Source organism: Pleurodeles waltl, chromosome 5 (genome assembly GCF_031143425.1).
Source record: "Pleurodeles waltl isolate 20211129_DDA chromosome 5, aPleWal1.hap1.20221129, whole genome shotgun sequence".
Taxonomy (NCBI): domain Eukaryota; kingdom Metazoa; phylum Chordata; class Amphibia; order Caudata; family Salamandridae; genus Pleurodeles; species Pleurodeles waltl.
Window position 1 is genome coordinate 1,340,003,308 of NC_090444.1, and position 61,837 is coordinate 1,340,065,144.

Consider the following 61,837-nt stretch of genomic DNA (forward strand, 5'->3'; position numbering starts at 1 on the left):
CAAGGACTCTGCCAAGACCAACCTCCACAAAGGAATGAAGGTCATCGCCGAATGGATGAAGAGCAGCTACCTCAAACTCAATTCCAACAAAACGGAAGTCCTCATCTTTGGCTCCAACCCCTCTGCATGGGATGACTCCTGGTGGCCTGCCACTCTCGGAGCCGCTCCGACTCCTACCGACCATGCACGCAACCCAGGATTCATCTTGGACTCCTCATTGCCCATAACCCATCAAGTCAACGACATCTCCTCCTCCTTCTTCAACACCCTCTGCATGCTCCAAAAGATCTACAAATGGATACCCACCGAAACCAGAAGAACAGTCACCCAAGCCCTCGTAAGCAGCAAACTAGACTATGGAAATGCCCTCTACACAGGAACCACGGGCAAACTCCAGAAGAGGCTGCAACGCATCCAGAACTTCTCTGCACACCTCAGCCTGGACATCCCCCGGCACTGCCACATCACAGACCGCCTGAGAAACCTGCACTGGCTCCCAGTCAACAAGAGAATCACCTTCAAACTCCTCACCCACGCTTACAAAGCACTGCGCCACATTGGACCAGAATACCTCAACAGACGGCTCTCCTTCTACACACCGACCCGGCATCTCCGCTCCGCTGTCCTTGCCCTCGCAACCATCCCACGTGTCAGCAGAACTACAACCGGCGGTAGATCGTTCTCGCACCTTGCTGCCAAAACGTAGAACACTCTTCCCACCCACCTGCGCCTTACCTTCAGGAAACATCTCAAGACCTGGCTGTTTGAGCAGTAGCACTTTAGAAATTCCTGATTGATTGATGGAAGATGTATTGCTGAAGCCAGTCTGTAGCCAGTATTTGCATGCATCAAGGTGTGTGTGGGGACTACAGCATTCCATCTTGCTTTCCGACGCTGAAAGGTAGGTGTCTTACTGTGAGGGGTAGTGGAAATGCACTACTGCCAAGGGCATGTGTGGAATGCTGGTGCCATTGCAGTACAGCCTGATAGTTGTAGCAAAGGTTTAGGGTCCTCAGTCTGCCTGTTTGGAGAAATGTTAGAGGGACTTTGAAATCTTGTCCTGCTGCGTAGGAATGTCATGCTGCATTGTCAGCTGCTGTGTGGCAAGTACCTGTTCCTGACTACTCAAGGAGGTGAACAATAGAGGATGTTAGCTATATTATATCTTTCCTGTCCCACACGTGTGTGAGCGCCTCTGCAGGCCCTTACATATGTGGTATCATAACTACTGGGCCAGCCATGCTGTGTATGTGTTCAAATGCTACGGATGTATGACTTGATTCACATGCCTTGCAACATTGTGCCTGATTCCATTTCATTTTCCCTATTCAGGTCACATCTCTGTCTGCAAGCTGATTACTGTATTGTCTGTTCCCATCGTTGACACAAGATAGCATAACAATTTGGATGTACTTACACACCTGCTGGGGTACCCCACTACATCTGTCACTTCAACATTTTTGTGGTGCCGACATGTATATATATTTGCTTTTTGGAAACAGGATTGCCACTACTTACAATGAAGATATATGCACCATGACTTGTGTTAATTTGTGTTTATTAAGTGTATGACATCACAGTCCAGAGGAGTGTGGTAATGGTCTGGGTGCTGATCAGAGTGGGTGGTGCAGCTGTTTGTCACACAGGTCCTGTGTCCATTTGCCCAGTAAGATGTGAACTTGTTTTTAGACAGCCAACAGCATGTAACAGTGGCACACAAGGGTGCGAGTTCAGAAGAGGGATCACTTCCTGGTGGGGGATTGGTCTTGACCTCATGTCCTGCAGGATGTCTGGATGGGTGCCCTGTGCCTAGTGCACTGTGTAGAGGGTCGCTGGGAGTGTAAGAAAACACTAAGGCCCATATTTATACTTTTTGACGCAAAACTGCGCCATCGCAGTTTTGCGTCAAAAAAATTTGCGCCGTCTAACGCCATTTGGATGCGCCATTCAGGGGTCAAATTTATACTTTGACGTACGGCGGCGCAACCAACAGGTGGGAGTCATTATTTCGTGACGCAAACAGCGTCGGTCTGTCGTAAGGCAAACCCACGTAAAAGTGACGCAAATCACTGTGGGTCGATTTACGACAGCGCTATCGTGAATACGCCGTTTTTTTTCACGCTATTGCGTGACATTTTTGCGCGAAAACTGCACTTACAGGAGAGGAGACCCAAAATGGATCCCAGATGCCCCAACAGACCCCAGGAGGATGAGAGCAGACCAGGACCCAGCCAGGAGGAAGCACACAGGAACCAGGACATGTTAAAGAAAAAAAGAAAGTGTCGCTTCAGTGCAGAGGAGCAGGAAATCCTGGTGAAAGAGGTGACGGAACACCAGCACCAACTTTTCATATCCTCAAAATTGCCACTCAGTAGGAGAGAGGCCATCTGGAAAGAAATTGTGGACAAGATAAACAGTGTGGCTGAAGAACGCCAGACAGTCACCGAGTGTAAGAAACGCTGGCATGACTGTAAACGTAGGACCAAAGAGAAAATGGCCAGGAACAGGAAGGCAGCAATGCAGACTGGAGGGGGGTGTCCAGCACAACAGGAGGCTCTGGACCACATGGAGGAGATGGTCGCAGCCGTCATCCCAGAGGAGATCGTCACAGGGATACAAGGACTGGACAGCGCAGACTACCACGACACTACGCACATGCAGGGTAAGTCGCATGGGGAATTACAATGCAATAATGGGGACTGTAAGCAGGGGGGGGATACCTACTACACAATGCATGTAACTTAGCACATATATGAAGTGGCATGGGGAAAGGGGCACGGCAGGGGGGAATGCCCAGTACTGACCATAGCCGGGGCACGACAAAATACTGCCACCACTACAGTCCCATGGGGACATCCTGTAATTACAACAAGAGAGCCAAGGGAAACCAGTGACAGGTGGGAAGGACACTACCCTGAATCCACATCCAGGCACTTGTTTTGCACAAACTATTCCCCATCAACTAGGTCCCTACCTGTAATGCAGTAGCAAATACAACAACTGCAACTTAACTGCCACCACAGTTGACAATAACACCTCTCATCTCTGGGCAGCTATAGTACCAAATGGCAGGAACCCCACCCTGGAACATACATTCCTAAATTAGGGGGTGAGGATGACATCTGCAACTACTCCTAGAAATAAGACAAAGCTACCAGTACACTTAAATGCCGAATGTCCATAACTGACACATACATAAGCCTAAGTAAACAGCAATAGGAGCCACACAGCACTAACGACACACACATGCTGCATACGTCAGGGTCCCTCACGTGCCTGCCTAACAATGCTACATCACAAATGTCATACTGCTCAGACAACAACATTGACGAGGGGACACAGGCAACTGGTCAATGAAACACATCTGCACAGTCTAACCAAAAAATAGGACATTCATACGATAAACAGGCCAATCCAGTAAGACACACATGAGACCCCATCAGATACAAACATCAACAATGTTTACATCCATACCACATCCTAACATTAACATACATAGGTCATGCCACCTAACATGTACAGATCATGCAATGTGAATAAAAAGTGTATGGTGCAGGGCCTGTGAGGCAAGTGTGCTGGCAGGGCAGTCACAACACCCACAGTCAGTCAAAGTGTAGCGTGGCAAGTGAAACGTATACTTTGCGCAATAGCCTCAGGCTGGAGGCCTTTGTGCATCTTACCCTGAATGTACTTATACTCATTTGCTCACATCTAAGTGCCTCAGAGCACTTTGCACTAAATGAATCTCATTGCCCTTCCTATCAGTTAATGTAGCAAATAGTCAGTCCTAAGGTGTTGGCAATTAGTCAAATCACCCTGTTTTGCCTACTTCTGCACTGGAGTTTGCCAGAACACATTCACTCTGTGGCCCAGTCAAGGATACCGTCTGGTTCGTTGATGATAGATGTGGTAGGGGTTAAGGTTTGCCATTCCTGCGTAGGGAAACTTTGTCATCACAATGACATATGTCTTTTAAATTCACTTCCTCGTCCCAAGACACGCATGGGGGAGTTTACAAACAGAAAATCACATCTAGATGCTGCCTGCCTTGCTGCTGATGCACAACCAGATCCCAGCCCATTCCTCTGATATGAGGGATGATGTCTCCCCTGTGATTCAGACAGCCAAGCTCCAAACTTAACATGCAGTGCTATATATAGAACAAGCAGAGGGAGAGTAGAAACTGTTAGGCACCATGATAGCTGTGTACCAATGTATTACTCTCCTGCGGACTATTTCAGTTCTAACTGTGTGTATTGTTTTGGTTATTGGGGCTCACACCGAAATTCCTACAAGGCAGTTGTACAATGAAACTTCATATCCAACAAATACTGTCTGTGTCATTTGTGTATGGGAACATACCGGAAAAGATAGAAATGTGTAGGACCTGAGTGACCACCACTTCCCTGAGAAGTCCCAAAGATGTCATGGGCTTGGACTTCTAAACATTCCTCTGTTGTGGGAGACCAGAGGCACTGCTAGTCTGTCTGAGCTAAATACAATATCTGGGTGACAGAGTTATTTACAAGTGGGTCAAACTTAGCCCCCCACACCATTAGCTATCCTGCTGCCTAGAAAGCCAAGAATCACATGTAGGATAATGAGAGCCCACCCAAACAAATGTCCCTCCATAACAATAGTGAAACACCGAGGGAGGAGTAGGACAAAAAAATGCATATTCCAAAATAATTACAAATCAACACCTAGAGATGTCCTGGCAGGCATGTCTGATAGCTCCATATCATATATGTGACACACAGGTGGGCCATAGGCCTACAACAATGCCCTATGACAGACAGCAGATACCAAGACAAAATCAGAGTACAAAGTAAAGGCATCCAAAGGCTTGTATCTTAGTGCTAAATGATCTCAACACAGACACACTAATTGTACCCTGTTTCTTTGCAGAGGAACACGGATCTCCTGCCGATATGCCTGTCCATGAGTTCCCTGATGACATGGATGACGAGAACATCAACCTCACACAAGAGACCATTGACATGGTCCTCGAAAGCCTCCAAACCCCCCCTTCAGTAACAAGGAGGAGCCAAGATGAAGCAGCCACCACAGTAGAACCACCCGCCACCCCAATTGTAAGACCTGCCAGCTCCAACACAGCTGAGGACTCTGACGACACTGGCACCAGCTTCGAAAGAACAGTCGTTGGGGTCCAGCGGGAGCTGGCCAAGGAGGTGCGGGTGGGGATGCAAACTATGGCAGCCAGCCTTGAGGGGGTGCGTTCGTGCATGCTGTCAACTGCTGATCAGGCAGCTGCAATGCAAGCCAGAACATCGCTGTTGGAGGAACTTTTAGTAACACAGAAGGCAATCTGCACAGCTGTCATCCAGTTGACCAAACAACTCCAACAGCAAGCCAGTCAGCGTGTGCACGAATGCAACATCGAACCCCTCAGGGCAGACCTGGCTGCCTACCATCGGGATGTGGCTGCCATTCTGAAAAACCAGCACGCTCTCCTTGCTGCAGTACTGCCCTTCATAACTGGACAGGGATCAGCCCCCGGGATGTCTGCCTCCATGTCTTCTGACACTGAGGTCTGTGTTGCCCCTTCAAAACCAACAACAACAAGGACACACCAGGCAACACACACATCAGAAGAAGAAGACATGGAACAGATAACATTCACACGCAAGAGTACCCGGAAGCCCTAGTCCCTGCACCATGCCCCACTCTGACCAAGGTCCTACGTTTTGACACATGCCAGCCTCACTCCAACTACCCTCAATGACTGTTCGGCAATCTACTGTTTAACTTGTCCACATTGGCTGTAAATGTTTCTCTCCTACCATTTGGCAATTCCTGTTCCTCTGCACCGTCTGTGACATCACCCCAGCATGTCAGGAGCATCATCCACACCCTGTAAATAGGATCACCATTTAAGAATGCACCAGAACGGACTCACCTAACATTGTTAATGGACTTTTTGCACTACTCCACCTAAAAATAAATATCACTTGCACACCAATTGTGTCTCTGTGTCATTTCACACTTCAACTGTGCAGTACATAACTCCAAAGTGGCTGTGTGGCAACCATGTTGATTCTCTAGACTACTGTCCTGATTTCATGTCTACTGAAACATCTGTGCAGTGGCCAGGATTGCATCATAGCTTTACTAGACTGAGGAAAATAACTGATGTAGGGACTAAGCACACACAATCATGCTGTGTTGGACAGAATGAGGCCCCATCCATAGCTATTCTAGACAACTAATGGTGGATGAGAAATGTAGGCACCTTGCGATACTAACACAATACATTATGCTGTAAAATGAAAGGAATGATAACCAAATTACACTGCATCAATCACCCTTACAGCGTATACTACCATGAAGGAAAGTCATGCTCAAGCAGTACACACATGATGTAGGTCAGCAATGACAGCAACAAGACAAGAGTGTGAACAAATACTCATCTACAAAGCTCTCCCTGAACTTCACAATGCTGTCCGACCTATCTATTTACCTACAAAATCAACTCTGGAAGCACTCTTTGTGAAGTAGGATACATACCAACCCCAAATCTTGATGATCTATGCACACTACCAATGGTGGCTCTCCCACACGGTGGATACTTACCAAGTTAGCACATGTTAGCTGGCATGTTAAACCTCAATAACCTGGGGATAGCGAGCATAGGACACAAATGTCATACTAAAACTTTCTGCTACACTGATGTCAAGGCCATGAAAAGGTAGCACCTAACGCATCTGGTAAAGGGTTAACAAATTTTTTATTTCAAATAAGTAAGAAAAGAGGCAACTAAGGGAAAGATAAACCTACACTAATCTAACCTGACTACTACTAACCCACAACTGTCCCTAACTAACCTAAGCTAAACTTACTCTACACATGTAACGAAACGATCTAAACATCAACCCCCCACCCACCATTATGAGACAAGACACATGCAGGACAACACTTACTAACCTACACACATACTATACTATCCTAAACAAACATATATTTTGTTGTATTTTTTAATTTTTTTTTTTTTTTTTTTTTTTTTTTTTTTTTTATCAAACAGGAATCCCAACATTGCCCCCCACCCACCCACCCACACAAAAATATTAGATAGAAAGTATAAGGACCCCCCACCCTCTTACCTAACACTAACTAAGCTAATTACCTATACTTATCCTACAACTAACCCCCCAAACCCAACTAACAGTATGAAAAGAGGAAAGAGGGGAGAGGGGAGGGGTAAAAGTTCAGGAGGGCAAAATAACTAAGGATTTGCCCTCTGAAGTGTGCGCCGGATGGAGCGCACCTTCTTTTTAACCTCCGCCATGTCCTCCGTCAGGTTGTCAACCTTTTGAATTAACCTGTCCAGTTTCCTAGACAATGCCTGGAAGGCTGCAGGGTCAATTGGAGGGTCACTGCTGGTCTGCGTGCCGGTGGAGGTGGAGATTGTTGCTGGAGTGGAGTGGCCACGGGACAGCCCTGCTCCCAACACACGGCTGGGTCCAGGTCTTGAGGAAGATGGCTGGTCCGTCGCTGGGTCCCCTTGGGCAGACCTGGTGGTTGTAGGTGGCACCGTTGGTGGAGCCTGTGGTGTGGCATACCACGCCCCGGAGGCCCGTTCCGAATTGTATCTGCGGGCCATCCTCCGATACCCACACTGCACCTGCAGGATGTGCCTGTACCTCATTGCACGGCGCTCAAACTGGTTGCGAGCTGCGGCACTCAGGTTTGCAGCTGTGAAGGGAAAAGGCAAATATTGAGCATAGAATTTACAGTGGGTTGAATACCACAATGGGTAATTTGACCATTACTAGCAATGTATTGGTTGCAGCAATTGTTACAACATATGTCACGGGAAGGCTCAGAGGAAGTACATGTGAATCATGCATACTGAAGGGCATATCACATATAGCATATCCATGTCTCTACATGATGGATGACATCACCCTAAACTACTCCTACAATTCATACCTAAGCCATTATACATTATGGCACCAGCTCGTCCGCATACTGACTTCACTACATATGTCATTCGATGTGATAAGAATCACACTCCTCACTCAATGGCATTTCGAAATAGTTGTGTGCTAAGATTGAACCCCTGGCCATGAATCATATGTCGACACTATGGGCCAGATGTAGGAATTGATGGGAAATCAACTAGCAAATTGCAAAGCTGAACGGTGTCTCTGACACCGTCTGCGAGTCACTATGGGGTCCCGAAATCCCACCTCATGAACATCAATGATGTGGGTTCCAACTTGCACCACCTTAGCAACTATGGGCACTCACGGGGATGGAGGCCTGCTGGGAACAGCAGAACTCCATAGACGTGACTGCTTTTAAATGAAGCAAGTTATTTTTCACCAAGTGTAGGCCCTTTATCTGAAAGGAAAATGAGCTGCGATTTGTTTAAATTCACAACAATTGATTGTTCGTAATTTACACAATAATTATTGCTCCCCTAGACCACTGGCTGTTTTGTGCAGGAGTATTTTGGTCCACTCACAAAAGTGAAGGTTCACAATGAGGACCCCTTCCAGTCAGCAAGTTGGTTAGCAGCCACTTCAAGTGGATGATAACAGCTACTCACTTTGCAACCACGTACTCGTTAGCAAATGGGATTGCCTAACACTGTGATTTGCAAGTAGGGCTGGTAAACTCCTTTATTTTTTTACTTTAGAAAAGCATTTTGCGAATATGTACATGACCACCAAAAACATTTCGGATTAGGAAACAGACGTTTGCAACTCACTAACATCAAATTATGCTATTTGCAATGTGGAGACATTTTGCTACATCTGGACCTAGGTACAAACTCAAGTCACAAAAGGTGTTAAGTACGTGTAACATACTGGTTGCTACAGTCCTAGGTACCCTGTTTCACAGTAACATCCCAGTCTTTGTGGGTGGTGTGGGAAGAACAAACAACAATCCCATGATCAATGCAGAACCAGGAGTGTACACAAAGTGCAACAAGCATGTGCCTTCACACACAACACCTATGAAGGGCTAGCAACACGTTGGAGTCAGCCCAACCTTGTCACATCCCAGGTCCACACATGTCAAAATGATATGACTTAGCCAAACATAACATACTATTAGTGAGGCATGTTTTACAACACACACAGAGGAGGTAGAACACCCATTCACATGATTCAACAGAACACCTAGGCCATTGCACTCAAGTCACACACACTTCGAGGTCACCTTGTGGAAGTACATGCCCCCGGAAGATCCGACCTACAGTGTACACAGTCCATCCTCAACTAGGAAGAAGCACTTGTCATCGAAGCCATGTGCCTAAGCTATCTGGGAGACTGTCAGTCTGATATGCTGACTCAGTTAATGGCAAGTTCCTGACCAAGTCTAACATTGACCAGTGTGTTCAAAATGAGTCATGCTATTCCCAATAGTCGCACTAATTGAATGACCTACTGCCCCTCAATCTGAGAGATGACTAGGGATTGCTTTACCGAAACATTATTCCAATTTGATATCACACCAAAACAACAAAGCCAATGAACGGCCAGCACATCATATCATGAATTGTCCTGAACACACAGTAATCCATCATGCTTCATTTCCAAACAATGTAAATAGCACTTAGGCAACACTCACTGTAGGTATCGGGGTCGTCAAAATGGGCTACCTCACCAACGGTGTACGGGGCTGGTCCACCTGTAAAGCATGAAAGGAAGATTATACTCAGACTGGGTGAACAGACAAATAATTTCTGTTACAATGACAGTGTGTGAATATTACATGGTAATGATACACTTTCACACATGCTCATCCTGCCTGGCTGACTTTGTATTCTAGATTATCATTGGATGAGTCTCCTGCTCCAGTGACACACCCTACTACACTCATGCAGTGGCCAGGACAGTCATGTGTCGTCCAAGTTACTCCTCCATTAGTAGGCCCGAACAATCATGTGATCCATACATCTCAGCATGTGCATCCCAGAGAGAAACATTTCACAACTGGTTCCATGAGGACTGCATGACCACTCACAATCAAACAGGCTATGGGGACAGGTTCAACACACAGCAACCAGACACACATGTGACATATGTGTGGACAACATGACTAACTTCATGTGACGTGAAGGCAACACACAGGTGTTGCATCATCATGTGTTTGCAATTTTCGGTCTAGCTATGGCGTCTACATATGTAGGTATGTTGTTTCTACATGACGTACTCACTGGCCATTATGACCAGTAGAGTACAAATTGAGCAGTTCACGTGTTGCTTTTCAGACACAAATGCAACACTACATTCCATGCAGCTACAGCCATCTGGTATGTGTTGCAAAGATAAGGCATCGGCCTGGTAGCATAGGTCTTCATACACACCCGGCAACAAATACACATTTGGACACATATGTATACCTTTGTAGCGCAGCATTTGCATCATTTTGTGACGCAGAGAGGGGGCTACTTAGCAAAATACAAATAGATGTTACATTTTACTGCTGTTATTGGGTGTACATGTGTAGCAAAAATGGGGATTTATGTGTATGCCCATGGGCCTAGGTTTCCCTAGTATAACACGCAGTCAGCTACTTATTTTGCAGATTGGCTACCAATCATCACATGTTCACGCACACATTCCTATTATTCCCATGTAATTGATTATTACTCACCAACATAGCCACCAATCCGGAGTCCCAGGTGGTCCAGCAGGTCCTGTTCCCTGCTGATCAGATCTGCCCAGCGGTGCTTGAGTTGATGGACATTCCTCATACTCCCGTAGACCCGGACCAGGTGATGGCGCACCTTCTCCCAACGTATTTTCCTCGCCTCCGTGTGATACCCCTGTATCACACGGCCCCCAGCCTCCAGCATCAGTGGGAGGAAATGGCTTACGAGCCATATGAAGCCCCCCAATTCGTCCTCACCCATCCTGGACAGGCGAGGCCTACCTGACATGATGCGAGGTGTAAAAAAGTACCAAAGAAAAATGAAAGAAAAAGTGGGAAATGGGGAAAGGTAGAGGTGTGAAAGAAAAAGAAGAAGGAGAAAAATAGCCCAACTAACACCCCAAACTATGCTACCCACAACAGACTCCCACAGACAATACAAACTATCACAGGTATAGACAAAACAACACTAAACAGACTGAGACAATGTTTGACAACAATAAAAGATTGACACAAAGACAAAATACAAGGCACACAGGACACTAAAGCAGTAAAACACAGGACCACACCTTTCACACAACCACACAGTCTAGATAACTCTGAGACTGCAAAGTGAAAGTGAAAGTCAACTCCCAGTACAGATTTGGTAAACAGGATATCCTATTACATCACTTCCTGCATAAAATGGTCGCCGTTTTTATTTTCGCGTAATGCGTCATATTTTCACGCATACACAGATGTGCGTCATATTTTTTTGACGCATTACAGTGCACATGATGCGGAGTGTAAAAATATGCTATGAATATTAATATTTCAAATTGTACATGAGATGACCAACATATTGTGCATGTAGCGTCAATTACACCACGCATACATCATGGGCGTCGTTTTTTTTACACGTACAGTGGTGCACATGATGCGGAGTCAAAAAATATGATATGAATATTAATAATTGATAATGTACATGAGATGACCAACATATTGTGCATTTAGCGTCATTTTGACCACGCATACATCATGTGCGTGGTTTTTATTACACGTACAGTGGTGCACATGATGCGGAGTCAAAAAATATGATATGAATATTAATAATTAATACTGTACATGAAATGAGCAATATATTGTGCATATAGCGTCATTTTGACCACGCATACATCATGTGCGTGGTTTTTATTACACGTACAGTGGTGCACATGATGCGGAGTAAAAAAAAATGCTATTAATATTAATAATTAATACTGTACATGAAATGAGCAATATATTGTGCATATAGCGTCATTTTGACCACGCATACATCATGTGCGTGGTTTTTATTACACGTACAGTGGTGCACATGATGCGGAGTCAAAAAAAATGCTATTAATATTAATAATTAATACTGTACATGAAATGAGCAATATATTGTGCATATAGCGTCATTTTGACCACGCATACATCATGTGCGTGGTTTTTATTACACGTACAGTGGTGCACATGATGCGGAGTCAAAAAATATGATATGAATATTAATAATTGATAATGTACATGAGATGACCAACATATTGTGCATATAGCGTCATTTTGACCACGCATACATCATGTGCGTGGTTTTTATTACACGTACAGTGGTGCACATGATGCGGAGTCAAAAAAAATGCTATGAATATTAATAATTAATACTGTACATGAAATGAGCAATATATTGTGCATATAGCGTCAATTGGACCACGCATACATCATGTGCGTGGTTTTTATTACACGTACAGTAGTGCACATGATGCAGAGTCAAAAATATTGTGGATGTAAATAATAATTTGAAGGTGAAATATCAAGACACTTTTGGATACATTTGTATCTGACTCTGCATTGTGTGCACTCATGTACATGAACAAATTATGACGGCCATGCTGTATGCGTAGAATATGGAGCAAATTGATCCAAATGTCTTCATGTGTTTAGCTTTGGAAAGGTGATTTGTCATGGTAAAACGGTGCGATGTGAGACACATTTGTGTTTGTATCTGACAAATGTCCGTACTTTTATGTATAGACGGCCTTCACACTGTGATGTTTGGGATACGTTAACTAATGTATTGACTATATTTGACAACATATTTGGTGTAATTGCTGATGGCTATTTTGAAATGAGGTTTTTGATACCATTATGTATTCCGTCTCCAAAATGTCCCCACCTTTATGATGGGGATGCTTTTATCTGTAGTCCTAACAGGGACTGGGAGAGTCACTTTCAGTTTTTAGGGGGCTGACCATGTCCCATTATGATTTTGTGTTTCATATTTGTGTAGGACTTGTGACATTGAGGCCACATATGTGCCTTATGCATGTGTTTAGTTCACAAGTACATGATTCCTGTATGTTTTGGGGGTGGTAGAGGTGGAGTTAGTCCCCCAGCACCCTAGGATTTGACCATCCAGAATAGCTACTGTATCCATGGAGTATTTTTATCATATCCTGGCAAACCTGCAGCAGCGGGCAAATGTAAGGCCATATGGTATGAATGACTGTTGACCATTCATTCATCTCATTAGCCCATTTGACGTTTGCAGTATTGATGATTTGGAGCTAAGTTGCATACCATTTTCATATGACTAAGGGGGTCATTCTGACCGCGGCGGGCGGCGGTCGCCGCCCGCCAAGCGGTTCCCGCCGAAAGACCGCGGCGGTCATTCTGGCTTTCCCACTGGGCTGGCGGGCAACCGCCAAAAGTCCGCCCGCCAGCCCAGCGGGAAACACCCTTCCCACGAGGACGCCGGCTCAGAATGGAGCCGGCGGAGTGGGAAGGTGCGACGGGTGCAGTTGCACCCGTGGCGAATTTCTGTGTCTGCAAAGCAGACACTGAAATTCTTTGTGGGTCCCTCTTACGGGGGCCCCTGCAGTGCCCATGCCATTGCCATGGGCACTGCAGGGGCCCCCAGGGGCCCCGCGGCACCCCCTACCGCCATCCTGTTCCTGGCGGAAGACCTGCCAGGAACAGGATGGCGGTAGGGGGTGTCAGAATCCCCATGGCGGCGGAGCGCGCTCCGCCGCCATGGCGGATTCTCAAGGGCAGCGGGAAGTCCGTTTCTGGCCGCGGCTGAACCGCCGCGGTCAGAATGCCCATCGGTGCACCGCCAGCCTGTTGGCGGTGCTACCGCCGACCTCCGCCAGGGCGGTAATTACCGCCAGGGTCCGAATGACCCCCTAAGTTTGCAAGACTCTCAGCGTTCACGATGTGATAATGCGAAGATTGTTTTGCTTGTCTGTGTCCCTTTCTGCATAAACTGGTTTAGTGTCATGTTACAATCTTCCTGCTAGGTTCAAACTGGGACACAACTGTGATGGTCTACTTTCAAATATTAGGTTGGTTGTATGACATATGTGTACATGTGTGTGGGAATGTGGATCCAGTATGACCTGTCTGTGTGTATGTTGTCACTGTAACTTCAAGGTCTCCTCCTGAGTTAGTGGCAGCTGATGTTGTTGCAATTGTGTATTGCTCACATCATACACTTGAGAGAAGCCATTGATGACATGTTCACGTACACATGGATGGTCCCACCCTGTCTCTGAACCCGTGTGATGTGACTTTCAAATGATTTCCAATTTTGGGCTGGATGAGAGACTGTTTCAGTTGTTTGGATCCAGCATGTCTAATTGTCACATTTGTACTCTTGTTGGGCTCTGTGTATGGTAATGTAACATGTCACATCCTACCCTCTGTGCATACAGTTGTGATGTTTATTTTTGGTGTGATGATTTTTAATGGCATTCTTGATCAATGAGACGACATTCATCTTCAGCTATTTCAAACTAAAGGTGGTCAGAAATGAATAGGCCAAAGCATGATGTGGTGTTTGTGATCTGTGTTTATTTACAAGTGTGGAATACAAGTGATTATAATGACTTAAGTAAAAAAATTGTTCACAAGCTGTTGGCGCCTACGCACTCCTGCTGCGGTGTTAGGTTGTTCCCCCTCCTGTTGCAGGCCAGCATCCTCCTCATCATCATCCTCAGGCATGTCTGGGTCCGGTTCAAGGAGGGGAATGTTCCTTTGTACACAAATATTGTGTAATATGGCACAAGTGAGTATAATTTTGCATACCATCTCTGGGGAGTATAGTAGGCTTCCGCCAGTGATGTCAAGGCAGCGGAACCTTGACTTTAGGATCCCAAAGGTCCTCTCCACAATGCTGCGTGTCCTCTTGTGGGCGTAATTGTATGCCCGCTCAGCAGCAGTATTTGGGTTCCCATATGGTGTCATTATCCAAGGCTGGATGCCATACCCCTGATCAGCTGAAAGAGAAACACAGAATGGTATCAATTAGATGTAGGAGGCACTGTTGTACGTATCTTTGATGGCAGTAGTTGTGTTGTGTTGTCTGTGACTATTTTGTGTACTAATGTGACAACCTATGGTTGTTGGTGGAAAATTTGGCATTGTTTTTTTTCCTTGGCTGAGCAAGTGTTTGTTGTCTAACTGTTTGTCAGCAGGATGTATTGGTTTCTCAAGTACAGTGTGCCCTCCCTTGCATTGTGACTTGTGACACAGGTGTCCGTGTGTCCTCACTGGGGGTGTGATGATAGTTCCATGCAGAGTTGAAACATGAAAGGGTATTAGAAACGTCCATATGAACATAGCCAGGCCATCCCATCCCTTAAAAGTTATGCATTGTATTAGTGTACAGGTTATTGTGAGACTTCCAATTTGCAAGGTGACATTTAGGCAACCACAGTCATGAATGTCTTCACACTAAGCTGTGGAGTAAATTCAAATGTGTGAGAGGTTCAATGGTGACTTGTGACACATGGCTAGTGATGTGAGTACCTCAGTGTGTTCCTGTCTAGGTGTTGCTATTGTGGTGTATGTGTTGTTTATCCTAGAGGGTTTCTGTGCAGTGAGTATATAAGTAGATTTTTGTCCTTACCAACAAGTAGTCCATTGCCATACCGTCCATCCTGGAAGTGTTGGTTGATGGTGCAGTGACGGAAGATGAATGCATCATGTACACTCCCAGGATATTTAGCCACGATGTTGCTGATCAGTCCTTGGTGATCGACTATGGCCTGCACGTTGATGGAATGTGTGTGCTTCCTGTTGCGGTAGAGGTGTTCACTCGCAGCAGGTGGCACAAGGCGTACGTGTGTGCAGTCGATTGCACCAAGGACGTGCGGAAAGCCACTGATGGCGTAGAACCCCTGTTTTGTTTCCTGCTGCTTCTGCAGTGTGTTAGGGAAGCAGATGTGGCGGGGTGTCAGTCCAATGATGGCATCCAGTACTTTAGGCAGGAATGCGGAGAAAGATGGTTGTGAGATTCCACCAACCAGGGCACCAGTTGTCTGAAAGGAGCCACTTGCCAGCATGTGAAGTACGGCAAGCAGCTTTGTTTCTGTTGGGATAGTGCGTGGAGTCACTAAAGTGGGGGCCAATTGCTGTTCAATATTTGTCAGCAACTGCTGAATGGCCTGCCAGTTCAACCGGTACCTCTGGATGATGTCTCGTTCCCTGAGGCCATGCAGGGTTGTTCTTGGGCGGAATATCCTCTCCTGCCTTCTGCGCTGTCTTTGGGGTCCCTGCTGTTGTTGTTGTGGCTGCTGTTGTTGCTGCAGGGCTCTGCGTCTACGTGCACGTTGAAGAAAAAGCACCTCCATGTCTCCCTGTTGCTGCTCTGCTGCTCTGTTGTTTGTTCTGTGTGTTCTGATTAAGTACAGGTGTGTTTGCCCCATTTTAACGCCTGCCCTGACCCAGGCGTTAAAATGTCACGCTATTCATGCTTTATGCCATTTTTTTGCGCCGCCTGCCGCGCGGGAGTGATTTTTGCCCTGGAGCATAAATACCACGCACCGCTATGTGCGTCTGTTTTTAGACGGGAACGCCTTCCTTGCATCTCATTAACGCAAGGAAGGCGTTCACGCAAAAAAATGACGCTATTTGCCAATACTTTGGCGCTAGACGCGTCTAACGCCAAAGTATAAATATGGCGTTAGTTTTGCGCCGAATTTGCGTCGAAAAAAACGACGCAAATTCAGCGCAAACGGAGTATAAATATGCCCCTAAGGGTGTCCAAGGTACTCCACCCCAAGACCTGGAAAAGTAGCAGTAAAGTTACCCTACTACCCCAGAAAGACAGTAAAGTCAAGATAGGGGATTCTGCAAGGACAACAACTGACTCAAAACACTGAAGATGGATTCCTGGACCTGAGAACCTGTAAAGGAAGGGGACCAAGTCCAAGAGTCACCCAAGTGTCCAGGGGGGGCAGGAGCCCACTAAACCCCAGATGAAGGTGCAAAAGGGCTGCCTCTGGGTGGAAAAAGCCAAAGATTCTGCAACAACAGAAGATACCAAGAACTTCTCCTTTGGTCAGCAGATGTCCCACGGCGTGCTGGGGGATGCAGAGTTGTTTCCACACAGAAAGACTGCAAACAAGCCTTGCTAGCTGCAAGAGTCGCGGATGAGGATTTTGGGTGCTGCCAGGGCCCAGGAAGGACCAGGACATCGCCCCTTGGAGGAGGAGACCGACTGGCGCTCAGCAACACAGAGATCCCTCGCACAAGCAGACAGCACCCGCAGAAGCACCTGAACAGGCACTTAGAAGATCTGAGGACAGTGGTCTACTCAGAGTCACAAAGGAGGGTCCCAAGATGTCGGAGTCCAACTCAGCGAGTTGGGCAATGCAGGGCGGAGTGCTGGGGACCTGGGCTAGGCTGTGCACGAAGGAAGTCTTGCAAAAGAGCACAGAAGCCCGAGCAGCTGCAGTTCACACAGTACACAGGATTACTGTCTGGCGTGGAAGGCAAGGACTTAACTCCACCAAATTTGGACAGAAGGGCCACTGGACTGTTGAAGATACTTGGACCCAGCTCCTGTGTTCCAGGGACCATGCTCGTCAGGATGAGAGGGGACCCAGAGGACCAGTGATGCAGAAGTTTGGTGCCTGCGTTAGCAGGGGGAAGATTCCGTCGACCCACAGGAGATTTCTTCTTGGCTTCCAGTGCAGGGTGAAGGCAGACAGCCCTCAGAGCATGCACCACCAGGAAACAGTCAAGAAAGCCGTCAGGATAAGGCGCTACAATGTTGCTGGTAGTTTTCTTGCTACTTTGTTACGGTTATGCAGGTGTCCTGGAGCAGTCAGAGGTCGATTCTTGGCAGAAGTCGAAGAGGGAAGTGCAGAGGAATTCTGGTGAGCTCTTGCATTCGTTATCTGGTGAGGTGCCCACAGGAGAGCCCCTAAATAGCCGACAGAGGAGGATTGGCTACAGAGAAAGGTAAGCACCTATCAGGAGGGGTCTTTGGTCTTTCCCCTTTCCTTTGACCAGTTTTGCACCAGAGCAGGGCCGGGGGGATCCCTGAACCGATGTAGACAGGCTTATGCAAGGAGGGCACCATCTGTGCCCTTCAAAGCATTTCCAGAGGCCAGGAGAGGCTACTCCTCTCAGGCCCTTCACACCTATTTCCAAAGGGAGAGGGTGTAACACCCTCTCTCAGAGGAAATCCTTTGTTCTGCCTTCCTGGGACTGTGCTGCCCAGGTCCCAGGGGGGAAGAAACCTGTCTGAGGGGTTGGCAGCAGCAGTAGCTGCAGTGGAGACCCCGGAAAGTTAGTATGGCAGTACCCAGCTCTATGCTGGAGACCCGGGGATGCATGGAATTGTCATTGGGGGGACAATTCCATGATCCAAGACATGTTACATGGCCATGTTTGGAGTTACCATTGTGATGCTACATATAGTTATTGACCTATATGTAGTGCACGCGTGTAATGGTGTCCCCGCACTCACAAAGTCCGGGGACTTTGCCCTGAACTATGTGGGGGCACCTTAGCTAGTGCCAGGGTGCCCACACACTAAGGGGCATATTTATACTCTGTTTGCGCCGGAATTGCGTCTTTTTTTTTACGCAAATCCGACGCAAAACTAACTCCATATTTATACTTTGGCGTAAGACGCGTCTAGCGCCAAAGTTCATGGAGTTTGCGTCATTTTTTAGCGTGAACACCTACTTTGCGTTAATGATATTCGTTTTTTAACGTCTAGTCAGGGCAGGCGTTAAGGGACCTGTGGGCTCGGAAGGAGCCCAGAGGTGCCCTCCCATGCCCCCAGGGACACCCCCTGCCACCCTTGCCCACCCCAGGAGGACACCCAAGGATGGAGGGACCCATCCCAGGGAACCTAAGGTAAGTTCCGGTAAGTATTCTTTTTTTTTTTTTTTTGGGTGGCATAGGGGGGCCTGATTTGGGCCCCCCTACATGCCACTATGCCCAATGGCCATGCCCAGGGGACAGAAGTCCCCTGGGCATGGCCATTGGGCAAAGGGGCATGACTCCTGTCTTACCTAAGACAGGAGTCATTTAAATGGGGTTTGGGAGTCAAAAAAAATGGCGCAAATCGGGTTGAGGCGAAAATTTTGCCTCAGCCTGACTTGCCCCATTTTTTGACGCCCAAGCTCCATTTTCCCCTACGCCGGCGCTGCCTGGTGTAAGTCATTTTTTTTTACGCACACCAGGCAGCTCCGCCGGCTAACGTCATTCCATAAATAAGGCGCCCGCATGTCGCTTTGGAATGGCGTTAGCCGGCGTTACATTTTTTGACGCACAACTGCGTTGGCGCAGTTGTGCGCCAAAAAGTATAAATACGGCCCTAAGTAACTTTGCACCTAACCTTCACTAAGTGAGGGTTAGACATATAGGTGACTTATAAGTTACTTAGGTGCAGTGTAAAATGGCTGTGAAATAATGTGGACGTAATTTCACTCAGGCTGCAGTGGCAGTCCTGTGTAAGAATTGTCTGAGCTCCATATGGGTGGCAGAAGAAATGCTGCAGCCCATAGGGATCTCCTGGAACCCCAATACCCTGGGTACCTAGGTACCATATACTAGGGAATTATAAGAGTGTTCCAGTGTGTCAATCAGAATTGGTAAAATTAGTCACTAGCCTGCAGTGACAATTTTAAAAGCAGAGAGAGCATAAACGCTGAGGTTCTGGTTAGGTAGGCACCACACAGGGAACACATATAGGCCACAAACTTATGAGCACTGGGGTCCTGGCTAGCTGGATCCCAGTGACACATATCAGACATACTGATAACATATGGCCCTGGCTAGCAGGATCACAGTGAGACAGTAAAAACACCCTGACATATACTCACAAACAGGTCAAAAGTGGGGGTAACAAGGCTAGAAAGAGGCTACCCTCCCATAGTATGTGTCCCACCTTGTCCTGGGTTTGCTGGTAGGCTCCCAGGACTCTGGAGACAGCCTCCTGGCCAGTCGTGTCCTGTACCTGCCTCATCCCTTGGCCCACGATTGCCCTCCCACTGACCCTTGCCCCCTGTGCCTGTGCCCCTGGTGCTGTGTGCCCCCTCCCACTGACACCAGGACCATCATTGTCTTCGGTTTGCACTGTTGAGCAGGAGTCCTGTGGGGCACACTGATGTTTGATGTGACCTTGGGACACTGGTATCGGAAAGTGGGCTCTGCTGTGCATTGACTGCCACGGGGGAGGTGGTTTCAGTTGTAGGCAGGGTGAGGCAGGTGGTGGTGGGCTGACCACTCATGCCTAATGGGCCAGGTTCGTCGTCCATATCCAGACTTCCAGGGGAGTCCTCCTCTATTGGACCTGCTTTCAGGCCTGGGCTTTCTGTCACTGGGCTCCATCTGCTGTGTGGCAGTACTTGGGATACCTGTGGAATGAGAGGTATTGTGTCAGATGATAGTATTGGAGCAGTGACCCACATGGTTGTATGCCATCATTGACTCGATTTGCAAGGCAGTAATGGCATTGACAGTTACCAGTGCACTGCTTGTGCTACCATCAGTGGAATGTTGCAATGGGCCTATTTTGGAGAATAGTTAATGTTTGTCTTGCTACTGTCTTTGCCATGTACTAATGTGCGTTCCTTATGCTTATTGGTCATGGGGTGTGACATGGTTTAACGTACAATTGCAGAGATGTGATGTGGATGTAGCAGCCATGCAAGAGTAGGGAGTGTTGCATTGTTGCATTGTGGTAGTTGTGGTACTTGTTGCAATGTGAAGTATCCATGCACTAGGTGGGCCTTTGAGGGAATGGTGTCAGTAGGGTGCTGTGGCATGCAAGGGTGGGTATTGGGTCCATGGTGGGCTTGTGTACGTTAGAGTGGTATGAGGGGGTGAGAGGGTGGTGGGGGTGCATGCTGTGCACTGGGACATGCTGGCCGGAGAGTACAGTTGACTTACCAGTGTCCAGTCCACTAGGTATTCCCGTCAGCCCTTCTGGATGTAGAATGGCCAGGACCTTCTCCTCCCATGGTGACAATTCGGGGGGAGGTGGTGAGGGCCCACCACCTGTCCTCATGACGGCGATTTGGTGCCTCAAAGCTATGGCCCGTACCTTCCCCCATAGTTCGTTCCACCTCTTCCTAATGTCCTCCCATGTGCCTGGATGGTTCCTCACTGCATTCACCCTGATGACTATTGTAAGGAAATGCCTCCTTTGCATGGTTACCCCCTGTCTTTTTGTCTTTTGTTGATGCTAGTTACGATTGAAAGTGTGCTGGGACCCTCCTAACCAGTCCCCAGCACCAGTGTTCTTTCCCTAAACTGTACCTTTGTTCCCACAATTGGCACAGCCCTGGCAACCAGATAAGTCCCTTGTAAATGGTACCACTGGTATCAAGGGCCCTGATGCCAGGGAAGGTCTCTAAGGGCTGCAGCATGTCTTATGCCACCCTGGGGACCCCTCACTCAGCACATGCACACTACCTCACAGCTTGTGTGCGCTGGTGGGGAGAAATGATTAAGTCGACATGGCACTCCCCTCAGAGTGCCATGCTCACCTCACACTGCCTGTGGCATAGGTGAGTCCTCCCTCTAGCAGGCCCTACAGCCCTAAGGCAAGGTGCACTATACCACAGGTGAGGACATATGTGCATGAGCACTATGCCCCTACAGTGTCTAAGCGAAACCTTAGACATTGGAAGTGCAGGGTAACCATAAAGAGTATATGATCTGGGAGTTTTATCAAACACGAACTCCACAGTTCCATATTGGCTACACTGAAATCTGGGAAGTTTGGTATCAAACTTCTCAGCACAATAAATGTACACTGATACCAGTGTGGGATTTATTGCAAAAAGCACCCAGAGGGCATCTTAGAGATGCCCTCTGAATACCAGTCCAACTTCTAGTGCTAGGCTGACCAGTTTCTGCCAGCTTGCCACAACCAGACGAGTTGCTGGCCACATGGGGAGAGTGCCTTTGTCACTCTGTGGCCAGGAACAAAGCCTCTACTGGGTGGAGGTGCTTCTCACCTCCCCCTGCAGGAACTGTAACACCTGGCGGGAGCCTCAAACGCTCATGCCTTTTGTTACAGCAACCCAGGGCATCCCAGCTAGTGGAGATGCCCACCCCTCTGGCCACTGCCCCCACTTTTGGCGGCAAGGCTGGAGGAGATAATGAGAAAAACAAGGAGGAGTCACCCACCAGTCAGGACAGCCTCTAAGGCAGAGGTCTTCAAACTTTTTGATGCCAGGACCCCCTCTTAAACATTTTTAGGTGTAAGGACCCCCTTCTGATAAAAATGTCTAGAACCTAGTACTCCTCATCATCAACAACAATAATAAACGTCCCCCTTTCCCACAGCAAATCATTTTTACTGTGAGGAAATAATATGAAACAGTGTTTAGCAAACCAAAGGTCAGTGAGTGTGGGGGAGTGGTCAAGGGTGTGGCTAAAAACAAAGGTACTCATTTATGAGGATTTGGCATATGACAGTGCCACAAGTCTTCTTGCTACACTGCCCCAAGCCAATACAAAAGGGCAGGAATGAAATACAGTGCATTTCTGTCCTTTCCCCATGCGCTGGCGCACAATTGTTGCCTAGCGCCAATATAGGCAGGATAGTATTTGTGCAGGAAGGGGCACCTTCCGGCACAAAAACAATCCAGAGAGGCATTGTATCCCTTTCTATATGTACGGCAGATAGCAACACACATGGAAAGAGGAAAAAACAAGGAGAAATGAAAAAATTTCTTCTCATTATGCCTGCTCTGGGGGGGCGTAAGGTTTTGGCACTGCTCCAGTTTACGTGATTTGGAAATCTGGGGCAGCGTCAAAATCCATGCGTGTTGCATGGGAACACCCGCCACTACTCCCATGGAAAGCCTCCTTGACGCAAAGTAAGGCAATGCAGCAGCTTGCGCTGCTTTGCCTTTCTCCATATCTACAATGCCATTCAAAGCCACTCAGGGAGGCTTTTTGTCACCTCATAGGTATGATTGAGAGGCTTGCGCTGCTGGAGCGTAAAAAAAAGTGATGCTCCATCCTCTCATAAACAAACCCAAAATATTCTCTACTTTCTTTTTAGGTCTTTCACTGTCAGGTAGCTACATATAAAATAACAGCCAGCTTAAATGAAAAATAAATAAAAGAAAGTTGTTACTCATTGGTAAATGAACTGTAGTGCATTATGAAACCTCTATTACTAAATGCACTGCAGAGGTCTGCATGTAACCAGAAAGCGACAGAACTAAATCTTGGTTAGTGCAGTTGAGAATAGTGACTTCTGTATTTTTAGTGTCACAAGGTCACAGCCTGTGTCAGAAAGCACTGTGAATATGTAAGACATTATTTTATATTTGCATTACACACAGTATAAGATAGGCCACTACAAAAAGGTTTAAGCTAAAACTGTGGTTCCAAAATGTAGATTTAAGTAATATCAGAGGATATGCAATACCTTTTTTTTTAATAGCTGTCCCTTCAACACCTCCAGGTGAAGTAAGCACTGTGGAAATACAATGACAATTAAAAGCACGCACTTCACAGCGCAGTTGTTAACTCTTTGCACTACCCTCAATAAATATTTGTTGTTGCAAAGCTTTGAGTGATTCGATCATTTAAAGCTGCTCCCAGGCACCCTTTACATTTGCAGATGAGCTCTTAGAGCACATTTGCATTTTATTCAGGAAGCAGACGCCCTGGGAAGGCCTCCTTAACTGTCTGTGCGGCTTTCACAGCACAGGAGACTCAAAAGTTCAGCTGAGGCATTTTGAGGATTGGCCGGGGGAATGGGCGACCCCCTTTCCAGGACTCCACGGCCCCCCTGGGGGTCGCGACCCTCAGATTGAAGACCTCTGCTCTAAGGTGTCCGGAGCTGAGGTGACCCCTTCCTTTAGAAATCCTCCATCTTGAGATTGGAGGATTCCCCCAATAGTATTAGGGATGTGCCCCCCTCCCGTCATGGAGGAGTCACAAAGAGGGTGTAGCCACCCTCCAGGACAGTAGCCAATGGCTACTGCCCTCCTGACCTAAACACACCCCTAAATTCAGTATTTAGGGGCACCCCAGACCCCAGGAAATCAGATTCCTGCAACCTACACAAAGAAGAAGGACTGCTGACCTGAAAGCCCTGCAGAGACGACGAAGACGACAACTGACTTGGCCCCAGCCCTACCGGCCTGTCTCCAGACTTAAAGAACCTGCACAGCGACGCATCCGACAGAGACCAGCAACCTCTGAAGCCTCAGAGGACTGCTCTGAACCCAAAGGACCAAGAAACTCCCGTGAACAGCGGCACTGTTCAAAAACAGCAACAACTTTGCAACTTTCTTGCTACTTTTAAAGAACTCACTCTTCCCGCCAGCCCCAGGCTCAAGCTCCAGAGAACCAACACCACAGGGAGGACTCTCAGGCAACTGCTCTGGACACCCAAAGTGACACATGCAGAGAGAATCCAGAGGCTTCCCCTTACCACGACTGCCTGAAACAAGGAACCCGATGCCTGGACCAAGCACTGCACCCACAGCCCCCAGGACCAGAAGGAACCGAACTCCAGTACAGGAGTGACCATCAGGTGACTCTCTGCCTATCCCAGTCGGTGGCTGGCCCAAGAAGCCCCCCTGTGCCCTGCCTGCACCGCTAGAGTGACCCCCGGGTCCCTCCATTGATTTTTATTACCAACCCAACGCCTGCTTTGCACTCCGCACCCGGCCGCTCTTGTGCTGCTGAGGGTGTATTTTGTGTGCCTACTTGTGTCCCCCCCCCCAGTGCTCTACAAACCCCCCCCCTGATCTGCCCTCCGAAGACGCAGGTACTTACCTGTTGGCAGATCTGAACCGGAGCACCCCTGTTCTCCATAGGCGCCTATGTGTTTTGGGCCCTCCTTTGACCTCTGCACCTGACCGGCCCTGTGTTGTTGGTGCGGTGACTTTGGGGTTGCCTTGAACTCCCAATGGTGGGCTGCCTATGCCCAGGATCTTGAACTTGTAAGTGCTTTACTTACCTTACAAACTATCCATTACTTACCTCCCCCAGGAACTGTTGATTTTTGCAGTGTCCACTTTTAAAATAGCTTATTACCATTTTAACAAAAGCTGTGTACGTTACTGCTCTAATTCAAAGTTCCTAACTTACCTGTGTGGAGTATCTTGCATTTTATGTATTTACTTCAAATCTTGAACTTGTGGTTCTAAAATAAATTAAGAAATGACATTTTTCTATATAAAAACTATTGGCCTGGAGGTAAGTCTTTGAGTGTGTGTTCCTCATTTATTGCCTGTCTGTGTACAACAAATGCTTAACACTACTCTCTGAGAAGCCTACTGCTCAACCACACTGCCACTATCTTACCTCTAAGGGGAACCCTTGGACTCTGTGCACATTATCTCTTACTTTGAGATAGTATATACAGAGCCAACTTCCGACAGCAGCAAAAGGAAACACAAACCGAGGGAAGGAACAAAACCACATAGGTGCAGAATGCAAACTGGTGATCAACTTAAAGCAAGCACAAAACATACAACACACAAGAATGTGCCAGGAACCATTTTGGGAGTTCTGAGACCCTTTAAGTAAATCTTTGACCTATGTGCTTGCTCTGCAGACCCTGATCCACACCTGACTGTCTCTGACCTCCTGGGTGCTTGTGTGGGCCAGCTACCATGAACTATTGCTGAATAGTCTCCCTAGTGAACATGAGAATGTCTGTAAAAATCTCAGATTTCTTTTCCTTGGATTCCCCCAATAGGAATAGGGATGTGCCCCCGGGTTTCAGGGCAGCCCTCTGAGACTTCAGAGGTCACTGGTCACTGTCGGATGCGTCGCTGTTGCAGTTTTCTTCAAGTCAGGAGACAGGCCGGTAGGGCTGGGGCCAAAGCAGTTGTCGTCTCCGTCGTCTCTGCAGGGCTTTCAGGTCAGCAGTCCTTCTTCTTGTTTCAGGTTGCAGGAATCTGATTTCCTGGGTTCTGGGGGTGCCCCTAAATACTGAATTTAGGGTGGTGTTTAGGTCAGGAGGGCAGTAGCCAATGGCTACTGTCCTGGAGGGTGGCTACACCCTCTTTGTGCCTCCTCCCTGAGGGTAGGGGGCACAATCCCTAATCCTATTGAGGGAATCCTCCAATCTCAAAATGGAAGATTTCTAAAGGCAGGGGTCACCTCAGCTCAGGACACCTTAGGGGCTGTCCTGACTGGTGGGTGACTCCTCCTTGTTTTTCTCATTATCTCCTCCAGCCTTGCCTCCAAAAATGGGGGCAGTGGCCGGAGGGGCGAGCATCTCCACTAGCTAGGATGCTCTGGGGTGCTGTAACAAAAGGCATGAGCCTTTGAGGCTCACCGCCAGGTGTTAAAGTTCCTGCAGGGGGAGGCGAGAAGCACCTCCACCCAGTACACGCTTTGTTCCTGGCCACAGAGTGACAAGGGCACTCTAACCATGTGGCCAGCAACTCATCTGGTTGTGGCAGGCTGCCAGAAATTGGTCAGCCTAGCACTAGGAGTTGGACTGATATTCAGGAGGCATCTCTAAGATGCCCTCTGGGTGCATTTTACAATAAATTCCACACTGGCATCAGTGTGCATTTAATGTGCTGAGAAGTTTGATACCAAACTTTGCAGATTTCAGTGTAGCCATTATGGAACTGTGGAGTTCGTGTTTGACAAGCTCCCAGACCATATACTCTTTATGGCTACCCTGCACTTACAATGTTGAAGGTTTTGCTTAGACACTGTAGGTTCATGCACATATGCCCTCACCTGTGGTAAAGTGCACCCTGCCTTAGGGCCTTAGGGCCTCTAGTAGGCCTTACTGCCTTAGGACTGTAAGGCCTGCTAGAGGGGTGACTTGCCTATGCCACAGGCAGTGTGAGGTTGGCATGGCACTCTGAGGAGAGTGCCATGTCGACTTAGTCATTTTCTCCCCACCAGCACACACAAGCTGTGAGGCAGTGTACATGTGCTGAGTGAGGGGTCTCCAGGGTGGCATAAGACATGCTGCAGCCCTTAGAAACCTTCCCTGGCATCAGGGCCCTTGGTACCAGGGGTACCATTTACAAGGGACTTATCTGGGTGCCAGGGCTCTGCCAATTGTGGAAGCAAAGGTACAGTTTAGGGAACGAGCACTGGTGCTGAGGCCTGGTTAGCAGGGTCCCAGCACACTTTCAATCATAACTGGCATCAGCAAAAGGCAAAAAGTCAGGGGGTAACCATGCCAAGGAGGCATATCCTTACAGCTGCCCTTTGTTCTACCTTTACTTTTCTGTTCAGTGACTACCAGATGGATAAGTACCATAGAAGCCATTGGTCTGACCACATCCTCAGTACTGATTCCTTCAAGGTCCCAAGGCATTTCCATATGCTTAAGGGGCTCATCATTGCTCATTCGTTAGACAGACTCAGTGAATCATTCCTAACATTTGCATATAACCTTATACTTCCATGGCCGCCTATTCATTTTCTAATATTCATCTACTCTGTGCTATACTAAAACTCTGCCCAGACCCTGAAGTTAAGTTTATTTCTGCCTTTGCCACTGCATTTACAGAGGAACCTTCCTGTGGTGTCAGACGGCAGGCATGTATTGCCCTCTTTCCCTTTCTCCAACCCATCCCCCTAGTTTCTCCATGGAGGACTTTTTTCTTGAAATAGCCATGCTAGTATTCCCCTTAAGATGTCCGTAAACAGGAAGACTGGATTAAACTCTTAAGACAGCGCGGCATAGTCCTTCGAGGTACAAGAGCATTTCTGACATCCCAAACATTTGTGTCATTTACAGTGACTTCTTGACAGGAAGAGCAGAAGAGGTGAAAGTCAAGAAAAACATGAAAAGGGTACACATGGAAAATGTTAAGAAGTTCATACTGAGGGTACAAGAATCAATTTTCTGGAAATGGTGTGTTACTATTTCACTGGTGAAAATATCTTTGAAGTACGTGACATGTACTATGTGTGACAAGAAGCTGAGCAGAGACAGCTGAGGTAAACAAAGCTTCAGAGCTTCTTCAATGCACAGGCATCATAATGCTTGGTCGAACATCAATTTAATGCTGAAAAGAGGAAGGGGGATGATGAAGAGGTGAGTACATCCCTCCTGGAGAAAGGGTTGTCTGACGAGGTTTTGAAGAAAAAGCGCAAACAATTGATCCCTCCTTTGCACCTGTGGGCTTGCATTGCTTGGTGTGCAATAGGTCATTTCGGACAGAGAGCAAGGTACAAGAGTGCACAAAAATCAAGTGCTTCTCCACTTTAAGATCTGTAAAAATATGTTTACCTTAGTTCTTCTCTCATTGTAGAATTTGCATTTTTGTTTTCCACAAAAAAGTAAAACACAAAAAAAGCTAACACAATTTTTCTAAAAATGTCTGTGGTGACCAACCCCACCAATGTGAATGGCCTTCAGCCAGAACCAGCTCCCATCCTGCCCTGGGGAGCCAGTCTGCAGATCTTCATTTGGTACCGCAAATCCAGGGCAAGCTTAATGCCCAGATACTATGAACCCAGGGCAAGCTTCACTAGCCCAAGCATTGGTGAAACATACTTTGGGTTTGCAGTAGCAGGCCATGGAGCTTGTCCTGGATCCACAGTACATTTGTTTACACACTTCAACTTGTTGGGGGCAGTCCACAGTTCCTTAAACAGTACTACTTACACGACCCACCATTGTTGGTCACTTGGATCTGTGATGCCCGAAAAAGGTATTGCAGATCCCACAATTCTTTTTTTTTCTTTCATTTACCCTTGGGGAACCCTTTCAGCGTCCACTTACTATGACCCCTTATATGACCTTTCATTTTTTTATGAAGGATACAAAAATCTTGGCCTGCATCCTGAAATAGATCCTGAAAGACAAACATTTTTCTTGCAGCAGCCAATTAGAATTGTACATCCTAGATTGCAACTCTGGAACCACGATTTCCAGAGGGACGTTGGGAGAAAATGTTCCCTCATCCAATAGGATTTTTTTGTTTTTGATTTTCTGGACTTGTGAAGGATCTCAGAATAAAAAGTGGCAAAGATATACAAAAGTGTTAACCCTTTAAATTCCCCTTCACATATTTTAAAAGGTTTATACCTCCAAACTACAGAATGGATTCACCTTTGGTATAAGTCAATTTTGTGGTTTGGTTTGTATGCATGAGCAAAATTTCGGGCCGTATTTATACTCTGGTTGCGCCGAATTTGCGTCGTTTTTTTCGACGCAAATTCGACGCTAAACTAACGCCAACTAACGCCATATTTATACTATGGCGTTAGACGCTTCGGGCGCCAAAGTGCCCGGAGTGAGCGTCATTTTTTAGCGTGAACCCCTTCCTTGCGTTAATGAGATGCAAGGGAGGCGTTCCCGTCTAAAAAAATGATTCCCAGGCCTTTACGTGGTATTTATACTCCCGGGCAAAAATGACGCCCGGGAGTGGGCGTGGCCAAAAACGGCGCATTTGCGCCGCTTTTTAACGCCTGGGTCAGGGATGGCGTTAAGGGACAAGTGGGCTCAAAATGAGCCCACAGTGCCCTCCCCTGCCCCCAGGGACCCCCCCTGCCACCCCTGCCCACCCCAGGAGGACACCCAAGGATGGAGGGACCCATCCCAGTGAAGTACAGGTAAGTTCAGGTAAGTATAATTTTTGTTATTTTTCAATTTTTTTTTGTGGCATAGGGGGGCCTTATTTGTGCCCCCCTACATGCCACTATGCCCAATGACCATGCCCAGGGGACATAAGTCCCCTGGGCATGGCCATTGGGCAAGGGGGCATGACTCCTATCTTTACAATGATAGGAGTCATGTTGATGGGGGATGGGCGTCGAAAAAAAATGGCGCAAGTCGAGTTACGACGATTTTTTCGACGTAACCTGACTTGCCCCATTTTAAGACGCCCATGCGCCATTTTCCCCCTACGCCGGCGCTGCCTGGTGTACGTGGTTTTTCTCGCGCACACCAGGCAGGGCCGGTCTGCTTGCGCCGGCTAACGCCATTCAATAAATACAGCGCCCGCATGGCGCTTCAGAATGGCGTTAGCCGGCGCAAAACTTTTTGACGCTAAACTGCGTTAGCGCAGTTTAGCGTCAAAAAGTATAAATATGGGCCTTCATACGGCAGCTAAAACAGGAAAACACAGGGCCGTATTTATACTCTGGTTGCGCCGAATTTGCGTCGTTTTTTTCGACGCAAATTCGACGCTAAACTAACGCCAACTAACGCCATATTTATACTATGGCGTTAGACGCTTCGGGCGCCAAAGTGCCCGGAGTGAGCGTCATTTTTTAGCGTGAACCCCTTCCTTGCGTTAATGAGATGCAAGGGAGGCGTTCCCGTCTAAAAAAATGACTCCCAGGCCTTTACGTGGTATTTATACTCCCGGGCAAAAATGACGCCCGGGAGTGGGCGTGGCCAAAAACGGCGCATTTGCGCCGCTTTTTAACGCCTGGGTAAGGGATGGCGTTAAGGGACAAGTGGGCTCAAAATGAGCCCACAGTGCCCTCCCCTGCCCCCAGGGACCCCCCCTGCCACCCCTGCCCACCCCAGGAGGACACCCAAGGATGGAGGGACCCATCCCAGTGAAGTACAGGTAAGTTCAGGTAAGTATAATTTTTGTTATTTTTCAATTTTTTTTTGTGGCATAGGGGGACCTTATTTGTGCCCCCCTACATGCCACTATGCCCAATGACCATGCCCAGGGGACATAAGTCCCCTGGGCATGGCCATTGGGCAAGGGGGCATGACTCCTATCTTTACAATGATAGGAGTCATGTTGATGGGGGATGGGCGTCGAAAAAAAATGGCGCAAGTCGAGTTACGACGATTTTTTCGACGTAACCTGACTTGCCCCATTTTAAGACGCCCATGCGCCATTTTCCCCCTACGCCGGCGCTGCCTGGTGTACGTGGTTTTTCTCGCGCACACCAGGCAGCGCCGGTCTGCTTGCGCCGGCTAACGCCATTCAATAAATACGGCGCCCGCATGGCGCTTCAGAATGGCGTTAGCCGGCGCAAAACTTTTTGACGCTAAACTGCGTTAGCGCAGTTTAGCGTCAAAAAGTATAAATATGGGCCACAATTTCCCTCCTTCAATTATTTCCCATACACAACCTGGAAAAAGATTGATAAGCCAGATGTTAACTGACTGTACCGAGTGATAGCCAAATTTCAGGCAAATCCATCCATGAGGTCAAAAGATAGAGGCAAATTAAAAAAAATACTTTTCAGTGGTAAGTGCGGCCATAATTAAAGAGTGGCAGGGTAATATGTGTGTGTTTTGCTCTAAACTCCATTCTACACTTTGGGTGTGTGTGTATGGTGTGCTCTAATCTCCATTCTACGCTTTGGGTGTGTGTGTATGGTGCGCTCTAATCTCCATTCTACGCTTTGATTGATAATTACACAATGTAATACTGTGTACATTGTATTTCTCATGTAACTTGTATCTTTGTAAAGTGCTCTCCTGACCATTGGGTCTTATCTCTGCTACATATAACCACAAAATAAATAAACATGTGAAGGAACCATGTTGTCTATTCTATCCAAGTTCTGGCACAGAGAGAGTAAAAATGGCAGAAACACATTTCAGCTGAAAGTGTTTGTCTAACTTTTTGTTTAATGATGGCAGTAGGGGGTTGCTAAGGGGCGCAGGGAAAGTGGTGCTGCATTCCATGAATTTGGCTCTTAAGGTCTTAAAAAATGGGACGAGAGGAGAGAGGGCCGGAGAGTGAGAAAGATAGAATAATAAATGAGATCTGAGAGGAGGTTAAGAAAGACAAGAAGAGGCAGCGAGAGGGTGAGGTGCTGAGAGATGGGTGGGAACTAAGATGAATGATGTCAGTGAGAGGAAAAATAGTACAGCCAGAGAACAGGAGAGTTTATGAAAAAGATTCTAATGAAAAGGGGGAACAACATCGAGAGAGAGTTTCACACAGATAGAGCAAAGAGCAGGAACGCAGGAAAGAGTAGTAAAATAACAAAAGAAAAGTGTGTAAAAAGGAGGCCATAGAAAAAAAAGACAGCGGAGGAAGATCAGTGAGAGTAAAGTAGGTTAAGACAGAGAGACGTCTAAAGAGAACAGGGCAGGGATTTAGCAAGAACCAGACCTACGGGAGGGAAGAGTGTAAGAGGGAAAAGACTGGACTGTAAAAGGGAAGCAGTAGGAAGGTTTAAGGATAGAAAAGCACTGTCAGAGAAACGAGTGAGTTTAGATGAGATAGTGGTCAGAGTGCACGGAGGAAGGAAAAGAAGCTGGGAGAAGAGGGAAGCGTCATCGAGATGCACATAGATGGATTAAAGAGAAGGCTCGTGGGAGATAAGGAAATATAGAAGCCGTAGGGAGAAGAAGGGTTCGAGAGTATTGTGCACCTCAGAGAGGGGTGACATTTGGAATAGAGGGAAAGAGAGACAAACCGGTGAGAATAGAGTGGGAAATGAAGAGATAGTTGGAGAGAGGGAGATCAGAGAAAGATGAATAGATCAGAGATGAGAACAGAGTATTCTTAGAGGCAAGACAGGGAATGAGGCTAGTGCTTGGGGAGTGTAGAAAAGATTTAGATGAAGGTGGAGGCGGATTAGTGAGAGATGTAGAGGAAAAAAGGGGGAGTTAAGGAAAAAAAAGGAAAGGCAATTAGAGAGAGGAGGATAAAATCTCTCAAAGATTTGGGTACTGTAGAAACCTGACAAGGGCATCTATTCTTTACAAAAACCTCATACATGGGGATAAGGATGGACATGGTCCTTGAAGTTACACAAAGTATCAATCATTTCAGAGAACATGATGCCGGAAAACACATTCTTCTGGAAGCACAGACTAATGTAGTGTTCATTCTAACAATCAACAAACAGATCTCTTTGTGCATGTACTTGACATGTTTTTGCCCATCGTGCACTGGAACCGCCAGTTGTCCCCTTAGAAGAAAGTCACTAAAACAAAGCTACTCAAAAATGACTCCACTGGAATTTATTTATTTACTGAAAGTAGTTATATTTACACAGCCAAAATGCTATAAAAATAAAGATTTCAAATAAAAAGTATTTCATATACATATTAAATTATTCAATTTATCGCTGAAATAACTTAAAATAAACTTTTATAATACAATATTATACATTTTTTACATTAAGAGAGGTAATCACTCATTAAATGTTTTGTGGACGCATACACCAAACTATTAAGCTGAAGGTGATCTTCAATTCTTAGTGAACCACCAGTTGTCAGGAAACGCTTGTCTTTCTGACCATCATTTAGTGAGCTTCAAAGCTGGATATTTCTTTGAAAGTTGGAAGGGTTTGTTGTTCTCTATAAAGATTGGTTTTCCATTTTCCGTACAACATCGTACTTCAATTAACTGGAAGAGCATACAGTCGAAACAGTTTGCAACTGAAAAGCACACCCTTCCCATCGTCCATTTGCAGGAGGGAGTCAGAAGTGACACTGGTGATACCACCTGGAAGCCTTTGAGTACAGAAATTGATCCACTAAATCAGCAGTCAATCCACGTTTTATATCCATGTGCATCTATTCACCTACAGTCTCATGGTGTCTGTGCACAGTGTGAAGAACCTGATATCCCCAACTTCCCTAGATGAAGCAGGTCACAGAGGAGTATAGTATTTTTGATTGAAGAATATTAATTTGAAGATTACAACTTTCCTGACTGGTTTGCTAACCTTGATTTCTAAGTGTGGTTCACTCATTTTCAAGTGATGGAATGCACTGAAAAGTCACATGAGTGAGTGAGTTTGCATAGTGTACAATAATGGAGTTTATGCTGGTTCATTCTGAGTCGATACCAGAATCATGGCTCTCGTCGCTGCTGTCAGCTTCACTCTCTGAATCAGACTCTTCGTAGAAGGAGATGGTGGCCTGAACGGGGAAGCTTGACAGGAGAGCTTCCCCTGCCTCATACAAGTGAGGGGAGCATTTGGATTTAGGCCAAAACAATCTGAAAGAAAATAAAAACATTTCAACTATGATCAGGTTCATGTAATAGAGAATCATTTAAAAAAAAATGTTCTTTCACTTACACCAATCTGTGGCATAACATATGTCAACAAGAATACAACAGCAATACACTGATTGCAGATGGAGAACTACATTGTTTTTCACATTTTAATAAAATATTATTCGCAATGACAGATTTTGAAAATATATATTTATAGTTTTTTATGAAAAGCATGCAGTAGCACCAGTGATGTAACAAGGGAGTTGTGAACCCAAATACAAGTGAGAATAAAAAGGGTCTCCCAGGCCTATGTTTAGATAATAAAAGACAGTCAAATTGTGGGTGTGGTGCATCCCTCATACCTCTGGACCCCGGAGACACAGCCCGTGTTGTGTAAACGATAGCTATACCTCTGAGAAGGTTTAACTAGTGGCATGTTGCTTCTATTTTTAGATGATATCTTGGGGAATTAGATCAGCAAAACTGACTCAAAAGAGCGCACTCCCCCCCCCCCCTATTGTTCAATGCCTCACTGAAGAGCTGAAAAGACAAGCAAAGACCCCAGCTGAACAGACAATTATATGAAAATGTCCACACGTTGATGACTATTATTATTCAGCAAGTGAGGCCACTGACAGTTCAATCATCGTAAATCTCTCCTGCGTCTCGTCTGTTATTAGCAGAGCTGTCCTGTGGTGTAAAGCTAGCCTCACACTTCAGGTCACATTTCACGATCGCCCGAGCTCTAAATAAGACACTCAACTTTACTTCATAGGACACAAACTTCTCTTACATGAACCATTGCTGACTGATATCCATCACTGTTGAATTTCCCTCACTGTTTCCTTTTGAAATGAATGGGCCTGATTAATTTAATTGTACCAATTACAGAGTTTTTTTTCACTAGTGACGGCTGTTTTTGCATTGACATTTCACTGACGAACTAGTGTAAAATTACGTTTGTATTTACATGCTAAGAGCTCCACTAAGCAAACTATTTAATGTATGAAAGAAGAGGCATGAATCTAGGCTGACACACATGCTACAAAGGTAATGGTAGCCAGGCAATAGATGGGAGTGATTTGTTGCTAGTCCATTGTTGTCAGAGCCAAGCTAGTCTACTTTTTAAACGATCATCTCTCTACTAGCATGTCCTGAAGAGGAGTCAGTGGAACTCTAATTTTCCCTTTACATTTATTAAGCACTAAGTACAATCATTTTACATGTAACAGTTTAGCGTTATTTATGCCATTAAAAAAAAATATAATCTTCTGTCTTGGGAAAATAGTTCAATATTATTTAATATAATGTGCCATAAGTGACATATCTCATTACTCACCTGACTGGGTGGTTGTAACTTCCATGTTTTCCGGGCAGCGGACCACAGGGCTGTGGAAAGGAGACACAACAAAGATGAGCTTGCGGCCAAAGTCTATATACACAGAGAACTGGCTGCACATCTGTACCTGCTAGGATATCTTACTTTCAGTCCCAGTCTTAAACAGGGGCTTCTGACTAGCTGTAGGGTCACAATTGAACAAATGTGCAACTCCTGCAACCACTGAGCAATGTAAGCCTGAAAGACTGGCCCTGTTTGAGAATACTTTTATGGAATAGTTGTTGATGGCTTTGTCTTTCTGATTTAAAAGAAATTGAAGCATTAATTTGCAATCTGCCCAGTGCTAGATGAGAAGAAAACACTACTTAAAGGCTTTGCTCCTTTATGGCAGTCAATGTTGTATTGTTATTTTTATGTGGCACATAATCTGCATTGTTCTGTTAACACAACATATGTGGTAGTCCAGGAATAACTTTCTATTTAGTTCTGAGGTTTCCATCACAGACCACAGCTTAATTCGGTATGTGGAGACATGAATGATACAAGACAAACATTTGAAGCACTTAAAAAGCAGGCATTTCGTCCTATTATGCTATTGACATCGTTTTTAAAGAAAATGGAGCTTAATCCAAATTCCTGTGAATGTATGTTTCATAGTGTATTTTATAATTTTATTCTATACTAAAAAACGATTAAGCATTTTTACCACTACTTTCTTATGCTGTGATGTTTTAAAATACTATTGCAATTTTTATTAAAAGTAAATATAAACTTTTAAATATAACTCGAGCATTCACTCGAACTGCTCCTCAAACAGGGATATGTGCCTCTCCTTGGAACAAAAACTCCTTTCTTCAATGCATGTTTTTGCTACGGAATGATGTGATGGGTAAGGGAGTGAGTGATGTTATGTCCTTCTCACTTGAAAACATGCATTAACAGCTTCTTCGCAAAATAAAACGACTGAGGTGAATTTCCTTTATTTTATTTTTTCAACAAACCAGCTTCTCTAGATGGTATTTTCAACCACTCACCAGTCTCTGTGTTTTTCTGGCCTGTAATCGCTCAGAGTCCCTCCTGCTGGAAAGCCAAGGTCTCCAGAAGCCTTCGGACCTGAAAGAAGTAACAGGAGCAATCACTATGTGTACAGAAAGCATGGAGCAGGAAGCCAGTGGGCTCGACGCTGCACAGGATCCAACACAGCTCAGTGCACATCTAATGTTATTAATCTCTCTGTGGAGAAACAGTCCTCTAGCAAGTGAAGGCTCCTGTCCTTGAGAGCCATTACTGGCAAGACTGGACAACATTGGCACCTTTGTTCCAACTGTGAAACCTCTCTTGTGCTTCAGTTCCTTTCACCCAATCCAAGTTTTCATTGACAGATTTAAAATGGCAGAAAAGAGAAAGGGTGGGAAGATATGGTGACTAGGACAGAACCTTCCCTCCCTGGCATCATGTATTTGATTGCATTTTTAAAACAGTAACAGATTTTAACAATGTTCAGATAAGTGTAGTCATATTTAAACATTGTTAATTTAAAAGAGTAATCGTGAAAAATTTGGAGTGGGCCCAGATGTTTTGGGTTTTTTTTTGCACTGGGGGCGCAGCTTTAAAAATGTGAAGATCACTGGTCTATGTGGAACGCAAACAGTAGCTTGTTCAAGCACCCTGAAAAAGCCTGGCATGCAAAAGTACTTCAAGCACGGTCACTGACGTCAGCATAGTTATTCTCCCCATTTTGCCCAAAGTACTGAATGGTTCAAAGCGTAACCCATCATCTGGGGCTTTTGCAGCTTCTAATTCTCCTTTGACTCACCACTGTGAGGGTCGCACAGGCCGCTGGCAGTGGCAGCAGGGGCTCCTCCGGGCCGGCACCGGGCGGGAAGCGAGCCTCGGTTCTTTCATGCTGCAGTTGTGGTTTGTGTTGCAAATCATAAAGGCTCGTGAACTGCCGTTCCGGACGCAACTGTCCCCGGTGCTGCACTTCTAGGCTCGTTTGTGGCTTCGCCTGAGGTCCTGATGTGGTGTCTTCGATTGTGGCCGTTTCTTCTTGTGCTGCTGTAGCTACTGCTCCGAGTGTGTACGAAGATGCTCTGACCCTTTACGCGTCCGCTGCGCCGTTTATACCTCGACACCCCCGGCTCCCCCCAGACACGCATACAGAGGGGAGTCACAGGCGTCAATGTAAACATGGGCTCTGAGCGCGTGCTGCCCCCAAATGGCACATGGACACATGCGCCAGAAGGTGTCAATCACACCTAAGCAGACACATGAGCCCAACCCCCTGTTTGTTTATCAAATTGTTAAATGAACAGAGCAGAGACAGCGCTCCTCGGAGGGAGCTGGGGGTCCTGCTGATTGGTTCGTTTTTGCGAAAAATACACGTCCCATTATGCTTTCTAAGCCGCCGCAGGTATTGAAACCCCTGCAGCTTTTCTAAACCTTACTTCACGTTTTTATTGACTTCCATAGTTTTTGCATAACAATGCAATACAATTTCTTCGACAAAATCTACATGTAGCAGCTCTAAAGATGAAAGACAACATAACGGATTATTTAGTGAAATTCCACACACCTTATTGAATTGGATTTGAAAAGCTTCCTCTGGGCATATTTAAAAAGTCAAGCCCATCAAGTTATAAAGTGAGAGTTGTGAGTTGTGAGAATTGCTCTCACCGATCCTGTAACATGGTCACTGGTTTCAGTGCCCGGAGGAGGCAGTATTTGCATATGTATATATAACATCAAATACTGCATTCGCTGGACACTCAAACCAGTGGCCATATTACAGGATCAATATGGGTTGTTAGTTGGGTTGCATGCAAAAATATTGAGGACAAAAATATCCATGCCAAAATATCTACTGCTAGAATACTGTGGCGGTACGCTATATAGGTAGCTATAGATTTAGGGGCCTATTTACTAACTGTGTTTTGTAGTATGTAAAGCAGTATTGCAATAGCACTACTCATATATTGTAAATTCCTATTCACAAACCTCTGGCTGGAGACCTCAGCCCCCATCTCTCCATTCTTTTATGTGAGGAGATCTCAGCAAAGGTGGTGTTCTCAGCACATGTACTTCAGTATTACATGACAGGGACAAGGTAAAGCCTCTGAAAATGTGGAATTCTTAGTGCTAAATCGGAGTGATGTAGATGCATTTAAGGAGGGGTCAGGGAGGGACATTACAATACAAAACATAGCCCCGTAAAAGAATAAGACCACTGATATTCACAAACCACTTCTAAAGTTACTAACGTCCTAGAGTTGTCAAAATAGGAGTACCTGTAGTACAGACTAGACTTATACTTAATGTAAGAAAAATCCATACAATTATTAAATCATTATTTATTTTAAAAAGTAATGAAATAATTAAATTCAACTTTTATAATTTGAATACAAAAAATTTAAATTAAAAAAAACATTTTTTAAACTGTGTTGATTTTCATACCATACAGTTACATAACAGTGTCCTCCCGACATAGAGGGAGTGTGGTGCAGAGTGCTATGATGTAGGTTGTCGATATATAATAGCAGAAGTTAAGGCAGAGTGGCGTTAAATGTTCTAGCATAAAAGCACAAGCATGATACCAGCTATATAGGCTATTTGAGAGCACAATGGATAAGGTACAACAAGTGCAAAGAAAAAAACAGTATGAGCCGCAGGTGCTATATTCCAGACAGCGGGTCTTCTAGGGTAGGTAAATAATTCCTCAGAGGTTGACAAATATCTTTGGGTCTGGAGGTGGAAGGTTGAAGGGAGGCATACAGTTCACTGGCGTTATCACAGTAAATGAGACTTTTCAACCACATATTCGTTTTAGGGGTATGTTTACTACCCCAACGCAGTGCTCTCTCTCTTTGGCCAGGAGAAAGGCCATGGCGGTGAGGCACCTCATATTTTGGGGGTTATCGCCTGTATAACCCAGTAGAGATTATAATATTTAAGTGAATTAATTATTTAGTACATGCAGTTTGATTGGTTGACATGCTGTAATGTTTTATTTTATTTTATTAGTTCTGGATTAAAAATAAATACGTCAAATTATTTTATATTTGTATTGTAGATTTTATTTTTTAAATAATGTGTTTAAAGAATAGTAAAATGTAATCATTTTCCCTATACTTCCCCACAGGGAAAGCTCCAACACAATGGCAAAGATCTCCATCCGTGCAAAGTTATTAGTAGTAATTTTACATTTGTAAATCTTGTTGTAGGAGGCACTACCCTCTTATATAAGGAGGTGGAGACATCTAAGTCTACAACTAAGTGTAAATTTACACTTAGAAATAGGAACTAGCAAAAAAGTGTAAAATTACACCTTGGCGTAGTAGTAAGTATAAACATTAGTAAATATACACATTATTTATCTTTGTAAATAGACCCTATGCTATTCTCGACTCCACATCTACATACAGTGAAGATGTATTCTCAAGATACATGTATGTGGAGTTAAGTTTAGTAAACCCATGCTTACATGTGTATACCTTCATGATATTCTGGTAGGCAATATTAAGGCCACAATATTTTGGTAGATTGATAATTCAGTGTTGATATTCTGGAAGGAGATGAAGCATTATGGGGAGAGATGCCAACTTTGGAACTGGTGAATCAAGTTTGAGTCTCGGCATAAGCTCGACATCCTGGGATCATGGGCAAATCAGGTGATCTTCCCATGCATACAAACCCTATACAATGTAACTGGTGCTCATGTAAATCACTGCAGTCAAGTTTGTTCTCTATAAAACAGTAACAAAATGCTGATTATTAGAGAACATGGACATAAATTACCCTGTCTTTCCATCTGTAATTGGAAGTACCCCAGCTCATGATGTCATCCACTATTTGCCTGTGTGGTTTAAATAAACAATAGGATAAGGCACATTTGTCCATAACGTATGAATGAAAGAAAGAGATAATACAAAAATGCTTATCCCCCAATTTGTAACACAGGGAAATACCTTGTGAAGATAGGCAATCTTCCTGCTCCATACCTTACATGCGACCTTGGGTTAATGCAAATGTGTTAAATTTAAGGAAGTCTGCATTATAAACAACAACAGCATTTTTGGATGAATGGTGATTGTTGTGATTGATAGATAGCATCTATGAATCCCAATATTCCATTTAATTAACCATTAGAACCTGTTATCACGGCAGTAGGCATTTGGGAGTGTACTTTTTTGTTCGATTTGAGTAATAGGTAATGGATCTGCCCTTGATAAAGTAATGTGTTGATTTAGAAATTGTAATTATCAAAACAAATGACTTCAGGTATTGTAATAGCAAGGTTTTTAGCTTCAAGATGGTGTTTTGAATGTTTTAATGTTTATAGGTCTGAGTTTACTGTTATATCTTTTACAGAATTTTGGGTGAATAAAGTTTATTTCATCAGAATTGATGACATTAGATCACATGGTCAGCAATAAGGATAGCGGAGAATGAGTATCATGTTGAGAGGAAACCAGGGGCCCTTAAAAGACATGGGTTCTAAACATAGTGAAGCCAGCTTGACAAAGATGGAGCAAAGTATCTAAGAGGCACTAGCAGGTGGAGTTGTGTCTGTATGTATTAGAAAAAGCAAACCTAAATTATCAAACCCCTAAGCAAATAAAAAAGGAGAAAAACACTACAGCACTGAAATCATGAGATATCAATACTAAGAGTAAAGCAATTTTCATTTTAACGTGCAAGTAGCCCTACATCGAGAAGCACCAGAGAAATGCACTTACAGAATGCAGAGAGCGGCATTGAGGGTAGTTCAGAGCGTAAGGGGCACATTTATACTCTGTTTGCACCAAATTAGAGTCTTTTTTTTGTTTTTAACTCTAATTCAGTGCAAAACGAACTCCATATTTATACTTTGGTGCCAGACACACCTGGCTCCAAATCTATGGAGTTAAAGTCATTTTTTGGACATGGAAACCTACCTTACCTTAATGAGATGCAAGGTAGGCGTCCTCGTGCAAAAAATGACTCTATGGCCTTAACGCCATATTTATACTCCTGTGCAAAAATGGTGCATGGGAGGGAGGAGGGGTCGAAAAATGGTGCAAAGCTTGCTTTGCCCCATTTTTTCACGACTGGGTCAGGGCAGGTGTTAGGACCTACCATGGAATAAGCCCACAGGTGCCCTCCCCAGGCCCCAGGGACACCCCCACCCACACCAGAGGGACAGCGGAGGATGGCGGACCCCAACCCAGATAAGTACAGGTACATAAAGGTAAGTATTTTATTTTATTTTTTAAAGTGCCATAGGGGGCCCTGAAATGGGCCCCCATACATGGCACAGGGTGCAGTGGCCATGCCCAGGGGACCGTTGTCCCCTGTGCTGGTCATTGGGGTGGTGGGCATGACTCCTGCCTTTTCTAAGGCAGGAGTCATGTGGCATGGTAGGTTTAGAGCCATAAAATGACGCTAATCTGGTTAGAGTCATTTTATTTTTACTCTAACCTGCCTAACGTCATTTTTTGGTGCAAAACCCCCTTCTTCCATAATGCCAACCCCACCTGCTTAACATAATTTGTGTTGACGCTAGCCTACCCTTTGCACCGGCTTACACCATTGCATAAATTTGGTGCCCGGCTGGTGCACAGAAATGGTGCAAGCCGGTGCTAAACCTTTTAGTGTAAAACTGCATTAGTGCAGTTTTGCACCAAAAAGTATAAATCAGGGCCTAAGGGTGCAAATGCAAGAGTAAAAAAATTATAAAGGTACATAAGCATCAAAAAGAAACAAGCATTTGCAATGCAGTAAGTCTCGCATTTGCGAGAGTTAGAGCTACAGGTATTGTAAAAGCATAATTGGAATTTTCTTGCTACATAAATTGGTCAACCCTGCCTCATAATTTGGTCTTTTCCTGCCACATAATTTTGCTGGCCCGCATATAACTAAAGCACTTCCATTTACCTTTTTCCTCTATCTGCAGCAAAAAATTAAAATGTTGCCATTTAGCATCATAATTTAAATCTGCCATGCTAATTCCAGTAGAATACCAGTTTCACCACCCTGCCATCAGAGTTGCTGGCTGGCTAACACAATTCCCCCAAAAAAGTCCCAAGACAGCCAGGGAGGAGAAACAAGAGAAATAAGAGAGAAATAAACTTGAAAGGTCACCCAAACATATCAAGAGTGTCCAAACAGTTATAGTATAATAAGGATGTTATGTTGGCCTCAATCATTGTCATAATTGCAATAAGCAGAGATTAATAAAACATATACAATCATCATGTAAGCCTAATAAAAACCGTTATCAGAAATAAACTTTTGGCATTAGACTGTAATGTTCACAGCAGGCCTTAGAGAGCACCACAACAAAAATAGCATTTGTAAGAAACATGCTCATGTAACCACATAGTCAATCACTGGAGAACATAGCCATATGAAAATAGAATGGCAGAAAATAATGCAGTGTAATCATATATGGCGCCCCTAAAGAACATAGGGGGTCATTCTGACCCTGGCGGTCTTGGACCGCCAGGGCGCAGAATGACGGAAGCACCGCCAACAGGCTGGCGGTGCTTCCAAGCCCATTCTGACCGCGGCGGTAAAGCCGCGGTCGGAAAACCGGGGCCGGCGGTTTCCCGCCGTTTTTGCCCCGGCTGGGCGAATCCGCCAGGGCAGCGCTGCTGCCCTGGGGATTCTGACCCCCTTACCGCCAGCCTGTTTCTGGCGGTTTTCACCGCCAGGAAGAGGCTGGCGTTAAGGGGTGTCCTGGGGCCCCTGAGGGCCCCTGCACTGCCCATGCCACAGGCAGGGGCAGTGCAGGGGTCCCCTAACAGGGCCCCGGCCAGCTTTTCACTGTCTGCCTTGCAGACAGTGAAAAGCACGACGGGTGCAACTGCACCCGTCGCACGGCCGCAACACCGCCGGCTCCATTCGGAGCCGGCTTCTGTGTTGCGGCCTCATTCCCGCTGGGCCGGCAGGCGCTAACTTTCTTAGCGCCCGCCGGCCCAGCGGGAATGTTGGAATGCCGGCAGCGGTCTTTTGGCCACATGGCAGCCGATTGGCGGTTCCCGCCTGGCGGGCGGCTGCCGCTGCCCGCCAAATTTGGAATGACCGCCATAGTGCTTTACACATTGTCAGGCTTACTACAATACTGTTAGAAACAAGGCACTTAAAACACAAACTACTTCCATCAATAAAACAAAAGTTAAGCCATGAGAGCTCTTAAAAAGACACTGAATGGTGGGAGGGGTAATTATTTTGGGGTCCCCACTAACGTAGTGTGAGGACCCAGAGAGGGCCTAGACAGAAAGGGTGTGTTGTGCTGAATGGTTTGGCCATGGTCCCATTGTCCTAGGACCACCATAGGTTGAGTTATGGACTAAGGCCCGTATTTATACTCCGTTTGCGCCGAATTTGCGTCGTTTTTTTCGACGCAAATTCGGCGCAAAACTAACGCCATATTTATACTTTGGCGTTAGACGCGTCTAGCGCCAAAGTATTGGCAAAGAGCGTCATTTTTTAGCGTGAACGCCTTCCTTGCGTTAATGAGATGCAAGGAAGGCGTTCCCGTCTAAAAAAATGACGGCGACGCAAATGCGTCGTATTTATACTCCCGGGCAAAAATCACGCCCGGGAGGTGGCGGGTCAAAAAACCCCGCATTTGCGCCACATTTTAACGCCTGGGTCAGGGTAGGCGTTAAGGGGCCTGTGGGCTCAAAATGAGCCCACAGGTGCCCTCCCCTGCCCCCAGGGACCCCCCCTGCCACCCCTGCCCACCCCAGGAGGACACCCAAGGATGGAGGGACCCACCCCAGGGACATTCAGGTAAGTTCAGGTAAGTATAATTTTTTATATTTTTTTATTTTTTTGGGGTGGCATAGGGGGGCCTTATTTGTGCCCCCCTACATGCCACAATGCCCAATGACCATGCCCAGGGGACATAAGTCCCCTGGGCATGGCCATTGGGCAAGGGGGCATGACTCCTGTCTTTACTAAGACAGGAGTCATGAAATGGCGTCTGGGCGTCGTAAAAAAATGGCGCAAATCGGGTTGAGGCGATTTTTTTGCCTCAACCTGACTTGCCCCATTTTAAGATGCCCTAACGTCATTTTTTCCCAACGCCGGCGCTGCCTGGTCTACGTGGTTTTTTTCCACGCACACCAGGCAGCGCCGGTCTGCTTGCGCCGGCTAACGCCATTCCATAAATACGGCGCCCGCATGGCGCTTCAGAATGGCGTTAGACGGCGCTAAATTTTTTGACGCTAAACTGCGTTAGCGCAGTTTAGCGTCAAAAAGTATAAATATGGGCCTAAGGGCCGTATTTATACTTTTTGACGCAAAACTGCGCTAACGCAGTTTTGCGTCAAAAAAATTAGCGCCGGCTAACGCCATTCTGAAGCGCCATGCGGGCGCCGTATTTATTGAATGGCGTTAGCCGGCGCTAGCAGACCGGCGCTGCCTGGTGTGCGTGAAAAAAAACCACGTACACCAGACAGCGCCGGCGTAGGGGGAAAATGGCGTATGGGCGTCTTAAAATGGGGCAAGTCAGGTTGCGTCGAAAAAATCGTCGTAACCCGACTTGCGCCATTTTTTTTCGACGCCCATCCTCCATCAACATGACTCCTATCATTGTAAAGATAGGAGTCATGCCCCCTTGCCCAATGGCCATGCCCAGGGGACTTATGTCCCCTGGGCATGGTCATTGGGCATAGTGGCATGTAGGGGGGCACAAATCAGGCCCCCCTATGCCACAACAAAAAAAAAAAAAAATACTTACCTGAACTTACCTTAATGTCCATGGGATGGGTCCCTCCGTCCTTGGGTGTCCTCCTGGGGTGGGCAAGGGTGGCAGGGGGGGTCCCTGGGGGCAGGGGAGGGCACTCTGGGCTCATTTTGAGCCCACTTGTCCCTTAACGCCATCCCTGACCCAGGCGTTAAAAAGCAGCGCAAATGCGCCGTTTTTGGCCACGCCCACTCCCGGGCGTCTCTTTTGCCCGGGAGTATAAATACCACGTAAAGGCCTGGGAGTCATTTTTTAAGACGGGAACGCCTCCCTTGCATATCATTAACGCAAGGAAGGGGTTCACGCTAAAAAATGACGCACACTCCGGGCACTTTGGCGCCCGAAGCGTCTAACGCCAGAGTATAAATATGGCGTTAGTTGGCGTTAGTTCTGCGTCGAATTTGCGTCGAAAAAAACGACGCAAATTCGGCGCAACCAGAGTATAAATATGGCCCTAAATGTTTTGTAAAAGGAGTGCTCCGCAAAGCATTATGGGGTGAGTTTCCTGAGTGCAGTAAATATTGTAGTATCAGCTCTCCCACTGTGCCGGGAGAGAGCGGCATTGAGGATTTCTGTGTTTTTTTCTCTTGAAATGGCTGCAGTTTGTACATTTTTCAACTACTAAACCTAGGAAGAATTTTGGAACGGGTTTGCAAATTTAAATGACTCCGATTTGGTAACAATGTAACATAACTGGTGCTTATGCAAACTGCCCTAATACTTCTGATCAAGTTTGCGCTTCAAATTGCCATGGCTGCCATGGCGCGGTAAGGGGAGAAAGAAAAGAAACATTTAAATGGCTCAGATTTGGTAACAGTGTGACATAACTGATACTCATGCAAAGTGCTGCAGTTCCTCTGAGCTAGTACGCACTATATGAAACTTCAAAGCACCGTAGCCGTCACGCAGCGCGAAGCGGCAAGACAAAAGAAAAAAGTAGTGAGCACTCTCAAAAGTATATGGCTGATCGTGCAATAATCCATGTAACAGGGTCAGTCTGCAAGGTGTAATTATGCAGCCTTAAGGCGAGACAAACGTGAAGAATGTACCTAGGAAATCACAGGAATTTTGAAAGTCCGGCTCCGGAACAAATTTAAGTGATGGGCGTGAAATGGGTGTGGTTAAAGCCCACAGAATAGATAACATCATGCCGAGAAGAGTAGCGCTTGCACGCTGCTATGCTCAACCTAAAAATGTCAGGAATAAGCAAGCTAATTTGGGTTAATGAGTTGCCCAGACCGAGACAGGTGGTGGGGACATCTGTAAGCTGAACTAGCATACATAGTGGGCCATTGTGCAGCACAGCATCACAAATACAAAAATGTTCCTTAAAAAAGGTAAATATTTCCAAATGGAAGAAGAAGAGATAATCTTTTGGTCACACAGATTTAGAAAAGTCCTGGACTATTTTAAAAATCGCTTAGGTGCTGTTAGTAGCAGTTGGCAAATGTGAGGTGTAGAACTGAATCAAAACATATCTTAGCTACTTCTTATATCCCCCTTAGGCTTAGAGATAATTGGCTTGAGCCACTTCAGAGTAAGCACAATGCCAGAAATGTTCCAGCCTCTTGCAGTGCGGTTTACACTTCATCAAGGAGCTGGTGTACCAAGCGGCGGAGCATGTAGCACAGCAAAAAAACTGACTTCTTCATAGAGGCAATACATTCACACCTGAGGTAACGTGCAGAGGATCACTGTCCTGTATAGAGCACAAAACAGTCAGTGAGCCAGGAATGATTGAAAAACAGCTGCTGGAACTCATCAGCCGAATACGCTGACAGGTGGTAAAGCTTTGGAAAACAGTCAACATAGCAAAGGTGACCTGTAAAGATAAGGCAATAACCAATTTTAGGTGCCTACCGATTTGGGCCTGAACAAGCGCAAGAAGGGGCTGGCATCAGGGAGTGAGCTAAACATATGTATGCTTGAAGATGTGAGTTTTAAGTAACTTCATGAATTTGAGAAATTCAGCTTACAATTGGTAAAGCGTACCATACAGATGAGCCTTACACATGGAGAGTTCTTCCTCCAAATTACTTGTAACCAGTTGTCTGTATAGTATGATGTGATCAGCAGACCTACATCCCTTAATTGAATGGTAGGGGACTAAAAACTTGAATAGACCACCTGCCTATTGTCCATGCAGTGGTTTTTGTACACAATTTGGTGATTTGAATGTCAGTCTACTAGGATCCAGTGAGAGTACTCCAGGGCAGATTTGATGTGGTTGTATTTGTTCTGGCTACACAGGAAGCAAGCAGCATGGTTCTAGATTTTCAAGAATGATTTGTTGGAAAGGCTAGTAAACAGACTGTTGTAAATGTCAAGAGAGCAGAGATGTACCAGGAGGAAAGACTCTTGGACTTGAATTCTTTGTTGGATTTTCTGAACCCATATTACACCCAGTGGCAATCAATGCAGTGCCAGTGGAAACATCTTCCAGATTTTACAGTTCACCTTATGTACAAATGCAAAATCTTTGTGTGATTTGAGAATTTGTTCCTAGCCAGTAAAAGGGTATTATCAAGCACAAACAAGTAATACAATATTTGTTGTTTGGGTAATGTTGAAATTGTGTTGATAGCTCTATGACACTACTTACTGGGTCAAAAGGTCAGTTGACTTCACTAAGCATTTAATTCCTGTGAAGGATAGAAATGCTAAATCACCAGTAAGGAGCAATATTTGATCAGGTCTTGTTCACTAGAGGAATAAGATTTTATATTTTGAGTGATGCCACCAATTTTTAAGCCCTTGAGTGCCCAGGACATAACGGTTACGCCCTCGTTTGCACCACACAGGTGCTGAGGACGTAACCATTACGTCCTGCTATGGTACCGTGTGGGAAGCGCTAGCACTCCCCCGATGGCCATGCACCCCCTTCCATAGGCAGGGATAGAAGGGGAATTGCTTCCTCTTCCACCTCACCTCTCTGACCCGCACAAGTGACGTCTGATGACGTCAGCGTGCGATTGCGTGCTGACCTCATAGAGGACGCCCCCCACGGCTGAGCTTCCAGCACAGATTGGAAGAGATATGCAAAAGCAGGGGGTGGGAGAGGCATCAAAGGAAAGGAAAGGAAAGGCCATTCCTTTCCTTTGATGTCTCTCTGAACATTTCTGCTGGCCGATCGTGAAGCGATCTGGCTGCAGAAATGCCCACTAGACATTTTTTGTCTATGTTTGTTTATGTGTGTTATTGACACGAGGGGAGTGACCCCTTGGGCAACGGTCACTCCCCAAGGGGGAAAATAATTTTAAGGCCATTTCTGCCCCCCTGGGGGCAGATCGGCCTATTGTAATTAGTTCTCTCTACTCGCAGGGGGGTTAGAAGCTATTATGTTTATAAGGGAAGTGACCAGTTAGGCAAGTGTCGCTCCCTAGGGGGCAATTTCATAATAGGCCTTTTCTGCCCCCCGGGGGGCAGAAGCCACTAGACAAAAGGGATTTTTTTTTTTACATTGGGAAGGGGAGCGACCGCTTAGGCAAGGGTTGCTCCCTTAGGGAGGCAAATTGATTTTAGGCCATTTTTGGCACCTTTGGGGGAAGATTGGCCCATTTGTATTAGGCCAATCTGCCCGAGGGGGGCAGAAACCACTGGACACACAAGGTTTTTTTTTTTTGCGACAATTTAAAAAAAGGGGAGCAACCCCTTAGGCAAGGGTCGCTCTCCTGGTGGGCAAATTAATTTAAGGCCATTTCTGCACTAGGCTCCAGGGATTTCTTTATTTTTTTGTTACAGATGGGGACCGACTCCTTAAGCAAGGGTCTCTTCCATGGGGGGGCACATTTATCTTACGCTATTTCTGCCCAACTTGGGGCCTATTTTTCTGAGGTGCATCTACCCCTAAGGGAAGAAACCACTAGACACCAGGGATTTTTTTTGCAACAATTTCACGCAAGGAGAGCAGCCCCTTAGGCAAGGGTCCCTCCCCTGGGAGGCAAATTTTTCTAGGCCATTTCTGCCCCCCTGGGGCAGATTGGCCTATTTTTGTAAGGCTCATCTGCCCCCCGGGGGAAACAAAGCCCACCAGACACCACAGAAGAATTCTTTAAAAAAAAAGCGGGTGGGGGTATGGCCATACCTCCACCCCAAATAAATGGGGACAAAGTTGTTCTGTCCACTGGTGGGCAGATGGCACAATTACCTCCGATCCATTCCCCAGGGGGCAGAAAGCCTACTAGATACCAGGGAATAAAAAAAAATAGTGGGGTGGTGACTATCAACCAGTATGGGAATGGTTATCCCCCGCCACACTAGAACATCTTATCCCACGGCAAGCAAAAGGACATTTGATTATTTTGGGTTTTGGTTTTACATTTGGACCATGAGAGCTCGTCCCTGAAAATCGTCTCACTTGGAGTGATGAGGGCTGCACTTTTTGGACTTTGGGACACTGCCATGTAGAAAACTTTACGAGACCTAGACACATCTGAAAACTAAACATCTGGGTGAGTCCAGGGCGGTGTGCTTCACATGCACCCCCACACCATTTTCTTACCCACAATGCCCTGCAAACCTCCAACTTAGCTGGAAATCACACAATTTTCCCACATTTTTGTGATGGAACCTTCCGGAATCTGCAGGAATCCACAAAATTCCAACCACCCAGCAGTGTCGCATCTATACCGATAAAGATTCTGCCCTACTTGTCAGCCTAAATTTTTTTTTTTCAAACTGCCCTTTTAGACCCACTTTAATTCCCCCTCATTTTCAACATGTTTTTGGCTCTTACCTGTCAAAGGCGCTTGGCCCACCAACACACGTGAGGTATTGTTTTTACCGAGAGACTGAGGGGAACGCTGGGTGGTAGGAAATTGGTGCCTATGCAGTGATCCCATACAGACATGTGGGAAAATGAGATTTTTTAGCTAAATTTGAGGTTTGCTGAGGATTCTGGGTAAGAAAACTCTTGGGGATCCACACAAGTCACACCTTTCTCGACTCCCTCAGGTGTCTAGTTTTCAGAAATGTTTGGCTTTGGTAGGTTTCCCTATCTGGCTGTTGAGCCCAGCACCAAAAACGCAGGTGCCTCCTCCTGCAAAAACAGGTAGAGAGCCCCACAAGTCACCCCTTCTTGGATTCCCCTAGGTGTTTAGTTTTCAAAAATGCACAGGTTTGGTAGGTTTTTCTAGGTGCCGGCTGAGCTAAAGGCCAAAATCCACAGCTAGGCACTTTCCTAAAAACAGGTCAGTTTTCTTTGGGAAAATGTGATGTGTCCACGTTGTGTTTTGGGGTATTTCCTGTCACAGGTACTAGGCCTACCCTCACAAATGAGGTACCATTTCTGTTGGGAATCTCGGGGTATGGCTGGGTTGAAGGAAATTTGTGGCTCTCCTCAGATTCCAGAACTTTCTATCACCGAAAATAAGGAAAATTTGATTTTTTTTAGCCATATTTTGAAGTTTACAAAGGATTCTGTGTAACAGAACCCAGTGAGAGCCCCACATGTCACCCCATTTTGGATTCCCCTAGGTGTTTAGTTTTCAAAATTGCACAGGTTTGGTAGGTTTTCCTAGGTGCCGGCTGAGCTAAAGCCAAAATCCACAGCTAGGCACTTTGTTAAAAACAGGTCAGTTTTCTTTGGGAAAATGTGATGTGTCCACGTTCTGTTTTGGGGGCATTTCCTCTCACAGGTACTAGGCCTACCCACACAAGTGAGGTACCATTTCTGTCAGGAGACTCGGGGGAATGCTGGGTGGAAGGGAATTTGTGGCTCCCCTCAGACTCCAGAACTTTCTATCACCGACATGTAAGGGCAAAGTGTTTTTTTTGCCAAATTTTGAGGTCTGCAAAGGATTCTGGGTAGCACAGCCTGGTGAGAGCCCCACAAGTCACCCCATCTTGGATCCCCCTGGGTGCTTAGTTTAAAAAAATGCACAGGTTTGGTAGGTTTTCTTAGGTGCCGACTGAGCTAAAGGCCAAAATCTATAGCTAGGCACTTTACAGGTCAGTTTTCTTTTGGAAAATGTGATGTGTCCACGTTGTGTTTTGAGGCATTTCCTGTAGCAGGTACTAGGCCTATCCACACACGTGAGGTACCATTTTTATCGGGAGAGTTGGGGGAATGCTGGGTGGAAGGGAATTTGTGGCTTCTCTCAAATTACAGAACTTTCTGTCACTGAAATGTAAGGAAAAAGTATTTTTCTTTTGCCAAAGTTTGAGGTTTGCAAAGGATTCTAGGTAACAGAACCCGGTGACAGCCCTACAAATCACCCCATCTTGGATTCCCCTAGGTGTTTAGTTTTAAAAAATGCACAGGTTTGGTAGGCTTTCCTAGGTGCAGGCTGAGCTAGAGGCCTAAATCCACAGCTAGACACTTTGCTAAAAACAGGTCAGTTTTTTGGGGGAAAATGTGATGTGTCTATGTTCTGTTTTAGGGCATTTCCTGTCACAGCTAGTAGGCCTACCCACATAAGTGAGGTACCATTTTTATAGGGAGACTAGGGTAAATGCTGGGTGGAAGTAAATGTGTGGCTCCTCTCAGATTCCAGAAATTTCTATTACCGAAATGTAAGGAAAGGTGTCGATTTTGCCAAATTTTGAGGTTTGCAAAGGATTCTGGGCAACACAACCTGGTAAAAGCCCCACAAGTCACCCCATCTTGGATTCCCCTAGGTGTTTAGTTTTCAAAAATGCACAGGTTTTGTAGGTTTCCCTAGGTGCCGGCTTAGCTAAAGGTCAAAATCCACAGCTCGGCACTTTCCTAAAAACAGGTCAGTTTTTGGGGGGAAAATGTGATGTGTCCACGTTGTGTTTTGGGCCATTTCCTGTCGCAGGTACTAGGTCTACCCACACAAGTGAGGTACCATTTTTATCAGAAGACGTGGGCAAATGCTGGGTGGAAGGAAATTTGTGGCTCCTCTCAGATTCCAGAACTTTCTATCACCGACATGTATGGAAAAAGTTTTTTTTTTGCCAAATTTTGAGGTTTGAAAAGGATTTTTGGTAACAGAACCCGGCAAGAGCCCTACAAGTCACTGCATCGTGGATTCCCCTAGGTGTTTAGTTTTCAAAAATGCACTAGTTTGGTAGGTTTTCTCAGGTGCAGGCTGGGCTAGAGGCCATAATCCACAGCTAGACTCTTTGCTAAAAAGAGGTCAGTTTTCTTTGGGAAAATGTGATGTGTCCACGATATGTTTTGGGCCATTTCGTATCGTGGGAACTAGGCCTGCCCACACAAGTGAGGTACCATTTTTATCGGGAGACTTGGGGTAATGCTGGGTGGAAGAAAAGTTGTGGATCCTCTCAGATTCCAGAACTTTCTATCACCGAAATGTAAGGGAAAAGTGTTTTTTTTGCCAATTTTTGAGGTTTGCAAAGGATTCTGTGTAACACACCCTGGTGAGAGCCCCACAAGTCACCCCATCTTGGATTCCCTAGGTGTTTATTTTTCAAAACTTTACAGGTTTGGTAGGTTTTCCTAAGTGCCGGCTGAGCTAAAGGCCAAAATCCATAGCTAGGCACTTTGCTAAAAACAGGTCAGTTTTCTTTGGAAAAATGTGATGTGTCCACGTTGTGTTTTGGGGCATTTCCTGTTGCAGGTACTAGGCCGACCCACACAAGTGAGGTACCATTTTTATCGGGAGACGTGGAGTAATGCTGGGTGGAAGGAAATTTGTGGCTCCTCTCAGATTCCAGAGCTTTCTATCACCAAAATGTAAGGAAAAAGATTTTTTGGCCAAATTTTGAGGTTTGCAAAGGATTCTAGGTAACAGAACCCGGTGAGGTGAGAGCCCTACAAGTCACCCCATCTTGTATTCCCGTAGGTGTCTAGTTTTAAAAAATGTACATGTTTGGTAGGTTTTCCAGGAGCCGGCCGGGGTAGAGGCCAAAATCCACAGCTAAGCACTTTGCAAAAAAACAGGTCAGTTTTCTTTGGGAAAATGTGATGTGTCCACGTTGTGTTTTGGGGCATTTCCTGTCGGGAGCACTAGGCCTACCCACTCAAGTGAGGTACCATTTTTATCGGGAGACTTGGGGGAATGTTGAGTGGAAGGAAATTGGTGGTTCTTCTCAGACTCTAAAACGTTCTGTCACCGAAATGTGGGGGAAAGGTGTTATTTTTTGCCAAATTTTGAGTTTTGCAAAGAATTCTGGGTAACAGAACCTGGTGCGAGCCCAAAAAGTCACCCCATATTGGATTCCCCTAGGTGTCTAGTTTTCAATAATGCACAGGTTTGGTAGGTTTCCCTAGATGTCGGCTGAGCTAGAGGCCAAAATCCACAGCTAGGCACTTTCCAAAAAACACTTCAGATTTCAATGTAAAAATGTGATGTGTCCATTTTGCATTTCCTATCGTAGGCATTAGGCCTACCCACACAAGTGAGATACCATTTGCATGTTCAGACTTTCGGGAATACTGAATAGCAGAACAAGTGTTATTTCCCCTCGTCTTTCTCTACATTTCCTTCCAAATGTAAGACAGTGTGTAAAAAAGACGTCTATTTGCGAAATGCCCTGTAATTCACATGCTAGTATGGCCACCCCGGAATTCAGAGATGTGCAACTAACCACTGATTCTCAACACCTTATTTCTGTGCACATTTTAGAAATGCAAAGGTTTCATTGATACCTGTATTTCACTCTTCATATTTCACCAAATGAATTTCTGTATACCCGGTATACAATGAAAACCCATTGAAAGGTGTAGCTCCTTTATTGGCTCTGAGAACTTAGGGTTCTTGATGAACCTATAAGCCCTATATATCCCCGCAACCAGAAGAGTCCAGCAGAAGTAACGGTATATTACTTTTCAAAATCTGACATCGCAGGAAAAAGTTACAGAGTAAAACGTGGAGAAAAATAGCTTTTTTTCACCTCAATTTCAATATTTTATTTTAATTCAGATGTTATTTTCTGTAGGAAAACATTGTAGGATCTACAGAAATGACTCCTTGCTGAATTCAGAATTGTCTCTTCTTTTCAGAAATGTTTAGCTTTCCAGGATCTAGCATTGGTTTCACACCCATTTCTGTCACTAACTTGAAGGAGGCTAAAAGCACAAAAAAAAGTAAAAATGGGGTATGTCTCAGTAAAATGCCAAAATTGTGTTGTAAAATGTAATTTTCTGATTCAAGTCTTCCTGTTCCTGAAAGCTGGGACGATGGTCATTTTAGCACCGCAATCCCTTTGTCGATGCCATTTTTAGGAAAACAAACACAAGCCTTCTTCTACAGCTCTTTTTTCCCATTTGTTTTTTTTAAAAACTACATTTTTGCTGTATTTTGGCTAATTTCATGGTCTCCTCCAGGAGGACCCACAAGCTCTGTGTACCTCTAGAACCCCTAAGATGTTGGATAAAACTGGACACAAATTTGGCATGTATAAATTATGTGAAGAAAAAGTTATGAGGGCGACCCTGCTAACCAGGCCCAAGCACCAGTGTTCTTTCCCTAAAAATGTACCTTTGTTCCCACAATTAGCACAGACCTGGCACACAGTTAAGTCCCTTATAAAAGGTACCCATAGTACCCAGGGCCCTGTGGCCAGGAAAGGTCTCTAAGGACTGCAGCATGTATTATGCCACCCTGGAGACCCCTCACTCAGCACATGCACACTGCCTTGCAGCTTGTGTGTGCTTGTGGGGAGAAAGACTAAGTCGACATGGAACCCTTATCAGGGTGCCATGCCCACAAACCACTGCCTGCGGCATAGGAATGTAACCCCTCTAGCAGGCCTTACAGCCCTAAGCCAGGGTGCACCACACCACAGGTGAGGACATAGCTGCATGAGCAATATGCCCCTACAGTGTTTAAGTCCATTCTTGGACATTGTAAGTTCAGTGTAGTCATATTGAGTATATGGTCTGGGAGTTTGTCATTATGAACTCCACAGCACTATAATGGCTTCACTGAATACTGGGAAGTTTGGTATCAAACTTCTCAGCACAATAAACCCACACTGATGACAGCGTGGGATTTATTGAAAAATGGCCACAGAGGGCATCCTAGAGATGTCCCCTCTATGTTAGCCCAACTGAAGTGTAGGACTGACCGATCTATGCCAGCCTGCGTTTCTGACCACATGGGGTGAGTGCCTTTGTGCAATCTGTGGTCAGAAACAAAGCCTGTCCTGGGTGGAGGTGCTTCACACCTCCCCTTCAGAAACTGTAACACCTGGTGGTGAACCTCAAAAACTCAAGCCTCGGTTTACAGTGGCCCAGGGCACTCCAACTAGGGGAGATGCCCGCCCCCTGGACAAAGCCCCACTTTTAGCAGCAAGTCCAAGGGAAAATTTGGGAAAACAGGGAGGAGTGACCACCACAGCCAGGACCACCCCTAAGGTGTCCAAAGCTCAGGTAAACCCCTCCTTGCAGAATCCTCCATCTTGGTTTGGAGGGGCCCCCCTCCCCAAAGAGAGTGGGCACAAGAAGGGTGTAGCCACCCTCAGGGACAGTAGCCATTGGCTACTGCCCCCTGACCCTAATACACCCCTATAACTAGGATTTAAGGGCCTCCCTGAACCCAGCTCACCAGATTCCTGGTGACCTACAAAGAAGAAGAGGGACTGCTAAGCTGGAACCCCAACAGAGAAGAAGGAAGATGACAACTGCTTTGGCCCCAGCGGCCTGTCTCCTGCTTCAAAGAACCTGCAAAAAGAACAGCAACTCATCCAACGGGCCCAATGACCTCTGCCAACTTCAGAGGACTGCCCTGTACCCAAAAGGACCAAGAACTCCTGAGTACAGTGGCCCTGTCCTAAAGAAACTTTCTACCAAGGACTCCCTCCTCACTCTGGACGCGTGAGTCCTGACCCCTGTGCACCCGACGCCCACGGGCAGTGTCCAGGTGATCCACCCAGCAAGAAAGAATCCCCAGGCAATTCGGAGAAAGAGCCCACTCTCGGTTGACCCCGCCAAGCTGCCACGACGACGCCTGCAGAGAGAATCCAGAGGACTCCCCCTGACCGTGAGCTCCAGACAAAGATATCTGATTTCTAAAGGACACACAGCTCCAGCAGCCCCCAGTCTTTGGAGAACCTGACCCCCAGTGCAGCATCGACCAGCAGGCAGCCCTCTGCCCTGTCCAATCAGTGGTGTGCCCGAGACAATCCCCTGAACCTTGCCTGCAGCCTCTGAGTGACCCTCCAGGGTCTCTCCATTGATCTGCATTGGAAACCCGACGTCCTGTTTGCACCCTGCACCTGACCGCCCCTGTGCCACTGAGGGTGTGTGTTTGGTGCCTACTTGTGGCACCTTCAGTGCTATTCTAAACCCTCCTGGTCTGCCCTTCGAGTCATGGGTACTTACCAGCTAGCTGACCAAGATCCGAGTATCCCCCTGTCTCCATAGGAGTCAACGTTAATTTGGTTCCTCTTTGACCTCTGCACCGACTGTCCCCGTGTTGCTGGTGGTGGGTGTTTGGGGTTAAATTGAACCCCCAACGACAGAGTACCTAAAACCCAGAGATAGGAAATGTAAGTCGAATACTTACCTGTAAAACTGTTCAATCTTTTCTTCCCCCAGGAACTGTTGAAAATTACAATGTCCAATTTAAAAAAAGCTTTTTGCCATTTTAAAGAAACCTGTATACATTGTTGATTCCATTCAAAGTCCTGACTATATCTATGCAAAATACCTTTCATTGTATGTACTTACCTGCAAACTAAATCTTGTAGCTCTAGAAATAAATTAACAAAATATATTTTTCTATATAAAAACCTATTGGTCTGGAGTTAAGTCATTGAGTGTGTGTTTCTTCTATTGCTTGTGTGTATGCAACAAATGCTTAACACTACCGTCTGATAAGACTAACTGCTCGACCACACTACCACAAATAGAGGATTAGTATTATCTATTTTTGCCTCTGTCAAGTCTCTGGGGAACCCCTGGACTCTGTGCACACTATCTCATTTTGATGTAGTATGTACAGAGCCAGCTTCCTACATTGGTGGATCAGCGGTTGGGTCTACAACTTTGTGTTATGATGTAAGTTAGTTCTGGAAGCTGAGCGATCGATGATTCCAGTGGCGACAGTTGGAGTAGCCTCTGGGACAATCGGACGCCAGGTTGTGTTGCTAAGAATAAACTAATTTGATCTAAATATTATGATCCACCCTAGGGCTCCTAATCAAGTGTTGGCAGTGGAGGAAATTACTTTGGATGGTGTGTTAGAGGGTGCAAGTGTTTGATAAGAAGTTGGGATGTCTCAGAGGCTATGTCCATAGAGTACGCGTGAAACCGAATGCTGTTCCTACTCAATATAGATTGAGAAGGGTACCTTTGGCGGTTCGTGATGATTTGAAGCGTTTGTTGGGGGAGATGTTGAGTGAAGGCATTATTGAGTGTGCAGAAGCTTCTGAATGGATTTAACCTGTAGTAATCACTCAGAAGGCTAATGGAAGTTTGAGATTCTGTGTCGATTTGCTCTCAGTGATTCAGGACATAGGGGGTCATTCTAACCCTGGCGGTCCAAGACCGCCAGGGCTAAAATGACGGGGGCACCGCCAACAGGCTGGCGGTGCCCCGCTGGGCATTCTGACCGCGGCGGTTCGGCCGCGGTCAGAAGTGGAAAACCGGCGGTCTCCCGCCGGTTTTCCGCTGCCCAAATGAATCATCCATGGCGGCGCAGCAAGCTGCGCCGCCATGGAGGATTCTGACACCCCATACCGCCATCCTGTTCCTGGCGGTTCTCCCGCCAGGAACAGGATGGCGGTATGGGGTGTCGCGGGGCCCCCGTAAGAGGGGCCCAAAAAGAATTTCAGTGTCTGCTTTGCAGACACTGAAATTCGCGATGGGTGCAACTGCACCCGTCGCACCTTCCCACTCCGCCGGCTCAATTCTGAGCCGGCATCCTCGTGGGAAGGTAGTTTTACACTGGGCTGGCGGGCGGCCTTTTGGCGGTTGCCCGCCAGCCCAGTGTAAAACACAGAATAGCCGCAGCAGTCTTCCGACCGCGGTGCGGTATTCTGGAGGGGGGAAGTCTGGTGGGCGGCCTCCGCCGCCCGCCAGACTTAGAATCACCCCCATAGTAGTGGATATGTTTCCTCTTCCCAATATCAATGAGTTGTTGACTCTAGTGAAGGACTAGAGGTATTTCTCCAAACTAGATCTTAGGAGTGCTTACCATCAGATCAGGCTGCATGAAGATTCCATGTCTCTCACGGCTTTCATCACCATAGAAGGGACCTTTCAATTTAAACGCTCACCATTCAGGTTGGCCTCTGCCGCTAGCGTCTTTCAAAGGGCGATGTCCAAGGTTTTGGAAGGCATAGGCGATGTGATCTACTTTCAGGATGACATCTTAGTCATGGGGAAGACAGTCACTGATCATAATGTCATTTTGAGGCTGGTGTTGAGAAGGTTGGAGGAGTTTGGGCTTACACTAAATAAAGAGAAGTGCGTTTTTCTATCTGAACAAGTTGAGTACTTGGGTTATACAGTCGCATTGGGGTCTGTTAAGCCTAAACATTCTTATTAGATGCTATAAACAAGGCTCCCGCCCCAAAGGATAGGGATCAATTGAGGTCCTTCTTAGGGCTTGTGGAGTACTATGCTATGTTTGTAGAGAGGTTTGCAGAGAAGACAGAGAATCTTAAAAAGTTACTACGTAAGGGTTGTAGGTCTGAGTGGAATGTAGAACAACAACTATGTTTTGACAACATGAAAAAGGAGTATGCCATTCTGGAATCCTGACAGTATTTGATAAGGATATGAGATCTGTACTTACAGTGGATGCCAGTGCATCTGGTTTGGGTGTAGTTCTTTCACAGTACCATGGTAGTGAGGAAAAGACGGTGGCTTTTGCCTCCTGGACTTTGACACCAGCTGAGAAAAATTACTCCGTTATTGAACGGGAGGCTCTGGCAGCGGCATGGGGTGTTGAGTATTTCCGGGTATACTTATGGGGTTGCCTTTTGCCTTACGAACCGATCACAAACCACTGGTGAAAATTCTGTCTGCAGGAGGGGCAGGTAAAGGATCATCTAGATTGGCTAGACTAGCGGCTAGACTGCAAGAGTATAATTATACTCTTGAATTTTTGCAAGGTTGGAAGAACGTTCGGGCTGATTGCTTGTCAAGGTTGTCATTAAGTTGGTAGGAGGTTGACAGTCTTGGTGTGGGTGATGCTAACAAGGAGGGTGCTGTTGCTACTGTTAGTGATGCAGTGGATAGTGGGACTGGTTCCTTTTCGTTGTCACAATGGAGAGATGCAATGTACAGGGATGTGGTCATGAGAGATCTTGTTAGACTGATACAGCATGGAAAGGTGAGGGAAAGTACACTTCCATTACCAGTGAGACCATATCTAAAGGTGCTTGATGAATTGTCTATTTGCAATGATGGCGTAATTATGAGGGGTGATTGCTTTGTACCCCCGGCAGATTTGAGATTTTGGATTTTCCAGCTGGGTCATGAGGGTCATTTGTGGCAGGGTCTAACTACCAGGAGAGTAAAGGAAAATATTTGGTGGCTGGGGATGAACAATCAAATCAGAGAGTGGGTACCGAATTGTGCATTGTGTAAAGTGAGTGAGAAGAGATTAGTTCTTGAAATGAGTGCGGGTGGACATTTGGATGATCCGGGTAAGGCTTGGCACACTGTTTGTTTGGATTTTGTTGGACCTTTGAATGCATTACCATCTCATATGAAATTTGCTATGGTGGTGGTGGATGTGCACTCCAAGTGGTTGATAGTGGAGTTTTTGAGAGACATCACTACTAGAAGCACAATTGCAACTTTGGAAAACATTTTCAAAAAAGAAGGCGCACCGGTGGTACTTATAACGGATAACGGCACACAGCTTACATCATACGAAATGGTAAAATTTCTCCAGGCATGGGGAGTTAATCATTCTTGCACTTCATTATATAACCCTAGGGGGAATAGTATGGCCGAGAGAGCTGTTAGGCTACTTAAGGGGACCATTCAACTTGCTATTGTTAACTGTTATGATGTCAAGGAAGTCATCTCCGATATGGTGTGGGCGTATTGTACCACAACACATAGCGTCACAAATAAGATCCCGTTTGTGTCTATGTGGGGAAGGCTACCGGGTACCAAGTTAGTCCCAGCTTGGTTAAAGGGTGCATTGGATATTCATGAGAAAATCCTCAGACACAACAATACTCAGACTTTTCATAAAGAAGCTTCCAGGAAGCGAGTAGAAGTCGGGGATTGGGTTAAGGTGAAATCTGGAAAAATTCAAGGAGGTTTAACTAAGTTCAAGGGGCCTTTTAAGGTTCAGCGGGTCAGTACTTTTTTGTGATTTTGGAGAATGGAGAGAGATGGAACTTTCGGAATGTGGCCTTGTATAATAAGGGGGGCAAGTCAGATGAAGGTACTGAGGATGATTGTTCAGGCTTGATGTTTATGAATGATGATGAGGTGGTTAGTGGGATCTGTAGCCGGGTTTCACGTGGAAGAGAGGGTGTCCAGAGTGGTATGTGTGGGAATGGTTCTACTGGTTCTTCTTCAGGGGATAGTAACGATGCTGGTTCAAGAGATCCTCCTGCTTCAGGAAAAAGATTTAGGAAACCACCTTCTTACTTGAATGATTATGTTAGATAGTGCTTTTATAATTAGTTGTCAATGTTTTGTTGTATTATCTATTTGTTAGTTAAGATTTTATGTATTATTGATATGATCAGTTTTAACCTTGCTTTTAGTTATTCTTTATTTTATGAATATTTTGTTGATGAACGGGAGAGAATGTGTTATGATGTAAGTTAGTTCTGGAAGCTGAGCGATGTATGGTTCCAGTGGCGACAGTTGGAGTAGCTTCTAGGACGATCGGACGCCAGGTTGTGTTGCTAAGAATAAACTACAAAACGGAACCTGTGATGCTTATTTGAAGTTTCCTTTATACTCACCACACTTTGCATTTACTGGATTACTCAGCCAAAACCTGATCACACAACTAAATTCCAAAACTGCCTTTAGAAAACTGATTTTTGAATTTGACTATTTTTTCTAAAAATTTTAAAGTCCTGCTAGGGCCTTGGTTAAGTCCCTTTTAGTATCTCTTTTTAAGTTTAAAAGTTTTGTGAAAGTTAGGATTTAGTTACTAGAAGTAGTTTTTAGTTTCTAAAAAGTAATCCCAACTTAAGTCGCATAATGAGCAGCTCAGAGGAAATAGTGATGGAACTCAACCTCACTCCTTACCTAAGGTCCCCCTGTAAGCTGAAAAAGATTAGAACTGGTTCCAACCCTACCAAGGTCAACCTCCAGGAGCTCTTGGCAGAGTAGACCAGGGACCACCCTACTGAGGAGGAAGACTTCCCCACAGATGGGGAAGAAGATAAGGATCAGGAGGATGAACTCCCCCTCCTAACCTAACTGGGGAGACCAGGGTTCCAAGATCCCTGTCTCCAAAGATAGTACTCACAGGATCTGGATCCTCCAAAGGGGAGTCCAGCTCCTAGGAGAGCATTGAGGGCAGCCTCAATGAAGAGGACATCCTTTTAGCAAGGATGTCCAAAAGATTAGCTTTTGAGAAATAGCTCCTGGCTATAGAAAGGGAGAGAACAGAAATGGGTTCAGCACCCATTAATGGTGGCAGCAACATAAGAACTAGGGACAGAGAGTATTCTGACACACTTAAAATCCCCAAATGATTGTCCCCAAATATGAGGCTGGTGATGACATTAACAAGTGGTTCATAGCCTTTGAGAGGGCCTGTGGAACCAGAAGATTAAAAGAGTCTCATTGGGGAGCTCTCCTTTGGGAACTGTTTACTGGTAAGTGTAGGGATAAGCTCCTCACACTTACTGGTGCAGATGCTGAATCCTATGACCTCATGAAGGCTACCCTGATTGAGAACTTTGGATTCACCACTGAGGAGAATAGAATTAGGTTCAGGGGGGCTCACAAAACCTCCTGGGTTGATTTTGTAGACTACTCAGTGAAAACACTGGATGGTTGGGTAACTGGAAATGAAGTGCATAACTATGATGGTCTTTATATTTTGTTTATGAAAGAACACATTTTAAGTAACTGCTTCAATGAAAAGTTGCATCAGTATCTGGTAGACCTAGGTCCAATTTATCCCCAAGATT

The 61,837-nt window shown here is 45.8% G+C and overlaps 1 protein-coding gene across 1 annotated transcript; it reads right to left on the bottom strand.

Annotated features, from left to right (window-relative positions):
• Positions 1-32,897: 32,897 nt before the first annotated feature.
• On the bottom strand, positions 32,898-37,295 carry LOC138297388 (protein ripply2-like). Its single transcript, XM_069236768.1, has 4 exons — positions 36,923-37,295; positions 36,141-36,219; positions 35,107-35,156; positions 32,898-33,767 (listed from the first exon to the last, which is right to left on the bottom strand). The coding sequence occupies exons 1-4, from the start codon at positions 37,039-37,041 to the stop codon at positions 33,599-33,601; spliced, it is 417 nt and encodes a 138-aa protein (XP_069092869.1). The 5' UTR covers positions 37,042-37,295; the 3' UTR covers positions 32,898-33,598.
• Between the last annotated feature and the right edge of the window lie 24,542 nt (positions 37,296-61,837).

Coding starts and splice junctions, on each gene's coding strand:
- LOC138297388 (XM_069236768.1), bottom strand. CDS start 37,041: ATGATTTGCAACACAAACCACAACTGCAGCATGAAAGAACCGAGGCTC. Junction 36,220..36,922: donor CCTGTGCGACCCTCACAGTG/GTGAGTCAAAGG, acceptor TACTTCTTTCAG/GTCCGAAGGCTTCTGGAGAC. Junction 35,157..36,140: donor CCAGAAAAACACAGAGACTG/GTGAGTGGTTGA, acceptor TCCTTTCCACAG/CCCTGTGGTCCGCTGCCCGG.